The sequence below is a fragment of the Adiantum capillus-veneris genome, chromosome 6 (genome assembly GCF_014529385.1).
Source record: "Adiantum capillus-veneris isolate H3 chromosome 6, ASM1452938v2, whole genome shotgun sequence".
In the NCBI taxonomy this organism is placed as follows: Eukaryota; Viridiplantae; Streptophyta; class Polypodiopsida; order Polypodiales; family Pteridaceae; genus Adiantum; species Adiantum capillus-veneris.
Genome location: NC_140936.1, coordinates 124,570,369 through 124,642,457, shown reverse-complemented (window position 1 = coordinate 124,642,457; position 72,089 = coordinate 124,570,369). Strand labels below are relative to the sequence as shown.

The window sequence follows — 72,089 nt, the reverse complement described above, 5'->3', positions numbered from 1 at the left end:
CTTCCCAACATGGATCGTGATCCATGTTGCGAATGAGTCAGAACAGAGGCACAGATTTACCATACAAAGAGCTAGTTCATAGTAACCTGGTGCTTCTTTCAAAATTGAAATTGGACCCAAATTGTTGAGGATGTGTAAGGAATTGTGTGCTGCTGAAAATACCCAGCTAAGTTTTGTCGATTAAAAAGAAAGAACTAACAAGAACGGTTGTAAGCTCACAACTATCAAGAAAATTCTTGATAGGTTGTAGGTACTAGAAGATACTACCCAGCAAGTCAGATCAAACGGGAGATTCAAACTATTTAATAAGGTATCTCGGTTTGGATTTTGTATTACCAATTCTTCATGAATTTGCGATTAGGAAGATTGTACCAGAATAGGAATCCCAACATCTTTGATCAAGGGAGTAATCACTCGACGGAAGAAAGTGTGAATTAGAGACCACTGCCGCCTTTGGAACCCATTTTAGAGGAGAGTTTCTCTAACACTTCGTCTGAGAGATCATACAGCCTCATGACAACCACCTTCAGCCACCTACAGGCTCTTTTAAGCACATGCAAGCATCTAGAAATACCTACAAGTGCTTGTAGGTACATAAAAGTGGTTAAATGTTCTTGCAAGTGCTAAAAAATGCTTGACTATTTAGCACTTGCAAACACCTTAACCACCTGCAAGCACTTCCAAGCACTTTTAAACACCTAAAAATACTTGCAAGTACTAAATAGTAATAAAAAATGCCTAACTTTTATGCACTTGCAAGCACTTTGAACCACCATTTGGCACATAAAAGCATTTTGAAGAACTTTCAACCACTTGCAAACTCTTGCAAGTGCTTGAAGAAGACTCAAAGTGGTTAAAATTGCTTCAAAATTCTTTCAAAGTGATTAAAAGTGCTTTTTGTAATCACTTCAAAGCACTTGTAACCGCTTTAAAGCACTTTGAAGACCCTGCAAGCACTTGAAGGTAATTGAAATAGCTTCAAGTGCTAAAAAGAGCTTCCAAATGCTAGCAAGTGCCTTTCACAGTGCTGCAAGTGGATAGATTGAGCACCTGGAAGAACTTTCAAGAACTTTTAAACACCTACAAATGCCAGCAAGTGCTAAAAGCTGCCTAACTTTTATGCACTTGCAAGCACTTTGAACCACCTGCAGGGATATTAAAGCACTTTGAAGCGCTTTCAACCACTTGCAAAGTCTTGCAAGTGCTTGAAGGTGCTTAAATTTGCATCAAAATTCTTTCAAAGTGCTTAAAAGTTTATTCTGCAATCACTTCAGAGCACTTTGGGGCACTTTTAACCAATTTTAAGACCTTGCAAGTGCTTGAATTGCTTCAAAGTGCTAAAAAGAGCTTCCAGGTGCTAGCAAGTGCCTTTTAAAGTGCTTCAAGTGGACTAATTGAGCACCAAGAAGCACTTCCAAGCACTTTTAAACATCTAAAAATGCCAGCAAGTGCTAAAAGGTGCCTAACTTCTATGCACTTGCAAGGAATCACTTTCAACCACTTGCAAAGTCTTGCAAGTGCTTGAAGGTGCTTCAAAGTGCTTAAATTTGCATCAAAATGCTTTCAAAGTTCTTAGAAGTTTTTTTTGCAATCACTTTAGAGCACTTTGAGGCACTTTAAAGCACTTTTTACCACTTTTAAGACCTTGCAAGTGCTTGAAAGTGCTAAAAAGAGCTTCCAAGTGCTAGCAAGTGCCTTTCAAAGTGCTCCAAGTGGAAAGATAGAGCACTTGTAGGCACTTGTAAGTGTCTACAAGTACATGAATGTTCGAACAAGTGCTCCAAAGTTCTTGGAAGTGCCTGCTGCTAGGGCCTGCATGTCCCCCATTATGGTTGGTTGTGCAATAATCTTCCTTTGTTTTTCATTTTGTACAGTAAATAGTTTAGAAAATGGACAGGGAGCTTGGTGAGTTCAGAAGGCAGGCCTCCTTCATGAAGGGGTCCAACAAGTTCATGAAAAGAGAGGACAGGGCCCTTCTTGTGCCCACTCAACCTTCCAAGTCTAAGTTTAGTGTGGATATTGTTTTATTGTTTGGAAATTGTATGGCCTGTGGTCAAGAAATGTCTAGAAAATATGCGGTCGGTGTCTTTCAGTTGTCGTGTGTCCACATATACCATCCGTTCTTCTTTTCAGTGGGGTCAGCGGGACCGATCCCAAGTGTGTTGCACCAGACTATAAATGGGAGATACCCCATATAGCAAGATGATGGGAACTTGGGAATTCTTAGGAGGAACTTGAAGGTAGGTTGGTCATTTTATACAACAAAACTTATGCTAATCTGTTGTGGAGACTAATTGTGTGTGTTGGTTCAGCTGAGCCAGTGGCTCAGGAAGAAGCTTCCACATCATCCATGCACTATGTGGATGAGGTCTTTGACCTTGATGCCATGCTGCCAAAGTACAAGAACTTTGAAGGTGGGAAAAATGCTGAGGGTGGTGACCGAGACATTCTGAAGAAGACAACTCCGTCCGCAAGCAACCAAGGTAATGTCAGTTTTGTATATCTATCTCCTCCCATGTCTAAATCATGGTCAACGTGTCCATTGTGGTCACAATATGTTGCCCACGTACTGATGCTGTAAGGAGGACAATGTAGCTGAGGTAGAGGATCTTGAAATGGAATCAACCCTGCAATTTGTAGCGGTGGAGATGCGGAGGAAGAGAAAACAAAAGATGGAGGACGAGCTGTCCCAGGACCCCAAAAGAGTACTGGAAAACTCCCCCCAAAAACCAGAGCATGCAAGAAGCTTTAGCTTCTTGTAGCTTTGTATCGTTTTTTTTTTCATGCGATCTTTTTTAGTTGCAGGTTTGTATCTTTTTTCTCGGCAATATAAATTTAAGTATTCTCTCTTAGTTTCTCTCCATTTATTCTCTGTAGTTAAAATTCGTGTGGTTGGCTCAAAACCCCCACTGCTCACTCATGAGTTAGAGCACATGGATCACCAACTTCCTTGTTACAAAATGTTTTGCTTCCTAGTCCATAGAGATTTGGCAGTAATTGTAGACTTCAAGAATGTGCTTGCTTGTGTGCATAATAAGCACAAAGGATTGGTTTCAAATTTAAACACGATCTACTTTGACAAAGTAAAGGGGGACAATACCGTCACCTACTATGCATGAAACAATGCAGAATTATTCTTGCTTGGACTTAGTCAGATAGCAGAGACTTTTCTGTGGTCGCCGCGCGCCTGCCACAATATTGAGAAGGGTATGGACAAGTGCCTATCTCAGGCCAAGTGTTGTCTAAGTGGGTCACTGGCACATAACTGCTGCCATGTTAGCAGTTGGGAATTTGGAAACCCCCCAAAGAAAATGTTTCCTACATTTTGGAAACTTTTTGGCACCTCTTTCCTAAGTTTGATAAGTCTAACACTTTACTGCTGGATGATTCCCGTTGTAAGATGTACTTCAATGATCCCAGTAACTTTGTCATTCTGCCTAGGATAGAAAAGAAAAATGAGAGGTAGTGGAAAAATTTCTCAAAGAAGATGTTGCCTCACTTATAATATAGTGGGCTGAGACTCCTGACAGAGCCAAGACTGTTAGGGAATGTCCATTTGATGCCATGATGGATGAACTTGCACAAATGAGCTGGAATCTGGCACATGGAAAAGTACGGTCACAATAAGAAATTCTTGCACCGAAAATGCCAGTTCCAACAACCATCTATAAGCGGCTATGTCGGCAAGAATGGCCAGAGAAGTCTATACCTAATTGACTTTACTCCTTGAAAAAGCTAACTCCCTGTAAAGCAAGCTGTCCTTGTATCTAAACCTAAATATACTATGAAGAATTCTTAAAGTCAACTATTCTCTTGTTGTGAACTGGAATTTGTGTTAAGTGTTGGTTAAGTGGTCAAGTGGTTTAAAGTGGGGGTGGTCAAGTGGTCAATAGCTCTTGTAAAGTAGTATAAAATGCTTCAAAGTGCTCCTCAGGTGGTCAAAAGTGTTGGTCAGGTGGTCCTAAGTGGTACAAAGAGCTGGTCAAGTGGTTCATAGTGCTTGTCAAGTAGTATAAAGTACTAGTCAGGTGCAAAGCGCTCCAAAGAGCTAGTCAAGTGGTTCATGCGGTTGTTAAGTAGTGGTCAAAAAGTACAAAGTGCTATCCAAGTGGTTCAGGGGTTTGGTCAAGTGGTTCAAAGTGATGGTCGGGTGGTTTAGAGTGCTTGTCAAGTGGTATTGAGTGCTAGCCAAGTGGTTTAGGGGGGTGGTTAAGTGGTTCAAGGGGCTTGTTAAGTGATATAAAGTGCTGGTGAGGAGGTCCTAAGTGGTCCAAAGAGCTGGTCAAGTTTTCAGGGGGCTGGTAAATTATGGGGAACAAAGTGCTGTCCAAGTGGTTCAGGGGTTTGGTCAAGTGGTTCAAAGTGTTGATCAGGTGGTTCAGAGTGCTTCTCAAGTGGAATAAAGGGATGGACAAGTGGTTTAAGGTGTGGTCAACTGGTTCATAGTGCTTGTCACGTAGTATAAAGTGCTTAAAAATGCTGGTTAGGTGGTCCTAAGTGGTCCAAAGAGCTGATCAAGTGGTATAGAGGGTTGGTAAAGTGCTTAGAAGTGCTTTTAAGTGTTTTTGGGGGCTGGTAAAGTGGTTCAAAGGGGCTGGTAAAGTGCTGGTCAATTGGCCAAGTTCATTGCCTCCTTTTAATTTTATAAAAAAAGAAGTGCTAGCTACTCTTAAAAGTACTGGCCAAAGTCAAATTTACAGAGATAAATCTTACAAGTTCTCATATAGGGGTATGCTGTTATAGATTTTCTCAAATATGTCATTTGACATATCATATATATTATGCTCACCTTCCCTCGGGGACATGAAAAACCTGATGCATCGCACCAAATGGGAGTAGATTAGAGCAGTGGGCTTGTTGTCCAAAAGGACAAAAGTATCATCTTGGCCATTTACCTTGTCATAGAATAGGCCCTCAACCACATACAAATTTTTCTTAATGATGTTGTGCCATTGATCCTTTTCCTTTGTTTTGGCTAGGTGCTTTGTGTTGGTGCATTTAAGGACGTAGAAGTCTGCATCTGACCCCTCTGTAGTCCTTACAAAGTTCTGGCCAACCATTAAGACATCGCTCAGGTCATCGTGGTGGCCAGCATACATGGGGGTGTATTCATCCTCATCCTCGCTAGACACTTCTCCATCACTTTCATCCGTAGTAGCTATGGTTGTATTTGCAAGTATATCCACCCCTGCACATGATATTTGTTGGCACATCTTCTCCATTGACCTTTGATGCACGCACCACAAAATCAAGAGAGTAGTCTGTGCCTTAGTCCGTCCATATTCGTATGACTGTAGCCGTTGACACAGTGCCAGGATCAAGACCCTATCATGCGCTTGCAATCCCACTCTATAAATCTATCAACATCACTGAGCTTGACCTCCCAGAAAGCACGATTGATTTTGTTGCTTGTCTGTAGGCATTGATTTTTGGGAGTTGCATTGAGGAATGCAACAATGCTTGAAGTGTTATGCAACTCCAACCCGTCAGACTTCAACTGCTCCTGTGTGTGAGGGCTCTTTTAACCACTGCACCAGCCCCATCGTGTTCACCCTTTCCATGGCCTGAAGCAAAGAAATTGTGAGTCATTTTGACACCTTTCATATTGAAGAATTGTGCAACAAAATAGAATGGCCACCTTGCTTTGTATTGTGATGCAATGAAAGGAAGATATTTGGTTTTATGTCGTGTGCCCTGGAAAGAGAAAATCTACAAGATCTTGAAAGAAAATCATGAGGGGTCTTGTGGAGGCCATTTTTCCATGAAGATCATGTTGCATAAAATTTTGCAAGAAGGCTATGTATGGCCACGCATTCAATGGGATGTTAACCATTGGTGCAAGCCGTGTTTTCCTTGCCAAAATATTGGAAAGAGCCTATTTTGAAGCCCAAATTTCAACAAACAATTCTAGCTTTTGATGTGTTTGAAAAATGGGATCTTGATTCTATTGGACCCTTACCTATGACTAGCAAAAGAAATGCTTACATTTTGACAATAGTGGATTATTTTTCATGTTGGGCAGAAGCCAAGGCTGTTAAACAGATTACCATTGAAGAAATGGGGAATTCTGTTTATGAGCATATATGCTGCCAATTTGGTGTGCCCCTAGAATTACTTTCTGATAGAGGACCATGATTTAGAGGGGAGCTGCTCAATTTCTTATGCAAGAAGCTGAATATACAACACAATTATAGTTCTCCTTATCATCCACAATGCAATGGTCTCAATGAGAGGTTCAATGGAGAGTTAGTAAGGATCTTGACAAAGATGACCCAAACACATGGAAAGACTTGGGATTCAGAGCTGCCTTGTGCATTATGGGCCTACAAAACTGCTATCAAAAAACGAGCACAAGATTTTCTTCTTATCACTTGGTTGATGGCAAGGAAGCTTTATTTCCAATTGAAGTGGAGATTCTTGCACTCAAAATTGTTTTCATTGGGAGATGAAGAGAAACAAATTCTTGGCAGAAAAGGTTGTTGGATTTACAATGTTTGCAATTGGATAGAATTTTAGCTTTGAGCTACTATGAAGAAGTGACCATTTTAGGATAAGGGAATTGAGAAGGGTGATCTGGTGTTGTGCTAAAACCACGAGTTGGACAATACCTTTCAAAAAAAGTTTCAAATCAAGTGGGAAGGTCCTTTTACTGTTGTGAACAAATTTGAAAATGGCACATATCAGTTGGCAGATTTGAGTGGTGCACAACATAAATACCGTGTTAATGGTTACAGATTGAAGAAATATGTGGCACGTTTGATGAAAATTGTGACATATGAGATGCTATCAATAGAGGGAGACAATGTGGAAACATATGAGAATGTGAATGCGATTTTTGGGAATGAACTGCAACAGTCTGTTGGAATTAGGGTTGCAGAGAAACACACACAGCTTGGAGAAGACGAAGGAAGCTCAAGGCACACAATAGAGAGTGTGTTACTTAGTGTGCAATGGAAAGATAGATAGCCCTAGAGTGATGGGCGTATATACAATGCACGGGGGAAAAAACCTCCTAAAGAGGGAAAAAATGCCCCGGCGGTCCTAGTGTGTTCACACACATCACTACCACATGTATATGGTAACAAATCCCCCCTGGAGTGATGCGGTGAACGAGAGCTGGCACATGAGTAAAGGGAAGTGCCATGCCCTGAGGACAGGATCAGTCCACAAAGGGGAGTAAGCCCAAAGCTTTGCGGAAAGCTTCAAGCTTCTCACGAGACAATGCCTTTGTGAAAAGATCTGCAAGGTTGTCCTGTGTTGGCACATAAGCCAAGCTGATCTCTCCTGCTGAGAGCCTTTCCCTGACATAGTGGTAATGCACCTCAATGTGCTTTGTGCGAGCATGAAAAACTGGGTTCCTCGCAACTGCCAATGCACTCTGACTGTCAGTGAAGATAGTGTTGGCAGTGTCCTGTCCAACACCCAAGTCAGCCATAAGGCGTCTGAGCCATACACACTCAACCGTAGCTGTGAAGACTGCCCTGTACTCAGCCTCACAACTCGAAGTGGCCACAGTAGGTTGCTTCTTGCTCAACCATGATATACATGAACTGCCAAGCATGAAACAAAAACCACTTGTGGACACTCGCGTGTCAAAACAACCAGCCCAATCTGAGTCCGAAAAAGCATGTAAGTCTGGCGGCAATGATCCCCCCTTGGGATAAAACAAGCCAAGATGTAAAGTGCCACTAAGGTAGCGGAAAATCCTCTTGACAGCCTGCCAATGCTTAGACCCTGGGCTATGCATAAATCTGCTGACCTGCGAGACTGCAAACTGAATATCGGGCCTCGTGTTGCATACATAAATGAGGCAGCCAACAGCAGTTTGGTAAAGAGTGACATCAGCAGGATCGCCAGCATCATGTAGACTCAACTTCAAACCTGTTTCCATGGGAGTGGCAATAGGTTTGCAATCCTCAAGTCCAAACTTACATAGCAATGTCTCTATGTAACTTTTCTGACACAAGGCAATACCACCATCACACTGCTTAAACTGTATACCCAAGTAATGATGCAACAGCCCCAAATCTTTCATCTTGAAAGTAGCATTCAAATCAGCCTTAAATTCAGCAATATGTCTCTCATTTGGTCCAGTGATCAGCAAATCATCAACATAAAGAACCACAATGAGAAATACATCATCCTCACGCTTTACATACAATGTGCTTTCTGTTGGACTGTTACGAAAGCCTCGTTTAACCAAATGAGTGTCAGCTTTCTCATACCAAGCACGAGGAGATTGCTTCAACCCATACAAAGCCTTCTTACATTTGCACACTTTGTCCTCTTGTCCTTTTATGACAAAACCGCGAGGCTGCGTTACATAAACTTCCTCAAATATGTCACCATTCAAGAAAGCAGTAACAATGTCTGATTGATGTACATCCCAACCAAAATGAGCTGCCAATGCACATAGAAAACGCACAGTAGTCATACGACAAGTGGGAGCAAAAGTCTCTTCATAATCTATGCCTTTTTGTTGTGCATAACCCTTTGCAACAAGTCGAGCCTTATGGCGATCGATCTCACCATCCGGCTTGCGTTTCAACTTGTAAACCCACTTCGTACCAATGGCCTTTTTGCCAGGAGGCAAATCACATAAAGTCCATGTGTCATTCTCTATAAGTGCATCATATTCTGATTTCATGGCAGCAATCCAATTTTCTGAATTCTGTGCTTCATCAAAAGACAGAGGCTCCTCAACATCATGTAAACTAGACACAGCCAAAGCATAACAATCTGATGCATAAGATGCATGGCGAGAGCCTGAACGAGTACGACTAGATAAAGGTGCATCCAATTTACTGTCACGCAAAGTGTGCACCAGCCATTTTGGCATACCTCTAGCCTGCTCATTTTCAGCCCTTTCCTCATCAAGTACATCATGTACATCTGCATCAGTAATAGGCTGTTCTAAAACATTTTCAGAAACCCCCATAGGCTGTACATTTGCCTCATTGGAACTTACATTCGTATTTCCACCACTGAAAAGAGGCAACAAAGTGTCATAAATGTCCTGTGAGCTTACATTACTGTCTCTAGTACATGACAGCAAGGGTTGAACAGAATCTTCCACAAACACTACATCCCGTGAAACCAAAATACGTTTTGTTTGCGGGTGATACAACCTGTAACCTTTGCTTTCAGCACTATAACCAACAAAAATACATTTGACAGCCTTATCATCCAATTTTCTGCGCTGCACTTGTGGCACCAAAGCATATGCCAAACAGCCAAAAACACGCATGTGCTCAATAGAAGGTTTTCTATCATGCCATGCTTCATATGGAGTAATAGACTGCAAAGCTTTCGTAGGACACCTGTTAAGTACATAAGTGGCACACATGATGGCCTCAAGCCAAAAAGAATGCGGCAAAGCTTGACTTTTGACCATACATCGTGCCATTTCCGTTAGTGACCTGTTTTTCCTCTCAGCAACACCATTTTGCTGAGGTGTATAAGGCACTGTACATTGGTGTTTTATCCCACGACTAGCCAGAAATGCATTAAATTCATGAGACATATACTCCCCCCCTCGATCGGAACGGAGGGTGCCCATAGTACATTTTGAGACATTTTCAGCCATAGCCAAAAATTGTTTGAAGCACATAAAAACTTCGGACTTCGCTTTAAGCGGAAATACCCACGCATGCCTGGAGTAATCATCAATGAAAGTCACGAAGTACAGGTAATTGCCCAAGGACGGAGTTTGCATGGGCCCACAAACGTCACTATGCACAAGCTGCAACCTGCATGTGGCCCTAACTGAACCATCCTTTGGAAACTTAGAACGCTGCATTTTACCCAGAATACAGCCTTCACAAACATGTTTGATAGGTGCTTCAAGAGGCGGCAAAGAAGCAACCATATCAGATTTCTGCAAACGCAGCAAACTGGCAAAATTCAGATGACCAAAACGTGCATGCCAAAGTTTTGCATCTGAAATAGCCCTTGAATCTGCAACAGCATTTGCAAAATTTTGTCCACACTTGTCATACAAAGTAAGCTTATACAGCCCACGGCACAAAAGCCCAGATGCAACAATTTCATCACCAAAACTGAGATCATGAACTGTACATCTGTCATCCACAAATTTGACTACAAGTCCAAGTCTAGCAAGTGCGGATACAGACAAGAGATTCTTCTTGATCCCAGGTACATAAAGTGCATCAACAAGTGTGAAGGAACTGCCATTAGCAGCAGTGAGCACAATCTTTCCAACTCCCTGAACTGGATAAGAGGCGTTGTTGGCACAAGTGACTGAATTCCCATGAGGGACAGACTCGAGAGAGGTAAACAATTCACGATGTGAGGTAATGTGCTTTGTAGCACCACTGTCGAAATACCACACATGTGAATCTGCAGCAACTGACAAGCATGCATCATGGACAGCAGGATTGTAAGTGCACTCTGCGCTAAAAGCCCATTCTGCATCAACATCAGCATCACAATCTCCTTTCACAGAAGACTCAACAATGGCTGCATTTGTAGTGGAACCAGCATTTGCAGTGGAACCACCGTCTTTCTTCTTAGCCTCTTTGGCCTTCAACTTAGGACACGACTTGATCAAGTGATCATTGGCTTTACAATAATGGCAACGCATCTTCTTTTTGCCCTTATCACCAGAATTGCCAGACGAAGTGCTGCCAGCAGAAGCATTAGGAACAGAATTTTTGCCACTCGCAGCAGAACCATAAGAAGTGGTTGCATTACTGTTACCACCCTTTCTTTGAGAAGCAATAAAAGCCTGTTCAACTGCACGCTGCCTAGTCCTGTTTTTTCTAGAAAGTGACTCTTGCAACAGCAATGTGCATAATGCATCAAACTTGACAACTTCAGGATTTCCTTGGGTCATCAGTCTCCAAGTACTAGCAAAAGTCTGGTAGGAATCTGGTAAGGCATCAAGAACAGTCTGCACAAGGGAACTGTCAGAAATGACTTCACCTGCAGAAATGAGTTGCTCATTGATATCCTTGACACTAGCAAGGAAAGTGTCCATATCATCTTCCTCATGCATAATCTTCGACTCTAGCTCTTTACGCAGCAAAGCAATTTTAGCCTCATTGCGGCTTGCATAAAGACCTGCTAGAATATCCCAAGCCTGTTTTGCAGATTTTGCTGAACGGATGTGAGGAATAATGGTGCGCTTCACAGACAACGCAATCAATGCATGAGCCTGCGCATCCTTAACATCCCAACGAGCTTGTTCTGCTGTAGGCAAAACAACTCTAACAGCTGCAATCCTTGCAGCAAGACCTGCAACATCCTCAATATCGCCTACATCTTCAGAACCAGGACGTACATCAATGCCCTGCACAATGTTCCAGACACCTTTTGACACAAGAACGTGTTGCATCATATAAGCCCACATAGGGTAGTTGTCCCCATCCAACCTGTCCTCAGCAGCAAACATCTTGAACACATCTGTGTTGTTGTTGTCAGCCATGGTAAATGCTGCACCTGATGTGAAAACTGCCCGAAAATAGGAGAAATGCAGCGGGAACAACTTGTGCTATATAGCACAAACCGTAGAAGACTATAAGGCACCTGTTATGCAGAAAACGGCACTGACAGAAAATCTGCACAAAATGACGAAATAACCTGTGCAGTACTGCCCGTAGTGGAAACGGAGGCCGAAATGCGAACGCTCGCCAAAGCTCACTGAAATCGGAGAAAGTGAGCAGGCGTGTGCTGGAGCAGCTGGCGACTAAGCCCGGGAGGACGTGACCTGCTCTGATACCAATTGTTGGAATTAGGGTTGCAGAGAAACACACACAGCTTGGAGAAGACGAAGGAAGCTCAAGGCACACAATAGAGAGTGTGTTACTTAGTGTGCAATGGAAAGATAGATAGCCCTAGAGTGATGGGCGTATATACAATGCACGGGGGAAAAAACCTCCTAAAGAGGGAAAAAATGCCCCGGCGGTCCTAGTGTGTTCACACACATCACTACCACATGTATATGGTAACACAGTCATTCACCCTAGAAACCTCTGCTTGTCATGAATGATCCAGCAGACTAGAGGGGGTTGGAAAACTATGTTAGGCATTTTACAAATGAGCATACAGTCTCTAAGTCATGCCAAAAATCTTGCCCACTAGACTCATGTATATATGTGTACATAGCCCTGCAAGTCTTGGAAGTGACCAAGTAAAAATTCATTTACAAAGGTATGATTTTTCTAGGCATGATTACTAATGTTTTGAGTTGTTTGAGTGTCCAAAACATGGTTTTTAATAAGTATTTTCAGCCGTGCTTTATAGCTCGTGAATCGGACTTGTACATCATGAGTTATGGGCATCCGAAGTGGACAGTCTCAACTTAGAAGGTGATTGCGGGTGCATGCGACAAGGGCAACTGAGCCAACTTGACAATCGGACTTAGAAATTATGAGGTTTAAGAATTCTATATGTAGCCGAGATGGTTTTCTTCAAACCGTATGTTACGGTGAGTCATTCGGTGACTGAAGCCGCAAGTTATGCTTTGGGAAAGTTGCTCGAGAAGTGCTCCAACTTTGGGGAAAATTTGGAAATTATTGGGCATGAGGCAGTTGGGAAGCTTGAGGAGGAAGTTCCGTGTGGGGGCGGGGGGATTATCCCACATAGGAAGGGAAAAGTGGAGAATGGGGGGTATGTAGCTTAAAGAGGGAGCCCATTATGGGTGTATCAAGTGAAAGGATCTCACAAGGCTTGGCTATGAAGGGGCTCGTGGGCTCATGGGGAAGAGGGGGTGCATTTTGGGAGTTCACACCCAGCTAGATAGAAACTTGGCACACTTTTTCGGTCCCCGGCCACTTGCCCCCACCCCATTCCTTGGTCAAAGAGTCATTGACAATCCATTTTTTGCCCAAAAAGGGCTTAAAATGAGCCAATTAAAAGATGCCTTGGTAGAGAGCCTTGTCAGCTCAGAAGAGAGAGGAGATTCTTGTAAATAAAAGATAAGAAAGCCCCAATTTTAATAGCTACAACACCTACACAACTTCCAGAGAGCTCATTTTTGAGCAAGAGAAAGGACACCTCCATGTTCGAGTGGTCATAACTTCTTCATTTCTCCCCTGTTTTTTGCCTACGGATACTGTATGATCATCTCCACAAGACGAGCTTTGTCATGATTTGCTCTATTTCTCCTGATTTTGAGTGTGTTCCATGCTTGAATTGTTTTTCATATATCTCTACATGTGTTTACCACATGTGTTTTTGACCGTGCAATAATTCTTCCTTCCAATGGTGTGGCTCGTGCGAGGCTATAGAGGCATTCATTTTCCTTGTTGTTTTCACACTAACAATGTATTGGCTACTTCTTCCGCACCTATGCCATAAACCTGTGGTTGCACCTCCTCTTTTGCATGAGAGTCCTCCACGATGACACCAAACAATTTGGCATCAATCTTTAGCATATCATCATAGCTTCCCTCTTCCTTTTATAGTGTCTTTTCATCCATTCATTATTGTGAAAAAGAAAATAGTGCTGCACAAACAAAGTGTCATGTGTCTTGTCTCTAGAGATGTAGAAGTGAGTCGTCTTTTGTATAGCACCAAGCGCATCACGTAAGTATGAAATGTAAACAAAGATTGTGACCTGAGATTAATAAAAATGCATGGACTGGATCTTGTTATGCACCTTGAAGGAGTAATTCTCTACAAAATCCACTATAGAAACCACTACATCGTCAGGAAAATTGGCCAAACACTCCTTGAACTGTTGAGCTTGCCACCTGTACAAGTAGTTGTGTTTGATGAGCTTCCCTAGTTCCCTCGGAGCACAGAAATGAAACTCATTGGACTAAGCTATTGAGCCACGAGGTCTTTTTGACATTTATGTAGACCCTCTTCATCCTTTTCTTGTGTAGGAACCTTGTCAAAAATCTTGACAGTCATTCTAGAGATACCATCACTCTCTTTAGTGGGACACAACAAGAGGCTTTCAATCCCGCAATCAGTGCATGTTCCCAAAAGACATTTGCTGCGATGAAAATCACTATCAATTGGCTTTGAACACAATATAGACTCCCATAGTTCTATCAAGGATGAAAAAGTTGTTTTTTATGCTGTGCGTTGCTCTATTCCACCACTCGGACTACACACAAGACACCTGCAAAGGCATGGCGTTCCATGTAGCCCGTATCTTCCATGATGCATTTGATTTAAGCCTTCCTTCAAGTAAACAAGCCGAACATGGTATCCACAACAACAGGTGTTGCGGTCCTTCAACTTACATACGAAGTATGGCTTCAGACCCTCAAAGCATCTAAGGGACATCCTAATGTTAGGATTAGCCTCCTAGAACTACATGTACAAATCCCTCTGCCACAACAATTTTTTTTTTAAAAATACTATAAAGTACTGAAATCTAGTTGCAACACCTTACACACTCTAAAGCACTTTGAGGCACTTTTAAGCACTCTGCAGCACTTGAAAGTACCTTGAAGCACCACCTGGAACTTTCAAGAAAACTGTCATGCACTTTGGTGCCCTTTGAAGCACTCTGCAACACTGTAAAGCACTTTGGGGCACTTGAAAGAACTTTGAAGCACTTCAATGCACTTTAAGAGAAATCTCAGGAACTTTGTGGAACTTGATAGCACACTAAAGAACTTTTCCAGCACTTTGGTGCACTTTGAACTACATCGGTGCACTTTGGAAGCACTCTAAACTACTTGGTGGCACTTTAAAAGCACTTTCAAGCACTTTGTAGCACTTCAAAGCACTCTGAGGCACTCCGTGGCACTTTCAAGCACTCAGAAGCACTCTAAAGTACTTTGAAGTGCTTTGAAACACTTTGAAGCATTATGCAACAATTTAGAGCACTTTTGGGCACTTGAAAGTACTTTGAAGTGCACTGGAGAACACTCTGAAGAACTTTAGGGCACTTTTAAGTACTTTAAAGCACTTTAGGGAACTCGAAAGTACTATGTAGAACTTTGTGGCACTTTCAAGCACCATGTGGCACTTTCAAGCAACCTATCATGCACTTTGGTGCCCTTTGAAGCACTCTGCAGCACTGTAAAGCACTTTGAAGCACTTCAGTGCACTTTAAGAGTACTCTAAGGCACTTTGTGACACTTGATAGCACATTGAAGCACTTTACCAGCACTTTGGTGCACTTTGAACCACATTGGTGCTATTTGGAAGCACCCTAAACTACTTGGTGGCACTTTAAAAGCACTTTCGAGCACTTTGTGGCACTTTCAAGCGTTCTGCGGCACTTTGTGGCACTTCAAAGAACTCTAAAGTACTTTGAAGCGCTTTGAAACACTTTGAAGCACTATGCAACACCTTAAATCTTTTTTGGACACTTGAAAGCACTCTTAAGTGCACTTTAAGGGCTCTTTGAAAGCACTTTAATGCTATTTAAGAGCATTCTGAGGCACTTATGGCACTCTGTAGCAGTTCAAAGCACTTTAGAGTTTAGAAAGCACTTTGAAGCACTCTAAAGTACTTTGTGGAACTTTCAAGCACCATGAAGCACTTTAGTGCACTTTGGAAGTGCTCTGAAACACTACGAATCACTTTTTAGCACTTTCATGCACACAAAGATGCACTTTTCTGGTGCTTTCAAGCATTTGCAGGCTCTAAGTGATGCACATGAAGCACTTTAAGACACTTATAAAGCATTTCAAAGCTTTTGCAAGCACCCAAAGCTACTAAGTGAAGCATTGTGACACACTTTCCAGATGTTTTGGCTGATATACCTAAGGTAAAGCGAGGAGATGCATCGGATGCACCACATGTGCCCTCCTGTCGATTCTCTTTTGAAAGACATCTTTCTTGTTTAGGGAGATGCGGGTTCCCATTGACGAGAATTGAAACACGATTTACCCGATTTCGATTGCTAAGGTACTGGTCCTATGTTATTGACATTGACACGTTTCTAAGGGAAGTGACCCCTCCTCCATATCAGTTTGCAGCCGGAAAGTGGCTCCCGCGATATTTCTTCGATGGAGTCCTAATGCCTTCGCAACATCACTATTGCTCATTACATTGTCAGCCCCATTGACTCTATTGAGGCATGCCATGACAATAGCCCGTTTCAAAAATAGCTCACTATTGGAACGAGCAGTCTTCACCTGAGACAATGTATGACAAATGCTAGAGAAAATCAGTCTCCCAACTGTCTCCAATAAGGGTTTCAACACTGAGAACGTTGGATGAGTGAGAAGTTGCTGTAGAATCATTGAAGACCCTTGAAAAGCCCGTTTGTTTGATTATGCCTGTAACATTTAATGGCCTAATAACTTATGTGTAGCGGAAATTAGCATGAACATAGTGGGCATTTCATTAGAATAGATTCCTAATGAGAATTACAAGAGTGCTTGGGTGGAGAGAGCAACAAAAAGCATAACACCTAGTTAGATAGCATCAACACTACTTTCAAAAGAGAGAGAAATTAAACTATTGACAACAGTTGAGGACCGGATTTGCATGGAGCCGGTCCCCCCTCCAAAAGGCTTTGTATTATGGTTTCTCCCATCAAGAGAGACATTGTAACAATACAATTCTTTGTGTTCCTTCAAGACTAGCTAGTGCAATGAAGATGGAAGCTTCATGCACTAAGCAAAACACTTAATCAAACACAACTTGAATCATCCTCGTTCTCAGACCCAAGACCTCACACACCTTCGAAGATGGTGAGAGCTAGCAGGGTATGAGAGTAGATTGAGAGGAAGAAGGAGTATCTTACGAGAAAGATGTACATCTCCTCACATAGTCACTCATATGTAGCATAGCTTAGCTTAGTAATTAGCTTGGTAGAGGAGATGAGCATGCATTGAAGCTCGGCTCTTGGTTGGATTTGCATCCACATGCCAAGAGAGTGTTGATGTAGGCTTCTATCTCACAAGCTTGGAGTAGGTGTTGAGCTCTCCATTAAAGCTTGGGAGGAGATAGAGTATTCTTTCTTCACACCTGGTCAAGTGTGAGTGTGTGTGTGTGTCAATGCCAAGCAAAAATCAGCCCCCTCTCTCTCTTGGGCGAGCCCTTCCTGCTAAATTGGTCTGGCTTTTGCCTCATTGGACCTCCCCAAGTCAAGCCAATGGGTGTTAAGCAGCATAAGTGATAGCCTTTTGACATGTGTCCCCCTTTCCCCTTTTGTGAGAGCTTTAGGTAATTAAATAATTAAACTAAACTCTCATTGGACCCCTTTGCCTCCTGGCCAATAGGAATCAGGCAAGCCATTGGGCTCCTGAATGCTCATTGGACCCCTTGGGAGACTGCCCAATAGTCTTCTAGGAGACTTAATTCTCATTGGTTTCTTTTATTAAATGTTTTTAAATTAATTAAACTAGATTTACTCTAGCTTAATTCTCATTGGTCCACTTCAAGGGTCTTCCAATAGGAATTGGGCACACCTTGTGGGCATCTGGCCTAGGGAGCTGACATGTGTCCCTATTTCTCTTTGTGTAAAGGGAGCCTGTGTGTGTGTGTGTGTGTGTGTGTGTGTGTGTGTGACTTTCTCTCTCATCCCCTACTAAATGGGCTCGCCCCCTCCTTTGTAGGCTTTGAAGAAGACTTTTGTACACACACTAAGCATCCAATTTTCCCTAGGGTTGACCTTTGGACACAACCTTTGAATTTTGGAACCTTAGCATTTTGGAAGTCTTAATGGGCTGAACCTTAGGGTCTTTTTAGCCCATTGTTGCACATGGCTCTTTTGCAGATGGCCCCCCCCTTTTGATCCCTATTTTCCCTCCTTTGGATCCCTACTGTGGCCGGTCTGCTAGCTTAACCAATATTCTAGCTTTTTCTCCCCTGGTACCTCCCCACATTAAATGATCAGTTTAATATGAGAAAATCATTTAGGAGAATTAGATATTGATTAATATGACAATGCCAACACTTAGCAATTGCCCTACAGATTTTCTTTGCCTCTTGCTCATCAATGTGTTGAGATACGCATGGGACATCTCTCTACACCTAAGCTTAATGATGTTGACACCTTTGTAATTCTCCTCATCAATAGCATCCCTTGAACCCTGTTATGAGTGAGAAGTTGATGTAGAATGCTCCATTGAAGACCCTTAAAAAGCGTGTTTGTTTGATTATGCCAACACTTAGCAACTGCGCTACAGATTTTCTTTGCCTCTTGCTCATCAATGTGTTGAGATACGCATGGGACATCTCTCTACACCTAAGCCTAATGATGTTGACACCTTTGTAATTCTCCTCATCAATAGCATCCCTTGAACCCTGTTTTTAAGTAGGAACCACTACTTCATAGCCTGACACACCTTACTCAATCTTTTTATTGATTTTCCTGCTCTTTGCCTTTGCAATTTCCACTCCACAATTATAATTCTTCAAAATTCCAAAGTCTACCTTTTCCCTCACTTTAGGATGTAGACACTCCATGAAATTGTCCAATTTAAAGTAGTCACCATTAGCTAGTTGCATGTCTGCCGCTAACTCTGCCCAACAAGCTTCAAAATGATCCAAAAACAAATCAAATTCTTCAGTTACATCTTGTTTGAGTGCCTTCAATTTGACATCCATCTCGATTGGGGACATCTCTTTGTGGATATCATGCAAGAAACATGCCCTTAGAGTCGGCCAAGCAAGCCTCGACTCACCTTTCAATGCTTGTACCACACTTTTGCCTTATCGTGCATTACCAACAAAAAAGTTTACATTTTATTGTCCTCGTCTGACATTTGTAGTGATAGCATATACAGTTTAAATCTGCAATCTACTTGTCTGGGCTCTTTTCACCTGTGAAAATTGGACCATAACTTTGAGATGCCATCTCCACCAATGCAAAAACCTATTCTTCTTCACCAAATCAGGAGCAATTAGTGTGCTCATCCATGGGGCACAAGAAGATGGAAAGGAGGAAGGTGGTACACACTAAAAACACACAATTTGTGCCTCTCTATAGCCTAGGGTAAAAAGAATACCCCTAACCACTAGTTTTCACCTTAAAAATGTCAAAAAATCACTTGCACAAGATTGTTTTGTTGCACCTATGCACACACACACACACACTTCACGAGAAGCTCCAACACATATTACACACCCAACACCTTTATTCGACACTGCAAACTCACACAAACCTCTCTCTCTCTCTCTCTCTCTCTCAATACACAAGCCTTGGTTTGGGGTTGCACTCAACCACAATGATATCGACAACACAAACAAATCATACAAGCAATAGAAAGGAGGGGGAGTGGGGGATTAAAACTGGGGTGGGGGGGGGAGGTAAAATTATCCTTGCAAAAGCTTACAAAGATCCCATGGCTTACACATAGTAAAGCTCCTCCTTGCTCCAAAAATTGCTTGGCAACAAATTTTGTTTCATTTTACAATAATCCTCCTTATAAGAAGGCTTTACTTACAAAAGAACAACAAAGGTGGTCTTTTTCACCCGTACAACTCTCTAACGAGCTCCTTTTTTTAATTGGGATCCATTTGACACCCATTTTAGCATTTGGATTGGGTGTCAACACCTTAGCACTCTCTCTCTCTCTCTCTCTCTCTCTCTTTCTCTCTCTGTCTCTCTCTCTCTCTACCACTTGAGAGTCACCTTCTTGAGTCATTTTGGTTGTCACGGTGCCATGAGAACCCTTTGGGTGCATACTCCCCTCGTAAAAAGAGTTGGCCACTTGAAGGCATACGGGCATGGCCCCTAATTGGACTACCACAAGATCATCATCCTTGTTGACCACTACCGCGCAAAGCAACACCAGCAACGCCACCATAAGTCGGCGCGTGCACATACGCAACGCCCTGCGCACTAGGGGAGCTGCCCTCTCTCCACCTTGGGTACCATATGGAAGGCACGCCTATGGAATTGTACCATGCAGCTCCGGCTCACCACCGTGCATGTGGGTTTACTGTGTGTGCCATGTGGCAGGCCGGGAGCCATTGACCCCTAAGGCATTCAAAGACCTCTCAATAGGAAGAGTATGGGATCTAGGAGGGCCTCTTTATTTGCCATGAGCTTATGAAGGTGATTAAGATTTTGACAAATAGGTGTACGCCATGTGTGCAAGAATGGTGGATGTGTAAGAGATATGTAAGAGTGGTCAAAGGATCCACTTCCCCCCCAAAAAGGTGGTGGACAATTTTATGATTTTTGGCCTTTCATAACTCCCACATATGATCTCTGATTTGAGCGGAGATCATAGATCATCAATCTACGCATTGTGATCTTTCCATAGATATGCTACATGATATAATTTTACCCGTTAGATTTCAAATTCCATTTTTGGGCAAAATTTGAATTCAAATAAAGTAGCCTTTTTGTCTGTTTGAATTCAAAAATTGTCCTTTGATTACTCTCTTAATATTAAAGGTTTGACTTCTTTAAATTGCCAAATAAAGAGGCCCTCCTAGACCCCATTCAAGAATTCTCACAAAAGCATTAAGAAATTCATTTTCTAGCCCTTCTTTCCAACCTTCACATTTACTGCTCAGTGATCAAGCTGCCAAGCCATCAAGCATTGTTGGTAAGTCTGGAAAGTTCCTACCACATTTTGATCTTCCCGGGACCACCTTTTAAGGCCACAAAAATTGAAAAAATCGTATGGCATGGCATTGGCGCTAGCTAGACCAAACTTCATCGAGCCATAACTCATTGATCGGGCATCCAATTGACAAGCATTCACTTTTCGCTAACACCTCATAATCACCACTAGCCTTGCAAATCTTATCAAGCTTCCTAAAATAAATGATGGCACATTTTCCAAAGTAGGCAAGCTGGCCCAAAATTGGCCCCCGTTAATCTTTCAATTGGCCATAAGCTCTGACCATTTGTTCTTGTCTACCCTATTTGTCGAGGATATGCAAAGTCTTCTAGATTAAGACCTTCATAACTTTGGCACGAGATCTCCGTTTGGAGAGCCATCTAGACCGGCTTCTTGAGCACTTTAAAAATTCATTCTAGAGCACTAGCATAGCACTATACAAACTTGGACATGCCATCCCAATTGGCCTTGATTGGAGCCTTCTTGGCCCAAAAAACCACATTATACATGTATTTTCACTGGCCCTTGGTTGCCCAGGCCTTACATACCAGCTTAAACCCTTTACCAAACACTTGGGTGCACCCTTAGCACTGCTTGGCACCACTTCTAGCTCGGACCAACTTTGCTTGTACCAACGTGTGGAAAGAATTCTTGTATTTTGAACATTGCTACAGAAAATGAAATATGTAACACGTTGAAACAAAAATCCCCACATCTTAAAGAATGCTAGACGCTAGGATAAAAGAGGATGTATAATCATTCCAACAATAAGGGACTTCAAGGAAGAGATGATACTAAATAATATAGATTAGAGGAAAAAGGTAGTGAAGTAAGGCTGAACAAATAGTCCAAGAGTGAACCCAAGAAGAAAAAGAGTGGTTACATTTGAGCTTACATTGCTAGTTCTCTTCATAATCTTTAGGGCTAAAGTATTTTTACTCTCAAATGAGGAACTTGGGGTAGGATAAGAAGGTAGAAAATTGAGAGTGACAATCAAACATTGGGGACTCAGAGGACCACGGTGAGAACAATAAGAGGTTGATGATGCAGTAAAGTTTCAAAATTGGTAGATCCAAAAGAGAATAAAAGTGGCAATCAAGACTTGATTTTTGAGTGCCGTATGAAGGGATGGATGCTTGATGCTAATTGGCCTTTATGCCTTTTGATTTCCACACCTGCTTTCACTCCCCCCATTATTTCACTAACCCCTTGGTTCTCACATGACTCAAGTTCTCTTTCCCACTAGGGGGAACAACTCATGGCTCTGCATGAGGCTCTGAGGAATGACCTAACCAATGTAGTTCGATATCCAAACGGATTCGAAATGTCACAAAACTTAAGGAGAGGTATCACAACACTTATGGGCTCAATCCTACCAAGTTCTGTCACCATCTAGGAAGGTACATAAATCACGATCCATCACAAAAAATGTGCAAAAAATTGAAACAGAAGTACTTGGAAAGATCTTCCTTAAGCATAGAAACACTTATCCATGGTTAAAACATCAAAAAACAACCATTTTAACTCCTAAATCAATGCGTTTAGCTCACAAACGGTACGTCGCAAACCACAACAAAATTGGAAATGATTATACTTAGATTGTAGAGCAAGAGGCAAGGAACGCAATGTGCTATTTGGAAAAGAATTTTGATTACCCGTTCAGGAGAAAAGATGATTACAAGTTGTAGTCACAAGAAGCCTCCACAGTGCACGTTTTCTTCTTTTAGCTAATGATAATCTCCTAAACTAAATGTTTTGACTTTAAAAGTTAGGGGGATTTCCCATGGCCATCCGGCCTCTTACAATGAGTAGACTTAGAGAAATAAAAAAGGGTATGGTCTAATCCCATCATGATTACAACTCATCTTAGGCTAAATTACAGGGTTTTTTCCAAAAAAATAGAGTGTCCATCGGGTTTGGTGTGCATACGCATGTATGCACCCGTATCCACCAAACATTCCCCCCTTCCTATTCATTGCACGCATTTGAGGAAGTTCACTTTAGTGCCTTCTTTCAAGCGTTACAGTGAGATTTCTGAACTTCTGAGCTCTAGCTTCGATCTCAACTTTGGTTGCCAGCTCTCTGAAGGGATTATTGCTGATTGTACTTTGGTAGGCAATATGGAGGGCTGGCAGATCTTTCGTCATTGGATTGAATATGTTAGAGTCCACTTCGAAGAAACCTGTCATGAAAGATTCTTTGAAGATCTGCATGTAATGAGATGGAAAAAACATGACTCTTGCATATAATCCCATGATAACATTTCTGCTGGGGATTTCAGTCTCCATATTCTAGAAAATACCCGGCATCTCCTCGACAAACACCTGCCATGGATGCTCTGCTACTTCAATGTATTTGAAAGCTGTAATGCACGTGATGAGCATTTTGGCAATCTTTACCAGCATCTGACAAGCGAGATATGGGATTTCTTTCATCATATTGATTACTCCTTTCAGAGTTTACACCATGTAATTCTCTGATGGTGGGGGGTTGTTGTTGAGAGGCTTTGTAATTACCGGGTAGTTCAGCATTGCCGGTCTTTTTCTTTGCCAACTATAAAAACTATCCTAGGATCGCCGTCTGTTGATGGGACAGTAAGTGGGGTCGATATTGAGATGCTAGGGGGCGTTCTTGTAATAGGTTTCGTCAATTGGTTGCTGATCGAACCATTTTTTTCTCCAGAGAGGTTGATTGTCGAGGATGGTTTCAATTTGAAGGGTTGTAATTGGAACCTCTCTGTAGTCCCCTCTGCTGTTTGGTTCAAATTCTGGGAGCATCTTTTGCTGCCATAATCGAACTTCTTGGCACATCAATGGTAGTGCGATCATTTCGTGCCCATGTTTTTTTGCAACCTCATCTAGAGTGATCATGAGGAGGGCAGTTGATTCCAGCACTTTTAGTTCATATTGCATATATGCCTTGCGTGAAGGGTCTTTGACTTCTGAGATCCAACACTGAATTTCATCTTTTTTTGACTCCGAGGTGGATATTGTGTCTATATCTGCAGATTCTTGCGTGCCTTTTCGAGTGCTCGTAGTGGGCATTTTTGTTTGATGAGTTTCAAACGCAGATTGTTCGAATCCTTCATCCTACTCAAATTCTCCTAGGTCTTGCTTATGCTTTGTTTGATTTGCCTTCAGAGCCTCTACTTCCTTTCTTGACTCAGCCAGTTGCTTTTTTAAGTCTTCAATTTCCTCATCCTTGGCCTGTTGTAGGGCCCTATGACCTGCTGTCATGATCTGTCTGTCATATTTTTCTTGTTTTAGGGACTCCTTTAACTCTTTGATTTCCTGGCTCAAGGAAGTAGAGCCTAAGTCATAGTTGAAGAGGTGGGTGTCTCCTGTATGGCTAGGAGCTGAGTGAGAGACCTGCTAACCGCTGCATATGAGCCTTGTAGCTTCTCATTCTGTTCCTTTTCTTTGGTTAGCTCCTCCTCGAGGTGTTGCTGTTTGATTTGTAATGCGGAGTTCACCTCATTGAATTGTTTCACTTCTTTATAATAGTAAGTTGCATTTTCTCATTGTCTCTGCAACTCCCATTGTGCCTAGACTTGTGCGTTCTTTAGTGCCTCAATTTGTTGCTTCAATTGCCAGGATTCTGCTACTGCTCTAGATACCTCCTTTTTGTTATCTTCTAATTACAGCTCCTTGAGGTTGTAAAGAGCTCTTCGACATTGGAATTGCAGTTTTATCTGCTCTAGGTGATCGTCAATGTCAAATGATCTAACTATCTCCGCTCCTTCTTTTATGGCCGCTTGTGTGCGTTGCGTTCTTGGCCATGCTGGTCTTTTCGGCTCTCAGCCACATCAGCTTGATTTTCCTTCTGTTTCAAACCCTCTATTGCATCAGAGGTTGTGGCACGATTTTTCTGTGATTTTGTTTGTTGATCCATCCACTGTTCCGTCAGCTTTTCGTCGACCATTTGCTCTGACTGTCCTGCACTTTCTCCTTTCTTTATTTTTTTTTTCGAGAAAAAGATCCTTCTATTAGTTAATGAAAACTGCCCATAGGGCTACATCCACCTCTGCAAGAGAGGGCTACAACAAGCATGATGGGGAGACTCTCCCAATGAAAAAACAACATATATACAATGAGGCTAAATCAAGAGATGGGAGGAGGGAAGAGCCACACAGGTGGACAGTAGTGCCATCTGAGCACCCCTTGGACTATGGTGTAGAAAGACCTAGGGCGCCATAGTCGAAGGAAAGCCTCATGACACTCTCGCATACGGTCGGAGCTACCCTGTAGTCCCTCAAGCTGTCCTCTGAGAGTATGGATCAGATCTAGCCAAAAGTCACGAACAGTCTCTGCTGGTGGCACAGGGCGAGCCTCAAAGATGCAGAAATAGCGGGCCCGCCAGATGAACCAAAGTGTCAGGCCACTGATGAGCTCCCAAAACTCCTCTCTCTCACTGTACCACTCCTGTGGAGTAAGCTCTGTAGCAGGCTGGAGTGTAGGTCGCCCCCCTTGCATCACTATCATTCTGCTGGTGGAAGATAGCTCAAACTGAAGTGCCGGGCCTGTGAGTGTGCCGCTGCCCCCCAAGTGTATTGTCGAGCCGTAGAGAGAGCAGGCATCAGTCAAAGAACTCCTGCTGGGCCGAGGGACAGTCCCAAAGACAATGACGCTGACTCTCCACCAACTGGTCACAGGCTGCACATGCGGCCGAGAGACCACTATGCACAAGCCAACTCCCTACTGCCGTGGCTCTATGTGCAACCAACCACTCAAAAAAAGTGTTGCGCCTCGATTGTCTAGAGTCCCACTGCCGCTGCCAAAAGACTGCCAAGAACTCGACTGTGAGGACCTCCTCCTGCCAATGATGTGCTGCAACGGGGCGGGCCTCTCTGTGTGCTGCAAGTATATGACATCCAAGCCGAACAGTGTACTGAAAGAAGGGGACTCCTGGGCGGTCTACAGAAGAGAAGGGGTCCCTCCGTAGCCACTCACCAGGATCCCACTGTACTCGTGCTAGTGGACAACACTCCCAAGCCCATAGCCTCCAGTGTCTAGTCTCAAGAGCTGCTCGGTCATGGTGTATGACGCAAGTCCTCCCACAGATGCCCACAACTCAGATCCTCTGGAAACAACACTCTGCTACCTGCGGGGCCTCTACTGCAACTCGATGTAATCGTCCCCCACCCTGAAGCTCAAAGAACAGGGCTGGGACAGTCTCTGAGCAGGCCCTGACTGAAATGAGAACCTCCAGTCGTGTGAAGGCTCCCATCCACCGAGGTGATACTGGCTCGAGAGGCGTGAGCCACTCAGCTGGAACTGACTCTGAGATGTCCTAACACATGCTCTGCACCCCTCTCATGCCCTGTAGCTGGAAACCCCGCACCTCCTCTGACAAACCTGTGAACTCTAGCCAGTCACCTAGAGAGCACGCTGGACCTGCTGCCATGGGACCCCAAGAAACATGAGGCCGACTCCCAACCAAGTGGCCTCTCTGAGTGATAACCATGGAGTTCTAGACGAGGGGCTGCCGTAGGCGCTCCTCCGTGCACGTCAGCTGTCTCTGCTCTAGGCCACGCCGTAAGAGCTCCCTCGGATCGAAGAAAACTCACAGCGAAGCGGTCCTCCAGTCTCCTGCTCAAACCAACTCGGCGCAGCTCTGTAAAGATCCATCTGGTTGAAGGTTGCCAAGGGCCTCATGAGTGAGGCACCCTGGCACAAAGCCTCTACAGCAAGAACTCCTTCCAGGGCTCCTCGCCTGGAAGAAGTCCTCTGACGACGAACTGCCCAAGAAGGGCTCTGCTCTGCTGTGCTGGATCAATGATCCCAAGCCCTCCCTGAGAACAAGGAAGTGTGATGACCGACCAAGCCACCTTGGCTCGGGAAATCTGAGTGTCACGACCTGACCAAAGGAAGTTCTTGATCAGCCTCTCTACTTGGCTAATACAAGAACTGGAGAAGATCCAACAAGAAGTGATGTACCACATAGTCGCTAACAACACCTGGTTGGCAACTACTACTCTACCAGCCAGTGAGAGTCGTGATGAGCTCCAATGTAACAGCTTTCTCCTGATGGTCAAGAGAAGAGGAGCAATCTGCTGCTCGGGGGACAAGTCCAAACCAACCTAACAACTCAAGTAACGAACTGCAGTCCCTGGGGGAATCCACCTGAAACCCTCTCCTGGCATCCAATCTGGCACAAGAGCACTGCCAACCGAGAAAGCCACTCTCTTTCTCCAGTTGATCAGGGCGCCCGATGCACAACAGAAGGTCTCTGTTTTTCGAGTGTCGCTCGTAGCAAGCGAGAACCTACTCAACACATAAAGATGTCAACTAGGGACGTCACTGACCCGATTAGGGCATGGAGGAGCGCCAAGAGGGTGTCACCTCTTGTCGAATACCTATGGAATGGTCATCTAAGATCTCTAAGTCCTGTGTATGCGGGAATACCCAAATCTGCCAAGAACCTCCTACGTCACGAAACTAAGCTAAACCTTGGGCTAATGACCTCGGTTTGACATGAAACTCACCGAAGGCAATTTCCTACATGTCCCCAAGCTACCTAGACCCTCAAACCTGAATTTTGCACCCTGGCAGAAAACACGCTTATTGTTTGACAGCAAAATGGAAGTTGTCGGAAACGGTCCCAGATGGTCTCTACAGTTGCGTCTAAGGGAGAGCTACCCTACTCTATGGTTGGTTTCGCTGAAATCTACCCTAAACTCCCTAAAACTCACCTGTAAGTCCGTAGGTCGATGCTCGTGAAGTAGCATCTCGTGGCGAATGGTTGGCGTTGAATCAAAGAGCTCGATGGGCTGAACGCGCCTGTGGTCTCGGTTCTGCAATGCGACTCGTGCAACACAAGATAGCAATCAAAGAAGATGCACAAAAAAAAGTAAATAGATAAGCTGATCGCACAAAGAGTTTTTTTAACTCATAAAATCCATCCTAAAAAACCCTTCATTTTGACCTTTATACTTAGGTCTTGTGGGAGGAGGGTTTCCCATAGATACATGGCTCAATAATCAATTGTGTGCTTGAGTTGGGAATCAGTACAACTTGGAAGATCATGGCCCCAGAAGAGAAACCCTTTACATTTGAATAGAAAAAATATTACAAGCTCGGCTTCAGAGTAGAAAATTAATACAAAAGGGCGGGGATTTGACTTGATGTAGTGGTGGCCGCTATCCACCGTTGCTGACCTGCAACACTCCCCCCCTCCTAAACCAATTTGTCCTCGACATGGGGTTGTTGTGGAGTGTGTTAAGCGCTTGGCGTTTCATCTGTCCAATTGAGTGGACATCTTTCTAATTTGCGCCCTACCATAAGCTTAAGGGCCGCTTTGAACTGGGCCTTCTTCTCCTTTTCAATGGCTGATAGTGGGATATTCTGGATCCCATGCTTCAACTCGATCGCTGTATAACCTACATATCTTGCTCTAAGGTCTGCGACTTCGATGTTGAAGATCTTTGAATTATAGGAGAAGAATCCGGTGTAGAAAGCCTCTTCGAATGTTTGGAGGTAGTAGCTGGGAAAAAACATTAGACGAGCAAAAAATCCATGCAAAATGACTTCATCTGGTTGGCCGGATAGATCATAGTATAGGCCTCTTATACCCTCCAAAAAACCCAACCAGGGAGTGTCGGTTAACTTCGTCTAGTGGTATACCTGTATACAGGTTAGTAGCATCCGACATATTTTCCTTAGCATGCCTGTAGATAGGTCTGGGAGACCTCTGTACATTTCCTCAGCTTCAGTTAATGATCTGATCATATATTCTTCTGTAAGGTAGTCACCTGGCTTAGGAGCTGGCAGTAGTGGATAGTTCATCCAAGTGGGATGCTCCTTCTGAAAGTGCTCAAACTCTTGCCATGTGTATACTCGTGGATAGGGGCAGGCTGTAGGATCTTCTTTAATGTATCTAGGTGCGTGGACTTGATGGATAAGAAATTCTGGATGCTTCTTAAGCCATCTCTGTCGCCATGTAGATTCAAGACTTTTCTCCGGCACCTGCTGCTCCTCTGCTGTTCTTTTAAGCTCAGCTAATATACTCTGCTTGAAATCAAGAGATTCAAACTTCATCAGTGGAAAGGGAAGCATGCGCACATACCAAGCTTCATTTATCTGATGGGGAGTCAGGTGAGCGACATTTACAGAGTGTAGTATACGCTGCTCCCAGCTTAGGCTCTTCCAATGATACCTCTCATGGAGGGTCTCCATGCGCTCTCTTAACTGTCTCTGCCAATTCATTCAATGTAAGCTCTTTGTCTGCTGCTTCAGCTGTAGTAGGCCTTGGCTCTGTAGCAGGTGCAGATATTGGTTCCTCTGGAGGCATCTCTTGCTGTACAGTCCCTTCTGTCTCTAGTGGCCTGGCTTCAGGCCTGGTAGATGTAGGCGCTATATTTGGCCGTGAACTTGAAGCTTGTAAGAGTGCCAACTGTTGCTTTAAATTTGCATTTTTCTAGAAGGATTTGGTCTTTTTGTAGCATAGATTGAGCTACTAGCTCTTCTCTCTGGAAGGCTTCCATCCTTAGCTTCTTCTCAAGCTCTTGGTTTTTCTGATCTTTTTCTTGCATAGCTATTTGAGCTGAGGAGGAGGTGGCTTCAGCTGCTACATAGCCTTTGAGCTTGTCGACGAGTTCACTTTGAAGCTGGACTTGGGCCTTTAAGGAAGTGATGTGATCCGTGCCCAGATCATACATAAATTTGAGTTCACTATACTCATGTCTTGCTTTTTGATGCAGCTCCTTTTCTGCTATAAACTGAGTATGTAGTTTTCTTAGCTCATCATTAGTGCTGGCTAGCTATTCTTTCAGTTGAGCTACTTCTTGGAGTGCTTTTTCAAGCTGCAAGCTCTTTGTAGCTGTTTCTTGCTCAAGCTGCCTGGCCTGATGCTTCATTCTTTCGGTCATCATTGTAATATGAGAAGCAAAGAAGTCCAAGCCTTGACCGAAGGTCTGCATCGGCGGTGGGACCACTGCTCGCGGAGTGTGGAATATAAGTGGTACTGCAGATGTGTCTTCTCGTGCCTTTGATGATTCAACTATTGGTGTGTGAGCTAGACTTTCTGCTTTTTTTTGCTTCTCTGGCATAGCAAGATTGACAGTTTCTTCCTTTGGAGGCGGAGCCGCTTCATCATCTTCGAGGTTGACAATAATTGGAGCACTTTGGACCTCTGTCTCTCCTTCTCTTTCAAGTCCTGCATATTGTTGACTTAGTATGTGAGTTCTTGTTACAGAGACAGATACCTTTCTTGCGGCAATTTCTCCACTCAATTGAGTTGAATGTTGATTTTGCTTCTGAGCTTCGTCTTTAGCTATCTCAGGCTCTGTTTGTGTTGCTTGTGTAGGTTGTGCTTTTGAGATGTGTGGATCTTCAGGTTGTGGAGGAGGAGATGGAGGCTGTTGTTATGTTACAAGTGGTTCATATGCTGCTGAGCCCTCCATTCTTTCCATCCTCTCTTTGGAAAGTCTTTCCTCCTCTTCCTTTAGATATGCTTTGAGAAGGAGGTCCTCTTCGGCCATGGTGACTGAGGGCTTTTTGACGCGTGGTTCTCGTGGATTCCATTGCTCCTCAAGGTCACCGGCTACTACCTGTTGCTTCTTGTATGCTTCTTTTAGGCGTTCAAGGCGAGCCTTCTTTTGTAGTGGATCCTCTGGTACTGGAGATGTGGGAGGTATTTTCCTTTTCCTTGTCATCAATGGGGTGTGTTCTTCTTCCTCTCCCTCAGTCTCCGGCTCTGATGCTTGTGTTGGTTGTGGTTTAGAAGAGGTTCCCGCTTGTTCTTCCTCTTCGGAATCACTTTCTGGTTGCGAGGCTTCATGATGTGTTTCCTCTTCTTCCTCCTCTTCTTGCACTGTCACTAACCTCCTTCTTAATCCTGCCCTCACTGGCTTAGACTTCGTCTTGGGTGGCTTGTCGTTAGAGGAATCAATATCTTGTAACCAATCTTTTTGGGAGGGAGCAGGTGGTAGCTGAGTTGTGGCCCCAATGGCCTCATATGAAATTCTTGTTAGAACTTCGGGTGCAGCTAAATATTTGGCAGGGCCCTTTCTTCGGAGGTGAAGGAGATTATAATGAATGTACTGTGGATGATATATATCCACAGGGGCATGTTGTTGGCAAGCCCATGAGAATGTAGTAGCCACTGCATGGTTGGGGGTGGTGAAGCGGGGCGGTATTTTATCTGTAATATGGAAGAAGTGCTGATAAATCCGGGTGGGGAGCCGAGCCCTCTGGCAGATAATGCTATCAAATGTAGCGGCTGAATCCCTCTTTACAAATGTATTTGGCTCTCTTTCATGTCGAGCCCTCATTGGCATCCCCGTGTTTGACAGGTTCAGTGCAGCTGCAATAACTTCTTGGCTTATGTGTACTTGGACTTTTTCATTGGCCATATTGGTGATATGGGCAATTCCATCTGCTTGAAATGTGTGCACAAGCTCATAAGCTCTCTGCAAATCTACTCCGCACGGCTCCATTTCAAAATATCTATGCAGATCCACTTTTTTCAAGTCATCTTGGTGCTGGCTGGTGAGCCCGTAGACTTCTCTTGGGGTTAGGGGGACATCCACCAGTTGGTTGTCTGGGGTTCTGAATATTCCCTCATATATGGTTGCACTGTGTGCTTCCAAAAGCTCTCTCTTTAGTTAGGTGGTTGCTCTTCCTTCATTGTCCTCTTCAGGATAGTATAAGGTGGCATCTCTTCTAATTCTTGCTTGATGGACTTTCTTCTGGGTCTCTTGGCTAGACTCTTTTCTTCTTGCATTTTCCCTGTAAGTAGACCACCAACTTGAAAGTTGTCAGTGTCTAGTCAGAGTGCTGGATAGGAGCTTCAACTGAATCTTTGATGATCATCAAATGCAAGTAACACTCAAAATATATGTATAAAGCATGCTTGCAAGCCCAAAACACTAAAACTGACAATTTAGCAACACTAGACAGTGAGCGTGTTTACTGTCTCCAGTAGGTGTTTTTGGCACTTTGAGGTGACAATGAGTGCACAGGCATGTAATACAATGCATGTGGAGTGTACTCCCAATTTTGGTGTAATATGGAGCAATATACCATGAGACATGGCAAACCCTAGATGGTAGGTGATCTGTATAAGTAGGTAACTTAGTGAAATTTTGATGCATAGTGCTTGTGGTTTCACAAATGTTGTGCAATGAGGCTAGATACAGCTTTTGATGGGGTGCAAGTGAACTTCTGGGCATTGAGACAGTAAAAGCGCTTACTGTCTCCAGAGTGATATGGAGCTGGTTTTTTTGATCTGTAATACTAGGGTTAGCTGGAAGGAATCATTTGATGATTTTTGATGTGATGAATTTGATAGTGTGATGCTCCTTGGCAACAGTAGGTCCAGAGTTGTCTAGCTGGTGACTGAAATGGCTAAGTGATGGTTTTTTGCATTTTTACTTGGTAGGAGGCTTAGCCAATGTAATCGTGGTGATGTATAGGAGCTATCTGGAACTTTGGTAGTAGTCTAGACATGGGAGACAGTAAGAGCGTTTACTGTCTCTTGAGCATTTTTTGAACTTTTTGAGAATGTAGCTTTATGGATGGCTCATAGAGGCTCTAAGAAGCAATTGTGGAGCTTGGCTCTCAACTTGGAATTGGGTATCATGGTTTCTTTACCAGGATTGATGTTGGCAGACTGATGAGCTTGGATTTTGGTCTAAGGATGGGGCTTTTGTGATTTTGTGGGTCAAATGCATGTATATTGATGTATTTTGAGGTGCATATGTGCTCAAAGTTGAGAAATTGGCCAAAAATCCCTTAGAGACAGTAAGAGCGCTTACTGTCTGGGGGATCACAGGAGTGACATGCAATTGGAGTTTTGTGTTGGGAGATTGTAGCTAGGCCCTATACAACCTTTTGGTGTGGTCACTTGTCATTTTTGACATCCACATTGGGTGTGGTGTCTTCCCAGACTCCCACAGCCATCTGCTGACTCTGTGTTGGTCTCCGCCTTTCAGGTTAGCATATGCCTTCGTGGCATTGTTATTAGACCTATCTCTGAGGTCTCTGTGAAGTCCTATAGCCTTTGGTGGTCTCTGGAGTCTGCTGTGTTTTCTACGGGATTGTGCCTTCCCAGCCCTGTGTGTGCTTGTTACGTGCTTGTAAATGAGTCAAACAAGCATCAAATGACTTGAAAAGTATTCGTACTTACCCCTCATGGTAGCCATGATTGCAATGTGGAAGCATGTGGCAGGTGGAAGAAGGTAGCAATATGCTCTCTCAAGCTCTCTTTCACAAGGACAAGTAGCAAATGAGCTTAGAAATGAGGGCTTGGGGTATACATACCTGGGGCTTAGGATATGCAAGTGCAATCACCCCCATGGTTAGTCCCAACTCACATGTTAGATGACTTATGGATCGAAAAAATTGCGATTTGGACACTGTATGGCCAAATTCCATTACTTTTGCACTTTGAGCCTTTCCGCTTTAAAAATATGGTTTCCGTCATTTTCCACAACCTGACCTGTTGACATTGGAAATCCATTCTGAAAATTCCTGTGGGTTTCCTAATATTAGGAAACATTTCTTGTATCTCTGTTTTATTTTTGGCGGCTTATTACTATTTATTAGAAAATAAAAAGAGAAAAATAGCAAAGAAATAGCAAAAAAAAAGAAGAAGCAAATCACTCCAAAAATTATCCGAAAAATCATAGGATGTCCCGATATCTCGTATTTATTTAAGATAGCTAAAAACTAAATTTTGTACATATTTACACACACCTAGGGGTATATATCTGGCAGTTTCCCCTTTTTTACCACTATTCAGGGAAGAAAATGCAAACTTGGTCAAGAAAATTCGCAATAAAACACAAAATAAGTCGGAAAACATTTGAATATACTGCCCTATCATCATTTTGGGTCCACATTTGGAATGCCTCCCCCCCGCCTATCTGAAGTCCTCCTAGACGACATTGTGTCATACTAGTGGTGCTGTGCATGGGTAAAACATTGGTGCCTATGCAAGGCCGTGTAATTAGACCTATGCATGCATACTCGGTCAGTGCATGGAAAAATTAATGATGTGCAAGATGAGGGTCTTAAGCAGATTGCTTAAGGGCATCTGCTGGCGAGGTTTCCAAGTGGTAGAATGCTTTCAAGAGACTAAGTTTCTCGGACATGGTCAGAACTGGTGGTGGTTTGACCAATGTTGACGTGTTGAGTACTTGTTGATGTGTTTTAGGTTGCCATTGCAACCTGGATGTAGCCGGTTTTGGGTTTGGAATCTTTCGTTTGGGTTGCCATTTATACGAGACGACAGTTTTGGTGGGCTGTTTAGGAACCCAAACTTGTTTGTAGTGAATAGGACTTTTGAGTTTGATTTGCATGGGCGGTGGGTGGGCTTGGGTGGGCTCGGGTGTACTGTTTGGATTGTTGAGTAGCTGTGATTGCCGTGTGGTTGCCTTTTGGCAGCAGGGGTTGATCAACTGTTGGCTTGGGTTGCTTGGGCCACCAGACCTGCTTGGTTTTCTGTATAGGAGTAATGACATTAGCAGGTTTGATTGGAGTCCACCTATATTTGTTGGATGTTGTCGATGTGTTGGGCACTAGTGGTGGCTTCGCTCTCCAGACAAGTTGTTGGCTAGGCTTTGGCGGTGGAGATTGTGGATTTGATTGTTTTGGCCACCAAACTTGCTTGTATGTTGGGCGAGGTAACTGTGGAATTCCGGATTTATGTTGAGGCCTTTTTTTGGTGTGAGGAAGTGCAGGTTGTGACATTGGTTCTTCAATGCTAACCTGACATGCAGCATCAGCAGTTTCCTTTGGCTGTGATGGTTGTACAGTTGCTGAAACAGGTGCAGGTGGTGGAGGAAGGAGTTTTTGATTGTTTTCTCGTAGTTGCTGATGAGGGACCTCGTCCTCGCTTGCAAAAAACACTTTGCTGACCTTTCCATCTGCTTGAAAGTACATTTGGTTACCTGACCAGTGCAAATAAGCATTGTATCTCCTTTGCCAGGTTGTACCAAATATGATGGGGGAATAATCATCTTGAACATTGCACACATGAAATTGATGAGTGCACAGCAGGCCATTGATATACAAGGGTATCTCCGCCCAGCCTTTGGTTATGATAATTGCATTATTGAAGGCTTCACAGCAGTGAAATTTCGGCACTAACTGATCACCTGTCAGCTGATTAAAGAAACTATATGTGACGTAGTTGTAATGAGCTCCTGAATCCACTAAGGCATAGGTTGGAACTTTATCCAGGGTCACTTCAATCGGAATGCAAGGATCAACATCTTCATCATCCAGATCAAAAAGAGTAATCTGATGCATCCGAGTCCACTTTTGCTTGTTGAATCCCTGTTGCTGCTGCTTTCATTTGAGTTGTCGAAGCCATGCTTCTTCTTGAGCTTCTTCTTTGATAAATTTGGCTGTAGCTTTTTGACAACTAGGTGCATGCACCCTCTCAAGAATTTCTGGAGTTAGCAAAATGACTTGAGTGCTGACAGATAACAAGATCCACACCCTTCAAGTCCTTGTAAGACCAAGAAAAAACATCCCTATACTCCTTAAGGGCATCGATTAATGTTTACTCTTCCTCTGGAGTAAGATCCGTGGAAATGTAGGCAGGTTTAGGCTCTTCTCCAGGGTTTGCCAAATCAATTCTCTTCCCTTCTTCAGGACCATCATATGATGTCCCGACTTGTTTCTTCTCTCGAATAGGCTGTTCCAAACATATACGCCTATCTTGAATAGTATATCACTTGTAGTGGGAAGGAACACTGATTCCATCCTGCACTGAACTGCTTCCTTCTTTGCTATTTGATAGGTCTGTGGTCCATTATTCATTGGTGTGCAATCTTTTCTTGGCTAAATTCTCTCGTCGTCGTTCACGTCGTGCTTTTTTAGCGGAAATATTGCTTTTAGCCTCAGGCTATTTTTTAGGTGGATGATTCTTCATTCTTCGTTTTTGTTTCTCTGAAATACATCCCCGTTACCCCATCTTTAATGTAGTCTTCAGCCTTGACTAGCATTAAGAACTGTAATTCGCTTTCTAGCTCCGGCATCGGGTTGGTTTTCTTGTACTTTCTCTAAATCTTCCTCTTGTAGTGCTGCAATTTATAGTGGGGTGGTCTAGGTATCGTCAAAGGAATCCTCATTTCATCCTCAGAATCACTATGCTTCCCACTCGAGTGTTCGTCATCTACATCTTATATGAAGAGGCACTCTCGTTGGATCCCTTCGTTTTTTGACTCAGTGCCGTCTATCATCTCTGGAGAGGAAGAGCAAGGAGTTAAGTCCCTGATAGAGATTTCGTCTTGAATTGTCAGGCATTGGACTTGCTTCTCTATCTCATCGACTTCATTGACCATTGTAGTCTCCTCATTGCCTTTGTCTATCGTGTGAAGTGCTTTTAGCATGTGTAGGGGGACTAAGTCCAAACCTTCACTGTCACAAAACTTTGTGGGAGTGGTCTCGTTAGTGCTTACATCAAGTGTAGCTAAGATCTGCATCCATTCCAAAGGCTTGAAGGATTCTTCTAGAAATGGCTCTGTAATATATGCATCGTCCACTACACTTCTTTCCAGTTTGCACTCATTTCTATCCAAGCTTCCATTGTCTGAAGCTCCGCACATCCATAGTTGAGGTTTTTCGACCAGAAATGCTTGAATTTCGGAATTAGCTGCTGTGGCTGAGTCAAAATCCTCCACAGGTGTTCGCTGCACATCACGATAAGAGTAATCTTCGAGGTTTATCCTTGTGATGTTGTCCATGTGGCGAAGATATAGGTAGTTGTAGCCCCAGTCTTGTATCATCATGAGCTGGTGCATGAAGGGTCTTCCAAGAATAACTTCATAGTTATTCCTGTCACCGAAATCAACTACTGCGAACATATGCTCATATTCTATACCACATGATGTTACGATGATTTTTTCCAATATTCCCAAGGGTCTTTCGACATAACCATCGGCTAATTGTAGCTTCATTCTGGTCTTTCAGAGTGCTGGTTTTCCCCATTTCTCCCAAAAATCTTTTGTGACTATGGCTACACCTACTCCACTATCCAAAATTGCCATGGTTTTGACGTCATTGAACTCCAGTGGTAGCATCGTGTTGCCTTTCTCACCTTCACAGTAATCTCCAACTTTGTTTACTGGTACAGGTTTGACACTAGCTTTTGTCTTTTGATTGTCACCCAACTCTGCTTCAAGCGTCTCTTGCGAATCCTTTAGACCCAATTTCTCTAAGCATGTGCTCACTTCTTTCCACATATGTGGTCGTATCTTGAGCAACTCTGCCAACGTTAAAGTGCATCTCACTTGCGTGGACAACAACTCATGAAGCGCGTTAGAGTCTAAGGTTGGCTTGAATGACTTTCTTTGAGACGGAAGGATCATAATGTCAGACTTGGCTTCATATTCGCCTTGATAAGCAGGGAGTTCCTTAAGATTTTCATCGATGCTCTCTGACGATTTTTCTGACCCTATGTCTCCATACATCGACCCAGCATCTAGATCGGGCATCTGGCGTTCTACATCAACTTCCTCTAGAGGAGCTGACTCAAGTGTCATGCTTCCATCTTTGGCGTTTTTGATTAGCTCCCACAATTTATGAGGCCAATCATCTCTGACTTCAGGTGCCATGGGTGGTTCGTTATAGATGGATTTGTCTGTGCTATTTTCCACCACTCTATGGTCCAACTCTTGTCTTTTTCTCTCTTCTTCAGCCCTCGATTCTTCAATCTTTACTTGTGGATCAGATTTCTCTTCTGGTTCCTTGAAGCTAGCTTCTGGAACATTCACCTCCTCAGGTATATCAGATTTTAGGTCAAATGGAGGTTGTTGACTTATCCTTTCCTCAACTGGCATCGCAGGAGGCTTTTATAATAATGCCTGAGATGTTTGGATCAACTGTTTGCACATTTCGAACCTTTGTTTCTCCAGCTCCGCATTTGGATAAGTCAGCCATTGATTTGCCTGAGTTTGATACGTTTCTATCCTGGCTTCATAGGCTTTTATTATAGCATCTAAGGGTTCACACACCTTCTCAACCAGGACTGATCCACCTGAACTTAGGCTACTGCTCTCCTTATCTTTCTTTTCCTAGCTATTCGTGTTGTCTATCTTGTTTGGTTCTGCTTCCCCAGAATCAGCCTGCTACTCCAGAAAGATGCTGTTGCAATTGCTCTTGAGCTTTTGCAAGCTTAGCAGATACAGTCTTGTATTTATGATGATTTATAGCTCTCTCCTTAGAGCAAATTTTACGTCTTTCTACCCTTCGACTAGGAGCTTGACTAGCTCTCTCTTGGCCTTCATCCTTTTTCTCACCTTCTTTCCCCTTAGCTTGAGCTCGTGTAACTGCCTTGACAGGTACAGTCGCTTCAGTCTCCAATCCACTCGAAGAAGGTATCACTCCAATCTTACTTATGGTCGCTTTTCCTTTATTGTGGGTTTCGTTTGGACAGTCGTTATACAAGTGGGTGATTCCGCATTGATTACACTGAGGTTTGATACTCTGTTCACCCACTGGACAACTGTTCATCAAATGATCTCCACACACTTGTAACATGGTCCCAATGGTCTTGGTGGTTGTTGAGGAGGTTGCGGGGTGAAATTTTGCCTTGGAGGATAAGATCTTGGCTTCATTCCTCCCTGCTGATTAGCTATGAACATCAAAGTTCCTTGACCCACATTCACTCCCTCGTTAGACATCATGGAAGTGTTTGATTGTGGAATGTAACTGGTGGTAAGATTCCTGTACTGAGTTCTACAGTTTCACCACATCCATAGTTCTCGTTCGTGTGGTAGGGTGGTGTAGGCACTAAGGCTCTTTCCTCTATTGGCTGATATGTATACATGTACCTGACTGCTGTCTGGGCTTCCCCTAACAGTGGTGGTTGATGTCCAAGGATAGGTTTTGCTCTTTCTAGCCCTGGCTGAACATCCGGATGTCCTGTGGCATATCTAGGTGGTGGTGGTGGTGCCTTATTCATCTGATACGGAGGAATGGCTTGCCCTTGTTGTGGCTGGTACACAGGGTTTGGCTGGTACTGCCTTTCTCTCACATATCCCCTTTGGTGGTAGCATTCTTCCGTCGAATGATTTGTCCACTTTTGTTCTATTTCATACCACTTTTGCTGCCACAGTCTAGGTTGGTCACGTGGCTGAGGTTGCATCACATGACACTGGGTTGTGGGATGACTCCCTCCACAGATGATACATAAGCGTAATTGTGGCTGTCTCACATGTTGAGGTGCCAACGCAGCATTGTTGAAACGCTCAAGGAGTTTGTGTATAAGGGAATCGATTTCTCTAGCGGTTCGCACAGGGGTTGTTGGTCCCGTGTTCACAACACTGGTAGTCACCCTCGAGTCGCTTGACCTGGTATCAGAATCCTTTCGGGATTCTCCATATATATTGCAATTGTCGACCAGGTATACCGCTTCTTTGATAACCTCGTCTAATGTTTGGCATCTTGAATATGCAAATCCTTCTTGAGATTCTCGTCTAGTAACCCTTCTATGAAGAGCAAGGCTAGCCTTTCTTGTTCAAGGATCTCCCTGGGAGGACACCTCTCCACATATTGCTTCAATCTCAAGGCGGCTTCCTTTACTTTCTCTTTCTCTTGTTGTTTGAAAGAGTATATTTGTGAGACTGTGTCATGCTTTATCCCATGTTTGGTGAATTCTTGGACAAAGTCAGATAAGAGATCCTCTATGTCAGAGAATGAGCTCTTACTTAATGGCTGGAACCAAGTCATAGCAGTACCATCTAAGGTCAATCCAAATCCCTCATATTGCGTATGGAAGTCATGTACTTGCTCTGCTCTCAGCACTTGTCTAAAGGCAGAAGCATGGGCATATGGATCCCCAGATCCTGTATATTTAGACGGCATGCATTTGGCGACTTGATGCGGCCTTAGGGGTCTGAATCCTACAGTTGGTGTCCCAAGTACTTGTATAGTGTCCCCTGTATGTGCAGTAGTGGTTCTCTGTTGTGGCGTAGCTACATTTTGCGTTGTTTGAGTAGCTCTACCTGAGTTTCTGTTTGTCTCATTTTGTCGATGAATTCCTCCGGAGAGTTCTTCGTCGTGTGGTGGATTCCTTGTTCCCACTTGGAACGAATATCCACTCATGTTTGGCACTTGTTGCGTGTGGAATTATGGTTTTTGAATAGGTTCAAAGAAACTAGTCTGACCAGGATTCTGCATAGGTTGCCTCTCTACTTGGATTGGTCTTAGGATGTCATCGTCCATTAAGTTTCTTACTGGGATTGTAGGCGGTGCACTTGCTGCGGGCTCTGCTACTTTAGGGTACATAATGGGTAACCCTAAGTATGTATACCTACTCATCTTTGTAGCAGAGGTCAGCGTGTACTCCTGACCAAACTTGTCTACGATTAAGAATTTGCTTTCATTCAAGAGGTAGACGTACAAAGTCTTATCCGAAGTAGCCTCTTTCTCGTTTACATCCTCATTGACATAGTACGCAGCGGTTTCTTCAGGAAAGGCTTTGTAAATTCCCCATCGAGGATTGTCGGACATAAGCCTTCTAGTGGTGAAAGATCTGAACATGGTTCTATTGTTGTTTTCCTCTAGAGGCGGTTTCTCCTCAACCTCATCATCAGTTTTCGTCTTGGACGCATTTCATCCCCATTTGTCCGCGACATCAGGGCTTTTGACTATCATGTAGTAAGCACCCTGTTCATCCATATAACCTCCTTTGCCATCATAAGTGGCCAGGACCCTATACTGTAATTCAACTGGATTATCTCCAATTTGAACGCAGCTATGGTTTATAGAATCCTTGAAGATTCAGGCATCTTGTCCATTGTTATAGGCATACAGCAAGATTGCTGGAGGTCTCTCATGGTCTTTGGAGGATTCTCCCATAAAGTTAACTCCCTCTTTGAAGTTCACTGATGGTTGTCCCCCTGCCATGGTCTGATAGTATAGATCTTCTGATGATGTGTCAGAGATGTAATCCTCTGGGATTGGGCTAAGGATACCTAGGTGGTCTGATTGACACTCTCTTCCGTAGAAACTTGACTCACCTGGTCCCTAAGTGGTCTATGTCCTGAGGGTACTACAACTCCTGACCTCAAAAATATGAAATGTGCTTAACCTTGGATGCACTAACCTAGAAAGTTACCTTACTTCCAGTTGGCTGTGCTCTTAGGCTCCTGGTACACCCTGCAAGCAGTTTACACACTTTTACTATCTATTTGAAGTATTTCTTAGTATAGAGACTATATATATACATGCATTCAATGTATAGATTAGGTGGGAAGACAAATATCACAAATTGGGCACTGGAGACAGTAAGGGCGCTTACTGTCTGGAGGACAGTATTGCACTTTCTGTGCTCACAGGATGTATTTTGACACTCCTAGCAATAGGAACCTCTTACCTGGGCTTATACTCACCTTTTGGAGTCTTCACCTGGGTTGTGGGCTTGCTGGCTTGAGTTATGGTCACTTTTGGAAATTTTGTTGTGTATACCAAGCACTTGACAAGACCAAAACACATCAAATTTGGATTATAACTACACAAACTTGCTTGTTACTGAGCCTACAACATGTGTACATGCTTTCTCTTGGTCAGTTGGCCAAATCTGGGTGTGGAGACAGTAAGAGCGCTTACTATCTGGACTTGCAGATTGCAGCTTTTTTGGTACCTGACACTTGTTGTGGTTACTAGAGGTGATTTTAAGTGCTTTTGGACACTAATACCAACTCTGTACACCAAGATGGCTTTTCTAGGTCACTTTAGTCACTTTACAGCACCAAACACACAAACCTCGGGCAAATCCAAAGTAAACTGAACCTTTCACATCCAGAACACTCCACACATGTGTCCTACTTATTCGAACCCTAAAACAACAAAGAAAACATTGAATGGTATAAATCCTAAGAAAAAGCAGTTTTTAGGTGTTTTTTTTTTTGGATGTTTTTGTGCTTGACCTAACATGCACTTTTGGCACACACTAAGACAAACACTCTTAAGCTACTGAATGCTGAAAACACAACTTTTACACTAAACTACAATGATACTCTAAATGAAAAATGACAGCGGCAAGAAACTCACCTATCCTAGACTAACAAAGCCAAGGATACCTCGACTTTGGCAAAGTAATGAAAGATTCTTTCTGTACAGCCATAACCACACACTAAGGTATCCACTCTAATCTAGGTAGCTTGTCCCCGGCAGCGGCGCCAGTTGTTTTTCGAGTGTCGCTCGTAGCAAGCGAGAACCTACTCAACATATAAAGATGTCAACTAGGGACGTCACTGACCCGATTAGGGCATGGAGGCGCGCCAAGAGGGTGTCAACCTCTTGTAGAATACCTATGGAATGGTCATCTAATATCTCTAAGTCTTGTGTGTGCGGGAATACCCAAATTTGCAAAGAACCTGCTACGTCACGAAACTAAGCTAAACCTTGGGCTAATGACCTCGGTTTGACATGAAACTCACCGTAGGCAATTTCCTACATGTCCCCAAGCTACCTAGACCCTCAAACCTGAATTTTGCACCCTAGCAAAAAACACGCTTACTGTTTGACAACAAAATGGAAGTTGTCAGAAACAGTCCCAGATGGTCTCTACAGCTGGGTCTAAGGGAGAGCTACCCTACTCTATGGTTGGTTTCGCTGAAATCTACCCTAAACTCCCTAAAACTCACCTGTAAGTCCGTAGGTCGATGCTCGTGAAGTAGCATCTCGTGGCGAATGGTTGGCGTTGAATCAAAGAGCTTGATGGGCTGAACGCGCCTGTGGTCTCGGTTCTGCAATGCGACTCGTGCAACACAAGATAGCAATCAAAGAAGATGCACAAAAAAAAATAAATAGATAAGCTGATCGCACAAAGAGTTTTTTTAACTCATAAAATCCATCCTAAAAAACCCTTCATTTTGACCTTTATACTTAGGTCTTGTGGGAGGAGGGTTTCCCATAGATACATGGCTCAATAATCAATTGTGTGCTTGAGTTGGGAATCAGTACAAATTGGAAGCTCACAGCCCCAGAAGATAAACCCTTTACATTTGAATAGCAAAAATATTACAAGCTCGGTTTTAGAGCAAAAAATTAATACAAAATGGCGGGGATTTGACTTGATGTAGTGGTGGCCGCTATCCATCGTTGCTGACTTGCAACAGTCTCCAAATCTTGCTCACATCTATGTAGATTGCAATGCCTCCTGGCCCTCTAAGTACAAGGCTGAGTCGTCGGCAAACTCAACGTCGAGCAGCTCATCTCCCCATATAGGGAGTGCTAAGCCCCTCAGACCAACCTACTGTGACACCAAAAATATGCTCATCACCTCCGCATAGAACAGAAAGATAAAGGGGGCAAGAGGACAACCATGTCTGACCAATCATGTGAGCATGAAGCGCTCACCTCTACCTCATGCCAAAAGCACCTGACTGTGAGCCTATCTGTACAAAGCTGACACCCCTCTGATCCAAGCATCTGAGAAGCCCATCCTGCATAGAGTGCCCTCTAGAAAGTCCTAGTCAACTCTATCGTATGCCTTCTCAAAATCGAGAAGAAGAATAAAAAGGTCCTCCCCACGGAGCCGTGCAAGGGCAGAAGCCTCCCAGAAAGTGAAGATGTCAAGGATACTGCGTTCCTTGACAAAACCTGTCTGAGTCCCATGTATAAGGCTCTCCAAAAGTGGCTGAATCCTCAAACACAGATCCTTGGCAAGAATTTTGTAGGCTGAGTTGAGGATGGTGATGGGGCACCACTGTCGAATCTCATCCAAGGAGCCACCCTCCTTTGGAATGAGGTAAATCAGGCCCTCACTCATTCTATCCGGCATCACTCCTGTGTGCAGAATGTACTAAAAGGCACTACAAAGATCCGGGCCAAGCAGGTCCCAGTACTCCAAGAAGAAGCTGGGAGTCAGCCCATCCTCACCTAGAAAGCTACCACGAGGGAGGGCCCTAAGAGCCGTGTGCAGCTCCTCAAGATGAAAAGGCATCTCTAGCCTCTGGCGCATCTTCTCAGTCACAAGACAAGGCATTTGTGCCCAAACCTTCTCCCTGCATGCATGTTGCCACTCTGACTGGGCCTCAGCTGACAGTAACTCACGGTAAAAGTTAGTAGCAACTGCACGCATATCCTTGGGCTCACAAACAACTGACCCATTGGGTCTCCTCAACTGATTGACCTTGGCATGCGAGTGCCGAGGTCCCACTGTCTCAAAAAAGGCACCTGTCACTCTATCACCCACCTGAGTCCACTGAGATTCCTGTCGGTGAAAGGAAAACTCATGACACCTCTCCTCTGTGCAAGCAAGCTCCTGTCGAGCCTGCTGTAACTGCTCCTCCAACCATGGACTGTCTGGATGCTGCTCTTGCATCATCTGTAGTGAAGCAATGCCTTGTCTTAGACACTGTTCCTCCTCTCTCGCTGCAGCCCGTCGAGCCAGAGACTCCTGGAGAAAAAAGTGGCTAAATTGAGCTAGGCCTAAGGCCACTCTGTCTGCAGGAAGAGCCTGGCTGTCCATGCCTTTTGTCTAGAGAGCCTCTACCCTCTCTCTGAGTCCTGAGTCCAACAAGACCCGCTCTGGGATGCGAAGCATCGTGCTCCCACTCCTCTGCCTGTCTGCCACTGTGAGGATCACTAGTGCATGGTCCAAGAAGGATGTCCCTGCCAGGATGCCCACTGATCCCCCCAAGTCACTAAAGTGGTCACTAGTGTAGAAGCGATCTATCCGTGATAGATTCACTCCTCCCACTCCGCGGTCCGCTCTAGAGAAGGCAAGACTCTCTGGAGGCCTCACAAAGCCAGAGTGCTGCCATGTATCCGAGACCCTCAAAGTCATACACAACCTCTCCCAAGCTGCTAACTCGATTACATGCACAGTAGCATGGCTGCCTCCAATCCTATTAGAAGGGTCCTCCAGCATGTTGAAGTCCCCTCCTACACACCAATGGTTAGCCTGTGGCAAAGACTCAACAATTTGTGACCAAAACTCTGCACAAGCACTCGCCACATTGGGCGCATAGATGTTCAGGAAGCCCACAAGGCCACCCTGAACCTGCATAGTAATCCACTGAGCCCTGCCTGGCACAATAATCCCTCTGCCCACAATGACCTGCTGCAATGAGTCCGCAATAGTCATACATACCCCACCCTGGATGCCTCCAGGTCCAAAAGCAGCTGACCAAAAGGTATCATATCGTCCATGCAAAATCTGACCACATCGTCGAATGCGGCTCTCAGATAGATGGTGCTCCTGAAGCATAAGGAGATCAATCTCTCCTCCCACAAGGCAACGTTGAAGCCCCTGACGCAATCGACCCCGCTTTCGCTGAAATTGGGTCCCACCTAGTCCCTGCATGTTCCACGAGATGATCCTCATGGGGAGCGAGAGACTACAGTGAGTTCCTAGCCCAAGCCCAAGTAGAGCGAGCCGTGCGTAAAGCAACCTCCTCTGTCCAGGAGTCCTCATGTATGTATACATAGCAAGGAAAACACTGCATATCAGCAAAAAAGTACACCACAATGTGCCTACATCCTGCTGAGTCTAGGGGTGTCACCACAAACTTGGCCAGTGGCCACAAAGTCTGCAACAAATCTGTAACTCCAAGTTCTCCCATGTGGTGAGAGAACTCAAGAACCTGTGTATGCAACCATCCCACCACTGAGTCGAGGGACCACTCTGTCTTGGTCCTACCAAAGATGGGGAAGGAGAAACCATTTGCAGAGTCCAAGGCCTCTGTCCCCCTAGCGGCGAGGAACAAAGCATGGACCCTGAAGCAGGCTGCCTCGTGGTCTGCTGCGGAATCACCGAGAAAGCGAGTGAACCCGTAGTCGAAGAAATCCCAGCGGCATCAGAGGTCAATGCTCGTCAGACCACGAGGGATAGCTACAAGGGAAGATGTCTGAATCTGTAGAGGGGGCAGCAAGAAGGGCTGACGCTCTCTCGCTAGGCAACTCGTGGCAAAGGCGCTGCCAAGAGATCTCCTAGCCATCGGCGAGGGACCAGTCTCCTGAGTCGACTGTGGAACTCGAGCAGGAGGGGGGGGAGAAGGAGCTGGGGGGGCGGAGGGGAAGAGGAGCGGGGTGGGGTGACAGAGGTAGAGGGGCGAGGTGGGGAGTGGACGGGAGCAGAGGGGGGGGGGGGGGGGGGGGGGGGGATGAGGAGGAGGAGGGGAACTCTGAAGGGGGGTCGGCTGGCGAGGGTGAAGTGGAGGTGGAGGCTGGTGTAGGGGGCTCCTCCTGCTCAAGAGGACCAAAGCGGTTCCCCGTGGGAACCCACTGCTGCTGAGTAGGCACCTGAGGGCCACTCTGAGTGTCAGGCAGTTGCTGTGGCCCCTGGTGTCCACAGCCACGGGCGTGATGCCACCCCTCCTGCGCTGGAGCCCTAGGCTCGGAGGGTGGCTCTGAATCTGTGCGCTGTGCCGTTGGCTGTGGCTGCGGCCCAAGCCTTGGCAGGCTGGGGCTAAGGCTGAGGTGTAGGTTGTGGACTCCTCCGTGGACAGGCCTTCGCTAGGTGGACCATCTGTCTACAAATGAAGCACTGGTTCGAGAGACCCGAGTACTCCACACTCTGTCTAAAACAACCCCCACTCACTCGAGGCAGAAGGATGACCTTCGGGAGCGTGTGGGTATCTCTGACCAAAACTCAAACTGAGGGGATGCCATCCACCTTGAAAGCTACTGATGCTGCCGTACGAGGTGTCTCCATGACAGTCCCGATGGTGGAGCCAATCCTGGAGAGAAGTGGTATGTACTCCCTCCGTAAACCCAAAAATCAGATTGAGATGGGGATGTCTGCCTCCTCTACTAGCACATCCGAAGTCGGGTCAAAACCATGTTTCCACTGTCGAAAGTGGGCGTGTGATGCTCGGATGTCTAGTGGACTCATAGCTATGACCTTGGAAGCCATCTCGGAGGTCTCGAACTTGATCTGGTAGTACCCCCGTCCGAGAATCTGGACATCCAAGATCTTGTCCACCTCTGCGAGAAGGCAGGCCTGGAGAAGGTCTCGCAGCTCTCCTCTGCTAGGACGGGTGCCGATAATTTTGCAGATGACCGAAGTTGCTTGCAAACACTCAACCTCAGTGGCTAGGCTCGCTTGATCTATCGGCGATAGAGCAAGTTGAATGGTGGGCTCAACGGGGTCGGGTGAGGGGGCTTCGGATGAGTCCCTCTGTGGTGGATCTGGAGCCTCCATTTGTGTCTACTGCTGTGGAAAAGAAGCGTATGTACGGTGAAGAGACTCTGCAATCGAGCACGCCGAGGACTCTCTGAAGAAACAATGTTGCAGAGCCAAGTGCAAGAACCTTCGGGAATGACGAAGACGGGGGGGGGGGATGGCGGCGCGAGAAGGGGGAAGTAGACGGGCTGGGGGGCAGCGCGAGGTGAGGGCAGTGGGATGATGCACTCAAGGGCAGGTGGGGCGGGTTGGGATGATGCACGCGGGCGGGCGGGCTGGGCTGGGCAGATGCGCGCAAAGACAGGCCGGGGACGGGAGGCAGCACGAGGGGGGGGAGGGGGGCATCAATGGCGCAGCAGGGGGAGGCGTGCAGCAGTAGCGAGCGCTCTCCACACTAGGAGTTTTCTCTTTGTACTCTTTGAACTTTCTCCTTTATTTTGTTATGACCTCTCTGAAATTGTCTCAGTATCCTTGGGAGAACTAAGGTCTTGATCTTGTTGTTCCTGTGTCTCGTGTTGTACCTCTCCTTGCAAGATACTTTTCTCCTTTTTATTGTTTTCAAATTCGTCAAATGATTCTATATCATCGATGCGTTGCTTCTTTGATTCTTCTTGCTGTTGCTGCTCCATCTTTCATTTGAGCTCATTGTGAATTCGTTGTTGCATGGTGCTGGCACTTTCTTGTTTCTCTTCAACTTCCTTCCTCTTTTGTTGCTTGATCCTTTCCAAGGCCTCTATTTGCTTGCGTATGAACAGAGCATTCACTACTTCATTATATTCTTTCTCATCATCCACTTGTGTTTCTTGGGTTTGCTGCTGTTCTTCTTTTGTTGGTGGAGCTTTTTCCTCAATGCCTGAGCCTCTTCCATTGTCCTCCTGGCATGAGTGATGGGGATAGCTTCTGCCAAATGTGTAGCCTTTTTCTTTAACCGAGTATATCCCAGGGTGTAGGGGCTATCCTTCTCTTCCTCCAAAGACTGGTACTCATAAGGAGTATCTAGTGGGTGGTATCCCTCTTCTTGGCTACTCCGAGCATCCAAATCTGTTTTCTCACTGTCAGAATCCCTTAGAGGTACACTTTGCCTAGTTTGTTTGACTCCAGGATTTGGCCTTGTAGAAGATCCTGCCACTGGTCTCAGAGCTCTTTTGGGCCTGTGGATTAGGTCTATCTATGCTTGGGCAGGTGGTAGATCGTCAATCATGCCCAATGTTGGATAGGCTATTCGTGTGAGCATGGGTCCTCCGTTCATGTAAGATTTACTTCTTTGACTGCCCTTTAGGTTTTCTTCCACAATCTTGTCAAGAAGGTAGTTTCCAAAGTCGCAACTGACCACCCTGCCTTCAACCAAACCCATCGCCATATGCAACAAGTGTTCAGTATATCTAGGCGGCTTTTGCACCTTGAAATGCTGTGATATAAGACACAATGGCAGTTCCGTTTTTGAATATATCAGGTTTTGATATGTCAGCTTGTGGCCGTGTTGGTTCAAAAAGGCTTTATCATTGTCAATTGCCTTCGTTTTTTGCAAGAGATTGTGCATTCCCTACGGTAGATGGAGGGCTTCATTGATGATTTTAGCTGTAATTTTTACCTTAACAACTGCCCCATCCTTGTCTGTCAGAGTTGCTTCCCCATTGTATTGAATTGTACTTATGAGGTCGTGAGATCATTTGAAATCTGTTCCCCAAGAAGGTAGTCTTAAGAAATTGTCGAGCTGCAGGCACCTAACCCCTGCTTGCACTTCTGGTTTCTGGTGCAAAGTCCACATTTCCCGGGGAAAGATGGTGGTCTTTACAATTTCTCCGTCTGTGGCTTGGAACCTTTCAATGAAAATGTTTGCCGGAATTGCTTCAAGTACTTGTTCAGTGAGGTGAGCTTTCTCATTTGATGAGATATCGGTTATCTCATAGGGTGCCACAGTCCACTCCCTCTGTGCTTTCCTTCGAGGCATCATGTTGCCAATTTGCAAGTGAAATCAGGTTTAGCCATTGATCAAAATTGTCGAAAAGTGTAAACTTGACCATAAAATAAAAAGTGAGCTTAACTCTGTCAAAACTACTCCAGATTTGACTAAATTTCACCAGTGCACCTAGGACTACTATAGGCACAAAACTATAATGAAACAGATAGATTTTGGCAAAAAGGAACATGGATCGCAATCCATGTTGGGAAGCATTTGAAAATTCTAACTTTGGGAAGTTGTCCGTGGGCATAAGGGGATGCTACTGAGCAATTTTCTCTGGATTTAGAACTGGAGGTACATGGATTACGATCCATGCTAGGAAATATTTTGGAAATCTGATGATACCATCTGCTAGGGTTCATCTTGGTTATGACTTGGTCCAAAAAGTTTGGGATTTGGATCAATGGTTTGACACTTGGGCTAAATTTTAAAAATCCTGTACAGATTTAGAGATTTTGGCTTTTGGAAGTGGATTTTTGGGATTCAAATGGCTTGAAACTTCATGGCTTGGCTTTCTTGAGCATATAGAATCAGATGTAATGGGTTTTACTTATTTTGGCCGAAAAGGTACTTTTCATAGGCAATGTATGTTTACGTGTATTGATTTGGAGTTTAGGTATCCATAATTGCCTAGGCTTGGTTTCCATGATTGATTTCTTAAGCCATATTTTCATGACCATGGTGGTGAATGATCGCTGAGCTGCCGCATGTGGTGAAGGTAGAGGTTCCCGTTCATAGTCCGTTTGTATGAATGGTGTGGATAAAGATTGGCCTGCATGTTTGATGCGTAAAGTTTTGTCTTGCCAGTTTGGTGTGGCTTGATAAGTGCGCATCCACTGCACTCCCAGAATAACTGCTTCGTTCAGATGATGATCTTTGACCACATGAAATTGATGTGGATAAATCATTTCCTCAATGTTTATTTGCAAATTTATGTGGCCTAGACTGTCCATAGTACCTCTGTTTGCGACCTTGAACCCCATAGTGTTGGGCATTAGAGGTTCCTATGTGATTTTTCTGAAAGTGGAGTAGTTAACCACATTAGCCATGGCCCCTGTGTCCACTAACGCTCTTTTGGTGGTGCCATCGGCAAATTGTAACCAAATGCGTAGATCCATCCCTCCTAAACATGTAGGTGCCATTTGTATGGATGCTATCGAAGCATCTTGAACAGCCACATCCTATTGTTCTTTCCTCTGGAATTTTGCTTGTTCACGTCGTTTCAATATTCTGAGTTTGGCCTCCTGCTATGCTTGTTCCCGAATGTCCTGTGCTTGACATCTGCGTTGGGCTGCTGCATGGAGTGTTGCGAGTTCGTCAGGTGACAACGGAAGAAGATATTTCTTTAACCCGCAACCACTCGTCCAATTAGGCATCTCCTCTCCTACCAATGTTGCAAGTCTAATGGCGCCACTTTGCGATATATCATGGATCACAAAAGGCCCCATTCCTCGCTTTTTGAGTTTTTTGGAGTGTTGTTTCAGGGTGTACATGAGAACGTAATCCCCTTTTTGAAACTCCTTACCAATCACGTGTTGATCATAAAAAGATTTCATTTGATTTTTCTGAGCATATATCCCAACTATCGCTTTAAGTCTAGTTTCATCTAACTGTTCTAGGGTGTCTAGTCTCTTCGATAGCTCATGGCTTGTCCATCCTAATTGTGTTGCCACTATGAGGGATTTGACTAGGAATTCCAATGGTAGTATCACATTAATTCCAAATACCAGGTTAAAGGGAGTCGTTCCAATGGAGGTTTTAAAAGCTACGCGGGAAGCCCATAAGGTGGTGTGTAACTTTTGATATCAATCTTTTCTTGAGTCAGTGACTATTCTGGTGAGCACTGTGCATAGGATTTTTTTGGTACTCTCCGCCTGTCCGTTGGCTCGCGGATGATAGGGTGGTGACTTTCGATGGACCACCATGAATTCGTCAAGGAGGGTCTCAATGACGTCGTTCACAAAGTGTGTTCCTCTGTCGCTTACTATTTTGACTGGTAGTCCATACCATGTAAACACATTTTCAAAAAGGAATTGAGCTGTAGTCCTTGCATCATTTCTTTGGGTTGCTTTGGCTTCTGCCCACTTCATCATGTAATCTGTTGCTACGATGATGTATTGTGCGTGTGTCCTGTATCCTGGAGGGTTAATGGGACCAATGAAGTCAATGCCCCATGTGGGAAAAGCACATACTCCTACCATCGGCCTCGGTGGCATTCCATCTCTCCTCGGTGGCATTTCAGGGGTGGTTTGTGCATTGAAATTTATCACATCGTTTGACATATGTGGTTGCATCCATGAACAAGGTCGGCCACCATATACCTGAGTGTAGCACTAGCTTTGCCGTTTTATGAGCGGAGAAGTGTCCTCCGGGTTGTCTTGAGTGTGCTTGATCTAGGATGACGTAATATTTTCTTTCTGTAGTACACAACTGTAATTGTTTGTCCTTTTCCTTGCCTATACAGTTGGTTGGCAAGGAGAAGATAGTGTTTGGCCTCTTCCTCGACAATTTTCCTTCTTACTTTGTCCCATTCTGCTGGAAAGGTTTTGTTTTTTAAGTACTCAATGATGTGAGCACTCCATTTAGGTGCTTGTACTACCCGAAACATTGTGGCACATACATCTAACACATAATTTTACATATTTATGGACACTGAATTCCATGTTTGGCCAGTAGACGCCCAGTCTTTGTAACCATTGGCCTGTTTGTGTTTCACCAATGTGAAATCCTGTATTTTGTATATGAGCTTGTTTGAGGTAGTAGGTGGTATCTTCAGGTTGTACACATAGTCTCAGTATCCCATCCTTACTGTGTTTGTACTGCCGTCCTGCTAAAAGTATGAGATTCTGTATTTGATGGATCATTAATGGTTGTCTTTCTATCTGCAAAGAGCCAATTGTGAGTAGAGTCATGACCTCTTCGCTCCATCACGACACCATTTCTATGTTAAATAGATATGAATTAGAAAGTTCATCATCAACACCCGCAGGTGCTTCCCCTTGAAATAGTCGTGAAAGATGATCTTCTCTCTGGTGTGTGGTCCCCTTTTTTACAACCACCATGAAGTAAAACTCAAGCAATAGTATAAACCAACAAACAATTCTTCCAGTATTGCAAGGTTTGTTTACTAAATATAGCAGTGCTTGATGATCCACGAAGAAGACAAACTTGTTTGCTAGAAGGTAGTGTCTAAATTTCTTGACAGCATAGATCATTCCCAGACCTTCTCTTTCCATAGTGGTGTAATTTCTCTCTACGTTGTTTAGTTGTCGACTGGAGTAGCAAACGGGAAAATCCATTTTCTTCTCTCCTGCTTGGGCTAATATGCACCCAATGGCATAAACCGATGCATTCACATGGACATGGAAGATTTTGCTCCAGTCAGGGGCTTGCAAAATTGGAGCTGAAATCAAATGTTTCTTCAATTTTTGGAAAGCTTGCTCACATTCCTCCGTCCATTCAAACTTAGTTATGAGAGCGTACAATGGCTTAGCTATTACAGCATACATATATATGAAACACTGGTAGCATCCGCAATGCCCCATAAATGCTTGCACTTCTTTTATCTTTGCTGGTCTCGGTAGTGCAGCAATTTTCTGCACCTTTCCTTGATCATTTGAAATGCCGTTTTTGGACACTATGTGACCCAAAATTCTACCCTGTCTTACCATGAAGACACATTTTTCCGGGTTTAAGCAGATACGATACGTTCTGTATTTTTCAAAGACTTTCTCCAGATGAGTGATGTGGTCACTTCATCGAGGGGAATGAACACAAAGATCATCCATGAAGATCTCCAAAAATTGCATGAGATATTCTTTAAATGCGTGGGTCATTAGTCTTTGAAATGTGGTCGGGGAATTCGTCAAGCCAAAAGGCATTACCTTGTATGCAAATATACCCCACTATGTCGCAAAATCTGTCTTATGTTGATCTTCTGCCTTGATCGTCGACTGGTTGTAGCCTGAGAACCCATCCAAGAAACTATAGGCCTCTTTCCCTGCTACTCTCTCAATAACATGACCAGTTATTGGCAGTGGGTGGTTATCCCTGATGGTGTCTGCATTTACTTGCTTGAGGTTTACACAAACATGCAGCTTGCCATTCTTTTTGGGTACCACCACAATCGAGGACACCCACTCTGTGTGCTCAATCTCATAGATAAACTCAGTGTCCTTCATTTTGTCTATTTCCTCCTTGATTTTCTTTGCAAAAGTTTCATTGTACGTGTAAGGACGTTGTCTGCGTGGTCTGGCATCACTCTTAAGGGGAATCGTGTGGTGACATATCTTCGGATCTATCCCCTTTAGATCTTTGTATGACCATGCAAAGACATCTTTATATTGCTTGAGCGTATCGAGTAGAAGTCACTGTTCCTCTTCAGTAAGGTCCGTGGCAATATAGGCCGGTTTAGGCTCCTCTCGTGGTTCTCCTAAGTTGATGCTTTTCGTGTTTTTAGGCCCATCATATAAAGTTCCTGGTTCTTTGGGATCTCGTTTGGGTTTTTGCACCACTATCCTCCTATCTTGAATGGTATACTTCTTATAGTGGGATGGTGCATCGAATTTATCATCATTTGATTCCTCGTCAGTTTCAATTTCTGTTGTCCAAACTTCTTTCAATGCTCATTTCAAATCATTGTATTTGACTTTGCGCTCTATCTTGGACAACTTAAACGGTTTTTTGATATCTTTTTCCTTTTTTGGTTTTTGTTTTGATGTTGTTTTGGTTGAGTCAGGTTTCATATATCACCTTGAAATCGTGTCCTTGAGGCAGTCAGTCACTTCGACTAATCTGAACTACTACGTTTTGTCATTTAATTGGGGTACTGAGTCCTTGTTGTGTTTATTTCTATGTTTATCCCGATACCCACGTTGTCTTTGAGGGTTTTGGTTTGGGAAATCATAGTAGATCACTCGGTGATCCTTCCGTTTGATGCTTGGCTCGAGCTACTAGACAGGCCATCGTCCGCGTTATCCTCTAGCGTCTTATCAATCGAGTCTTGAAAATCTTCTTCGTCATTCGTTTGGACAAGGTCCCAAGTACAGATATTTCGTCCACTATGCCTCGGCATTTGGTCACCCCTTCCTTGTCACGTACGTCTTCCTCGGTCTTCGGAGTTAGGCGGACATTCATCATCTGGAATGGAATCTTATCATACCCTTCATCATCACAAAATTTGGTGAGGGTCATTGTTGGGATTAAAGCCCAAGTGGCCTCTTATATGGATATGGCTGGCCGTCCGCCTAACTCACTCACCTCTAACTCTTTGTATATACTCACTCATACTTTTGTGGATAATAAGGTTTTTGGGAGATAACCCTTCAAACGATTCTCTGCGTACTGTGTAAGCTCTCTGTGTATCTCTCTGTGTGTGTGTGAGTCGATCCACGCTCCGCTCTGTGACTTCAACTGGTATCAAAGATGGGTTCAATGCGGTTTTGCGTAATCGCGCGCACACACACATTCCAGGCAGATTCTGGATCCGGAGCTTGGAAATTCACACTCGACGTTCCGGGAGAATTTTCATCACGTGACTTGACGTTTTACCCCCCTTTTGAAGCCGTTTATGCCCTCAGAATTTCGTTCTGAGCACTACATCAGAAGATAGGTTTCAACCGCAAAGAAACTCGTCTTGTGTAGATTGGCAAGCAGGAGGTGGTTGGCATCAATATCAGCATCGACATACATCACTCATTCGTCTTCAAAGCATCATATATAGACCAAGTACACATATATATCATCAGATATATATATTGCAGTCTGCATTGATACTTCTTGTACTTGCCAGGTTCTAGGGGAGGTGTGGCCATACGACGGCTTGACACCACTGGCATGTATTGCAGATTGATGTACTATGATTGTGGGTCTGCTAGTTGTGAGTCACGCTAGCAGACAGACCGCCGCAGTGGTCATAGGACAATTGATTGGTCTATTGTAGGATGTATGCTAGTTCTAGGCAGTTTGCTGAGCCATTTGTTTCGTGTGTGAGGTTTTTTGAAGCCAATCACTGGGGGCTGGGTTACCCAGTGTGAGGTGGATTAGGTTGTTGGAGTTCCCCTCTACAAGCATCCTCTTCGGTGACTTTTATCCCATAGGATGTATGACTTTGTGTAGACACTAGATTGCATCTTATGCGTCAGGCTGTTGAGGCATTGTTCAGGGTTCAGTCTTGAGACAGATACAGGTTCTGTGACCGCCCAGACAGGAGACAGTGTATGCTTACAGGATAGCATATTACAAAGATTTCTAGATTTGTCACTGTTCAGCTATTTATGGTTGTTTTTGAGCTATCTTTTGGTTTCCAGAGCTCAGTTTACAAGGGAGACTCTGTCAAAATTTTTCAAAATACTGACAGTTCCTGAGGAGAGGTGTTCAGCTTATTGTTTACAGCTTGTTTACTATGTACAGAGGCCAGTTTACAGGGGAAACTTTGCTGGATTTTTCCCAAAAGTAAACAGTTTGGCAGATATGGCATCTTCTCAAAGTGAGACTCTTTACAACATAAAGAAGCTGGATGGCACAAACTTTCCATTCTGGAAGAAGAAAATTTGACAGGTTTTGGTGCACAAAAAACAATTGAAGCCACTGAAGCTCAAAGGGGAGAGACCAGAAGGTATGGCTGAAGATGAGTGGGAAGAGCTTGACGAGTTAGCTTGTTTCACAATCATGCCGACACTGGTAGAAAATGTTTACTTCAACGTAGCAGAAGAGACTACAGCATATGGCGTATGGCAAAAGCTATGTGGTATGTATGAGAAACAAAGTGCTACTTCTCAGATTTACTGCTCAAGAAATTGGTGGATTTGAAGATGAAGGAAGGGACAGCCATGTCAAATCATCTCAATGAATTTCACACAATTTTCAGCCAGTTAACAACACAGGAGATAGTCTTTCCAGATTCAGTGAAGGTTATGTTTCTCTTAATCAATTTTCCAGACAGTTGGGATACTTTTCGCACAGCGTTAAGTAATTCTGTCGCACCAGAAGGTCTTACAAGTGCCAATGTAGAAGGCATATTGCTCACAGAGGAAGTGAACAGGAAGAACATTGACAAAGGCAAAGACAATAGTGCTTTGGTCATTCGAGGGAGACAACAGTCTAAATAGAAGAAGGGTAAGAAGGCACAAAACCAAAGTAAGTCTCGTGACTCGAAGTCAAAGGATGACATAGAATGCTACCATTGTGGCAAGAAGGGTCACATGAAGAGAGACTGTACGAAGTGGAAACAAGAAAAAGGCAAAACAAAGAGTTCTGAGCAAGATGAAAAGAAGAGTTCAGTGAAGATTGAAGAGATGAATGTCACAGGATCTGGTTCAGATAGTGATTCTGGTATAACAGCTGGTGACATCTTCCTCACAAGAAATCTTGATTCTGTTTTCTTGACTACAGAGGATGGACATGCTATGAGTGATTGGATTATCGACTTAGGGGAATCTTTACATGTTTCTCTGCACAAAGAGTGGTTTACATCATATGTGACTACTAAAGATTATGTCAGACTTGGAAATGAGCAGATTTGTGACATACTTGGAGTGGGAGATGTGCAGTTGAAGTTTCAGAATGGCTCTTCTTTATGGATCAAGAATGTCAGACATGTTCCAGCAATCCGAAAGAGCTTGATCAGTACAGGGAAGTTGGATGATGTAGGTTATGTGACAGTTTTTGAGAATAGCGCTTGGAATATCTCCAAAGGTTCAATGACTGTAGCACATGGCACCAAGTCAGGAACTCTGTTCACTTTACATGTTTTAGAGGTTAAAAACCATGTAATTAATGTGATTGAGCAGCCGAGTGTGTCACTGTGGCATCGTAGGCTGGGATATATGCCAAAAAGAGGAATGGAAATACTTTCTCATTATGGTTATTTGCCTGGATTTTCATTTGAACATTTTGAGTTTTGTGAGCATTGTGTTTATGGTAATCAAACACAGGAACCGCACAGATCAAAGAGGAATCGTAGGGACGAACGATTAGCTCTTTTCCACAGTGATCTATGCGGACCAATGCCTAGTTTGTCACTAGGGGGAGCAACGTACTTTTGTACATTCATAGATGACTATTCTCGCAAAGTATGGGTTTACTTCTTGAATCACAAGGATGAGGTGCTCAAGATCTTTAAGACATTCTTGCAGCTTGTGGAGAATCAGAGTGGTCAGAAGCTGAAGTGCTTGAGAACTGACAATGGTGGAGAGTACGTTTCGAAAGCTTTTCAAGACTTTTGTGAAGCAAAAGGGATTAAGCGGGAACTTAATGCACCATATAATCCTTCACAAAATGGGGTTGCAGAACGTATGAATAGGACCATTCAAGAGAAGTTCAGAAGCATGTTGTCAAATGCTGAGTTGCCTGATGGATTTTGGGTAGAAACAGTGGCTACAACAGTCCATTTGATCAACAGGTCTCCTAGTAGGGTTCTGGATAAGAGTGCAGTGGCCGAGATGCTATGGACAGGCAAGGAACCTTTGTATAAGCATCTCAGAGTCTTTGGTTGTGAAGCTTATAGCCATATTCCTAAGGAGTTCAGGAATAAGTTAGAACCAAAGAGCAAGAAGTGTATATTTCTTGGCTACGGAGAATTGGGCGAGATGGGTTACCGGCTTTGGGATCCTGAGTCTAGAAAAGTTATTCGTAGCAATGATGTGCATTTCAATGAAGCCAAGTTTCATGCTAATCCAGAGAAGAAAGAGGAGATCAGAAGAGTTGTCTTCAGGGAAGATGGACCTAGTGATAGCACATCAAGACAGCATGGTCAGGCTCCGGAATAGCCTATAGTGGCTAGAGAGGCAGAATCAGTTGTGGTGAGACGTTTTGAGCATGTCTCCAAACCAACTCATCGTTATGTGCCATCTCTAAATTTTGTCATGCTCACAGATTGCGGAGAACCATCTTGTTACAAAGAAGCATTACAAGTGGTTGACTCGAAAAAATGGCAGTTGGCAATGCAGTCAGAGATGACAGCTCTGCATAAAAACCAGACATGGAAGCTAGTTAAATTACCACAGGGCAAAAAGGCTCTACCTTGTAAATGGGTTTACAGGTATAAGATCACCGCTCATGATAGTCAACCAAAGTACACAGCAAGGCTTGTTGCCAAGGGCTTTAAGCAAGAACAAGGCATTGACTTTGATGAAGTCTTCTCTCCAGTGGTCAAGATGAATACATTGAGATGCTTTCTTGCATTGGTTGCCATATTGGATTTGGTGTTGCACCAAATGGATGTCAAGACAACGTTCTTGCATGGTGATTTAGATGTGGAAATTTACATGCACAGCCAGAAGGGTTTGTTGAGAAAGGCAAGGAATATCTGGTATGCTAGTTGTTAAAGAGTCTTTATGGCTTAAAACAATCACCCAGGGCATGGTACCTTAAGTTCCACCAGTTTATCCTTCCTCAAGGCTACAAACGTAGTGAATTCGATCACTGTCTATATACAAAGAAGGCAAAGGATGGCAGTTGGTTGATCCTTATTTTGTATGTGGATGACATGTTGATTGCTGGCAAACACTTGGAAGAAATTTCAGCTTTGACGTCAAAGATGGCAAAATCTTTTGACATGAAAGACATGGGTGAGGCAAGTCATATACTTGATATGCTCATTGAGAGATACAGATCAAAGAAGTTGATTTGGTTATCTCAAACAGAGTATATTGACAAGGTTTTGCAACGTTTCAATATGGAGAAGGGAAAGGCATTGAGTGTTCCATTGCCACCATATGTGAAACTTACCAAACAAGATTGTCCTGTGTTTGAAGAAGAAAAGGCTAAAATGGATAAGATTCCATATGCGTCTGCAGTGGGTAGTTTGATGTATGCAATGATTGCTACACGTCCGGATATTGCATTTGCAGTGAGAGTGGTTAGCAGATATATGTCAAATCCTGGCAAGAAACATTGGGAGGCAGTGAAAGGTATCATGAGATACTTAGAACATACAAAGAGTATGCGCATATGCTATGGTAGTCAGGATTTGAGTGTCAGAGGATACACTGACTCAGATTATGCATGAGACTTTCATAAGAGGAGATATACATCAGTCTATGTCTTTACGGTGGCTGGAGGTGCCATATCATGGAAATCTTAATTACAAGATTGTATTACGCAGTCTACTACAGAAGCTCAGTATGTTGCAGCAAATGAGGCATGCAAAGAAGCTATTTGGCTTGGTAGATTGGTAGCAGACTTGGAAATCAAAGTAGATATGCCAGAGTTATATTGTGATAGTCAAAGTGCTATACAATTGGCAAAGAATCCAGTGTTCCATTTGAAGACTAAGCATATTGATGTGAAATATCACTTCATTAGGGAAGTACTTGAAGACAAGCAGATACAACTGCTGAAGATCCACACCAAGGACAATCCTGCTGATCTACTCACAAAGGGACTTCCAGGAGAGGGCTTTGTGCATTGTCGTGAGTTACTGGGCATTGGATAGATGGAAGCCATGTAAATCTTTGTACATTTATGTTCATAGATTTATAGTTACTTACCTCTTACTCTTTGTATATACTCACTTATACTTTTGTGGATAATAAGGTTTTTGGGAGATAACCCTTCAAACGATTCTCTGCGTACTGTGTAAGCTCTTTGTGTATGTGTGTGTGTGTGTGTGTGTGTGTGTGTGTGTGTGTGTGTGTGTGTGTGTGTGTGTGTGTGTGTGTGTGTGTGAGTCGATCCACGCTCCGCTCTGCGACTTCAGTCACTTCGTTGAAACAAACATCAAAGTAGATAGTATTAGTTGCCATCCAAACGGTTCAAACATCTCTTCTAGAAAAGGCTCTAGTATGTACGCTTCATCTTGTGCAGTCCTATCAATAATGCAGTCTTCCTTTTTCAGACTTCCACAACCCGAAGCTTCTCCCGTCCATTGGTGAGCTTTATTCTGGAGCCAAGCCAGTATTCCTCCTTCTTGGTCAGTTGTGGAATGCAAGTCTTCTCTTTGGGCTGTTTCTACGTCTTTATAACTATAATCTACGACACTAATTTTTGTAGTGAAATCCTTGTTCCTAAGATAGATATAGTCGTAACCCCAATCTTGAACCATTTTTAGCTGACGCATGAATGGTTTGCCCAGAATGATGTCAAAATTGATGCTCTCATTGAAATTCATAATTGTGAAGGTGTGTTCATATGCAATTCCACAAGAGGTTGTCACAATGTGCTCCAAGATTCCAATAGGACTCTCCAGGTACCAATTCGCTAGTTGAAGCTTCATTCTCATTTTTCTTAGAGCAGGTTTTTACCATTTTTCCACATTGCTTTGGTGGCTATGGCAATTTCAGCTCCACTATCCAATATCGCTACCAATTTTACACCCATGTACTCTACCGGTAGGGTAGTATTTCCTTCTTCACCTTCACAATAGTCCCCTACCTTGTTTACTAGCACTAGCTCATGTTTAGTTTGCTTCGAGGGTTGTGTCTTTAGCGTGTTTTGAGAGGCCTCCGGTGAAGGAATTACAAGCCCTATTTTTTCCAAATTTTTTGTGACCTTGTCCCAAAGATGCGGTCTAACATTCAACAACTCTGACAAAGTCAATGTACAACAGATAGGTGATTACATCAGCTTGTGAAGAGTTTTAGTGTCCATCATCTTAGGATTAGCTTTCCATTGAGATGAAACCTTCCTTACCTCCGATCAAGTTTCATGGTTACCAGTAAATGAAGGTAAAGTCTTTAACGACTGTGGTTTACTATCTTCCAATATCGATGTGCCTGCATCTCCATACAATGAGCGGATGTCATTTGGGTAGAGCTCATGCTCTAGGTGGATTTCCGGGATAGTGAAGGAGTACGAGCGGAAGTGTGATGCGAGAGAGAGTGCGAGAAGAAGAGCACGGCGATATGGTGAACTCGCTCTACTGTAATGTGTAGAGCATAGTGAGTTCTTATTAAGTTTTTACAAAAGAATATGTGTACATACCTGGTGGCCCGCCCACTTACCTGGGCGACCACATTGGGCTTTATACCCCAACAACCTCCCACTTAAAGTCCAATGTGGTACTTTAAGTGTGAGAGAAGCTACTATACAAGCTAATATACAAGAGATGGAGAGAAGTGATGTACTACCCTACACCTAACTGCTTGCGAAAGTGCGCAAAGCTCTCTGAGGGAAGTCCTTTTGTAAGTAGATCAGCAGGATTTTCTATGGTGTGAACTTTGACAAGCTGAGTTTGCTTATCCTCGAGCATTTCCCTGATGAAATGATACTTCACATCCACATGCTTTGTCTTTGAGTGATAAACTGGATTGCGAGCCAGTTGTATAGCACTCTGACTATCACAATATAACAGAGGCATCTCTTCTTTGATTCCCAAATCTGTTACTAGTCGATTAAGACAAATTGATTCTTTGCATGCCTCTGATGCTGCAACATATTCAGCCTCTGTAGTAGACCGAGTAACACAATCTTGTAATCTAGAACGCCATGCTACTGCACCACCAGCCAATGTAAAGACATACCCTGATGTAGACCTTCAATTGTCTAAGTCACCTACATAATCTGAGTCTGTAAAACCCTTTACACTTAGCTCCTGACTCCCATAGCATATACGCATACTCTTTGTAGCTTTCAGGTATCTCAATATTCCTTTCACTGCCTCCCAATGTTTCTTGCCTGGGTTTGACATGTATCGACTTACTACTCCCACTGCAAATGCAATGTCTCGGCGAGTAGCAATCATTGCATACATCAAACTACCCACTGCAGACGCATATGGAATCTTATCCATTTCAGCCTGTTCTTCCTCAGACACAGGACAATCTTGGTTGCTAAGTTTCACATATGGTGGCAATGGAACACTCAGTGCCTTTCCCTTCTCCATATTGAAACGTTGCAAAACCTTGTCAATATACTCTGTTTGAGATAACCAAATCAACTTCTTTGATCTGTCTCTCTCAATGCGCATACCAAGTATATGACTTGCCTCACCCATGTCTTTCATGTCAAACGATTTTGCCATCTTTGACTTCAAAGCTGAAATTTCTTCCAAGTGCTTGCCAGCAATCTACATGTCATCCACATAAAAAATAAGGATCAGCCAACTACCATCCTTAGCCTTCTTTGTATATAGATAGTGATCGAACTCACTATGTTTGTAGCCTTGAGAAAGCATAAACTTGTGGAATTTATGGTACCATGCCCTCGGTGATTGTTTTAAGCCATAAAGAATCTTTAACAACTGGCATACCCAATCTTCCTTGCCTTTCTCAACAAACCCTTCTGGCTCTTGCATGTAAATTTCCACATCTAAATCACCATGCAAGAACGCTGTCTTGACATCCATTTGGTGCAACACCAAATCTAATATGGCAACCAATGCAAGAAAGCATCTCAATGTAGCCATTTTGACCACCGGAGAGAAGACTTCATCAAAGTCAATGCCTTGTTCTTGCTTAAAGCCCTTGGCAACAAGCCTTGCTTTGTACTTTGGCTGACTATCATGAGCGGTGATCTTATACCTGTAAACCCATTACAGGGTAGAGCCTTTTTGCCCCGTGGTAATTTAACTAGCTTCCATGTATGGTTTTTATGCAGATCTGTCATCTCTGACTGCAGGGCCAATTGCCAATTCCCGGAGTCCTTCATTTGCACTGCTTCCTTGTAACATGAAGGCTCATTGCAATCAGTCAACATGACATAGTTCATAGATGGAACAAACTGATCAGGAGGTCGTGAGATACATCCTGATTTACGCAAAATAGGTGTCTAAGGCTCATCCACAACCTGTGGTTCCACTCTATCCTGTCCTTGCTCCTCTTGAGCCCTGACATTTTGTCTTGCACGTGCAGTCCATCTTCTTGGAAGACAACTCTTCTAATCTCCTCAACCCTCTCTGGTTTAGAATGATATTTGGATTCATTAAAGTGAACATCATTGCTGCGGATAACCTTTCTGGATTCGGGATCCCAAAGTCTGTACCCCATCTCACCAGAATTACCATAGCCTAGAAAGATGCACTTTCTACTCTTTGGCTCATGTTTGTTCCTAAATTCCTTTGGAACGTGAGTATATGCCTCACAACCAAAGACTCTGAGATGCTTGTATGAGGGCACCTTACCTGACCATACCATCTCTTGCACTGAATCCTTCTGTAAAACCTTGCTAGGAGATCTATTTACAAGATGAACAGCTGTTGATACAGCTTCATCCCAAAACCCATTTGGCAGCTGTGCATTAGACAACATACTTATGAACTTCTCTTGTATGGTCCTATTCATCCTCTCAACAACACCATTTTGAGGAGGATTGTAAGGAGCAGTAAGTTCATGTTTTATACCTTTTGACTCACAAAAGTCCTGAAAGACCTTTGAAATATACTCTCCACCATTGTCAGTGCGTAAGCATTTAAGCTTCTTGCCATTTTGATTCTCCACAAGTGTCACAAACGTTTTGAAAACACTAAACGCTTCATCCTTGTGCTTGAGAAAGTAAACCCATACTTTCCTCGAGTAATCATCTATAAATGTCATAAAGTAAGAAGCTCCCCCTAAAGATAGGTTAGGCATAGGTCCACACAAATCACTATGAACAAGTGCCAACTGTGTATCTCTTCTACTGCTTCTATGCTTATGTAGCTGCTGTGTTTGCTTACCATACAAACAATGTTCACAGAATTCAAAATCAATATTAAATGAAAAGCCAGGAAAATAACCAGAACAAGACAAGATTTCCATTCCCTTCTTGGACATATGTCCTAACCGGCTATGCCACAAAGAAACGTTCGACTGCTCGGTTACATTGATTACATTTTTAGAGACATTTGATACATAAATCATGTAAAGTCCTCCAGAATTTACTCCATGTGCTACTGTCATCGAAACCTTGGATATCTTCCACATGTTTTGTCCAAAAGTGGTGACGTAGCCAGAATCATCAAGTAAACCTGTGCTGATCAAGCTCTTTGTAATTGCGGGAACATGTCTCACATTCTTCAGCGTGAAAGAAGAACCATTCTGAAACTTCAATTGAACATCTCCAACACCTAAGATCTCACATGTCTGCCCATTGCCTAGCCGAACATGATCTTTAGTGGTCACATAAGAGGTAAACCACTCCTTGTTTGGAGACACATGAAGTGATGCCCCTAAGTCTATAATCCAGTCACTCAGTGCATTTCCATCAGATGCTGTAAGAAGAGCTGCGTCCATTGTATTCTTCAAGAAGTAGATGTCTCCTGACACTAGACTGTCATCCTCTGCAACAGTGTTTGTCACATTTATTTCTTGAATCTTCACTGAGGACTTGTTCTTCTCACCATGGTCTTCAGCTTTCTCGTTGCCTTTTTTTGCTTTCCATTCTCTGTAGTCTCTTTTCATGTGACCCTTCTTGCCACAATGGTAGCATTCTATGTCACTCTTGCCTTTAGCACTGCGGGACTTGCTACGAGACTGATTCCTCTTTCCACCTTTGTACTTTTCTTTGGTCCTTCCCCTGACAACTAAGGCTGTTCCTTAGCCTTTGTCCATTGTCTTTCTATTGGTTTCTTCAGTAAGCAGAATGCCTTCTACACCTGCTATGTTCAAACCATCCGGAGGTGCAGAATTACTCAAAGCTGTGCGAAAAGTGTCCCAACTTTTCGGCAGTGTGATCAACAGGAACATAGCTCTAAGAGGTTCATCAAACTTGACACCTTGAGCTGACAACTGACTTTAGATGGTGTTGAAATCATTGAGATGATTGGACATAGGTGTCCCTTCTTTCATCTTCAAGTCAACAAGCTTCTTAAGCCAGTATACCTGTGAAGCTGCACTCTGCTTCTCATAAAGATCACTCAGCTTTGTCCATGCTTTATAAGCCGACATCTCATCTGCTACATTGAAGTAAACGCTTTTTGCCAAAGTTAGAATAATGGTAGAAAGTGCCAATTCATCCATTTTGCTCCATTCATCTTCATCCATATCTTGTGGTTTTATCCCCTTGAGATTTATAGGTTTTATCTGCTTCTTTTGTACCAACACGTGCCAAATCTGCTTCTTCCACAATGGGAAATTGGTTCCATCCAGCTTCTTGATATTGTAAAGAGCAGTGTCCTGTGATCCAGCCATAGCTACGCTTCACAGTAGTTTACTTTCCTGGGAAAAATTCGGCAGAGTTTCCCCTATAAACTAACCTCTGAACCAATATCAACCTGTCAAATGAACCAAGAAAGCTTCAGATTCTGCAGAAATTTTGGCAGAGTCTCCTTTGTAAAATGGCTTTGGTGTACTCAAAAAACAGACCAAAAAACAGCTCAAAAAACACTGTCTCTCTGACACTGTAAGCTGCAGGTAAACCTGTCCTGCACCTGTACATTCTCTCACTGTCCTGTAAGCATAGACTGCGACAATGCCTGAACGGCAATAAAGAAAAGATGCAATCAAAATTGTCTAACTCACAGTTAATACATCCTAGCTACCTATCTAAGGGTGCTCGAGGGATCGCTCCAAGACCTGTATCACCCAAAGGATCTCAACATTTGAGAATCCCCCAGCTCAATAAAACCTCACTCGACCCTCAACAAAGGCTGCAGTAAATCTGACAATACATAGCTTTCCCACAAAGTCATACATCCACAAATTTCCCACTATATGCTGTAACCGCTGTGGCGGTTGTTTGCTGCGTGACTAACAGCCAGCAAACCCTCAACAGAGATACATCATCTCTAACAATACATCCCATGTGGAAGTACCTACAATCTAAGGATGAAATCTGGAATATCAAGCAGAAAACACAAGCTACCTAATGAACTAGTGGATGTCGCCTACAGTCTGTGTGTAGATGCGCTCGTGTCGTATGTGACACGCCTCCAAGAACTGTGAGCCGTCCTTCGATGTGTAGACAGCCACAAATCAACACTCTGGGAGTGCCGATATCCTCAGCACGTGCATTCGTAGGCCGAAACCCCAAATTTGCAGAGTCGGATCTGCACCCGCTGAGACCACGTAGTCGTAAATGGCCTGCGCAGAACTTTGTCGAAGCCGAACGGTGGCCGAGATGACCTTAGAATGAAATTCTAAGAACACTGAGCCCTTTGGGCTCACCCACAAGATTTGGGGCCGTGTCTTGGATTGTCGAATGTCACTCCAATGTGAGCAGGTGACTCTGGCTACCTACAAATGATGCCCCGAGCCTCGATCTGAGCTCTGATACCAGTTGAAGGAGTACGAGCGAAAGTGTGACGCGAGAGAGAGTGTGAGAAGAAGATCACGACGATATGGTGAACTTGCTCTACTGTAATGTGTAGAGCATAGTGAGTTCTTATTAGGTTTTTACAAAAGAATATGTGTACATACCTGGCGGCCCGCCCACTTACTTGGGCGACCTCATTGGGCTTTATACCCTAACAGATAGGAGCTGACACAAATGTGGCACTTCCATCTTTCCTATTCCTAATCTGTTCCCATAGCTCTTGAGGCCATTGTTCTTCTACCTCTGGGATTGGCAGTGGTTCTTGAGAATGAATTCCATCTGTTGTATTGGCTATCACCCTCGTATCCAAAGGTGTTTTGTCGACCAGATTGGGTAGGTTATTTTCTTCAATCCCCCTCTCATCTAACTCTCGAATCTTTTCTCGTATGAGTACCTCAATTTTTGGGGTCGTAGGAACTGATGGTTCCATAAGCGCTTGAGCGGCTTGAATGAGGTCCTTGCACATCTTTAGCCTCTCTTTCTCATAGCCTGGATGAGGTTATGTTAACCACCTATCCTCTTGGGTTTGGTTAGGCTTTAGCCTTGCCTCGTAAGCTTTTAGAATTGTGTCCAAAGGTTCAACCACCTTGTCTACGAAGACTGACCCTCCTGATGGCAGTTCCGACAGTTTCTTTGTCTCGTTGTTGTTACCATATACATGTGGTAGTGATGTGTGTGAACACACTAGGACCGCCGGGGCATTTTTTCCCTCTTTAGGAGGTTTTTTCCCCCGTGCATTGTATATACACCCATCACTCTAGGGCTATCTATCTTTCCATTGCACACTAAGTAACACACTCTCTATTGTGTGCCTTGAGCTCCCTTTGTCTTCTCCAAGCTGTGTGTGTTTCTTTGCAACCCTAATTCCAACAATTGGTATCAGAGCAGGTCACGTCTTCCCGGGCTTAGTCGCCAGCTGCTCCAGCACACGCCTGCTCACTTTCTCCGATTTCAGTGATCTTTGGCGAGCGTTCGCAGGTCGACAAATATTTTGGGACAGCTCGAAGAGCTTGGTCTGCTCAGAATTTTGATTTGGGCTCATTTCGGCCTCCGTTTCCACTACGGGTAGTACTGCACAAGCTATTTCGTCATTTTGTGCAGATTTTCTGTCAGTGCCGTTTTCTGCATAACAGGTGCCTTATAGTCTTCTACAGTTTGTGCTATATAGCACAAGTTGTTCCCGCTCCATTTCTCCTATTTTCGGGCAGTTTTCACATCAGATGCAGCATTTACCATGGCTGACAACAACAACACAGATGTGTTCAAGATGTTTGCTGCTGAGGACAGGTTGGATGGGGACAACTACCCTATGTGGGCTTATATGATGCAACATGTTCTTGTGTCAAAAGGTGTCTGGAACATTGTGCAGGGCATTGATGTACGTCCTGGTTCTGAAGATGTAGGCGATATTGAGGATGTTGCAGGTCTTGCTGCAAGGATTGCAGCTGTTAGAGTTGTTTTGCCTACGGCAGAACAAGCTCGTTGGGATGTTAAGGATGCGCAAGCTCATGCATTGATTGCGTTGTCTGTGAAGCGCACCATTATTTCTCACATCCGTTCAACAAAATCTGCAAAACAGGCTTGGGATATTCTAGCAGGTCTTTATGCAAGCCGCAATGAGGCTAAAATTGCTTTGCTGCGTAAAGAGCTAGAGTCGAAGATTATGCATGAGGAAGATGATATGGACACTTTCCTTGCTAGTGTCAAGGATATCAATGAGCAACTCATTTTTGCAGGTGAAGTCATTTCTGACAGTTCCCTTGTGCAGACTGTTCTTGATGCCTTACCAGATTCCTACCAGACTTTTGCTAGTACTTGGAGACTGATGACCCAAGGAAATCCTGAAGTTGTCAAGTTTGATGCATTATGCACATTGCTGTTGCAAGAGTCACTTTCTAGAAAAAACAGGACTAGGTAGCGTGCAGTTGAACAGGCTTTTATTGCTTCTCAAAGAAAGGGTGGTAACAGTAATGCAGCCACTTCTTATGGTTCTGCTGCGAGTGGCAAAAATTCTGTTCCTAATGCTTCTGTTGGCAGCACTTCGTCTAGCAATTCTGGTGATAAGGGCAAAAAGAAGATGCGTTGCCATTATTGTAAAGCCAATGATCACTTGATCAAGTCGTGTCCTAAGTTGAAGGCCAAAGAGGCTAAGAAGAAAGAGGGTGGTTCCACTGCAAATGCTGGGTCCACTACAAATGCAGCCATTGTTGAGTCTTCTGTGAAAGGAGATTGTGATGCTGATGTTGATGCAGAATGGGCTTTTAGCGCAGAGTGCACTTACAATCCTACTGTCCATGATGCATGCTTGTCAGTTGCTGCAGATTCACATGTGTGGTATTTCGACAGTGGTGCTACAAAGCACATTACCTCACATCGTGAATTGTTTACCTCTCTCGAGTCTGTCCCTCATGGGAATTCAGTCACTTGTGCCAACAACGCCTCTTATCCAGTTCAGGGAGTTGGAAAGATTGTGCTCACTGCTGCTAATGGCAGTTCCTTCACACTTGTTGATGCACTTTATGTACCTGGGATCAAGAAGAATCTCTTGTCTGTATCCGCACTTGCTAGACTTGGACTTGTAGTCAAATTTGTGGATGACAGATGTACAGTTCATGATCTCAGTTTTGGTGATGAAATTGTTGCATCTGGGCTTTTGTGCCGTGGGCTGTATAAGCTCACTTTGTATGACAAGTGTGGACAAAATTTTGCAAATGCTGTTGCAGATTCAAGGGCTATTTCAGATGCAAAACTTTGGCATGCACGTTTTGGTCATCTGAATTTTGCCAGTTTGCTGCGTTTGCAGAAATCTGATATGGTTGCTTCTTTGCCGCCTCTTGAAGCACCTATCAAACATGTTTGTGAAGGCTGTATTCTGGGTAAAATGCAGCGTTCTAAGTTTCCAAAGGATGGTTCAGTTAGGGCCACATGCAGGTTGCAGCTTGTGCATAGTGATGTTTGTGGGCCCATGCAAACTCCGTCCTTGGGCAATTACCTGTACTTCGTGACTTTCATTGATGATTATTCCAGGCATGCGTGGGTATTTCCGCTTAAAGCGAAGTCCGAAGTTTTTATGTGCTTCAAACAATTTTTGGCTATGGCTGAAAATGTCTCAAAATGTACTATGGGCACCCTCCGTTCCGATCGAGGGGGGGAGTATATGTCTCATGAATTTAATGCATTTCTGGCTAGTCGTGGGATAAAACACCAATGTACAGTGCCTTATACACCTCAGCAAAATGGTGTTGCTGAGAGGAAAACAGGTCACTAACGGAAATGGCACGATGTATGGTCAAAAGTCAAGCTTTGCCGCATTCTTTTTGGCTTGAGGCCATCATGTGTGCCACTTATGTACTTAACAGGTGTCCTACGAAAGCTTTGCAGTCTATTACTCCATATGAAGCATGGCATGATAGAAAACCTTCTATTGAGCACATGCGTGTTTTTGGCTGTTTGGCATATGCTTTGGTGCCACAAGTGCAGCGCAGAAAATTGGATGATAAGGCTGTCAAATGTATTTTTGTTGGTTATAGTGCTGAAAGCAAAGGTTACAGGTTGTATCATCCGCAAACAAAACGTATTCTGGTTTCACGGGATGTAGTGTTTGTGGAAGATTCTGTTCAACCCTTGCTGTCATGTACTAGAGACAGTAATGTAAGCTCACAGGACATTTATGACACTTTGTTGCCTCTTTTCAGTGGTGGAAATATGAATGTAAGTTCCAATGAGGAAAATGTACAGCCTATGGGGGTTTCTGAAAATGTTTTAGAACAGCCTATTACTGATGCAGATGTACATGATGTACTTGATGAGGAAAGGGCTGAAAATGAGCAGGCTAGAGGTATGCCAAAATGGCTGGTGCACACTTTGCGTGACAGTAAATTGGATGCACCTTTATCTAGTCGTACTCGTTCAGGCTCTCGCCATGCATCTTATGCATCAGATTGTTATGCTTTGGCTGTGTCTAGTTTACATGATGTTGAGGAGCCTCTGTCTTTTGATGAAGCACAGAATTCAGAAAATTGGATTGCTGCCATGAAATCAGAATATGATGCACTTATAGAGAATGACACATGGACTTTATGTGATTTGCCTCCTGGAAAAAAGGCCATTGGTACGAAGTGGGTTTACAAGTTGAAACGCAAGCCGGATGGTGAGATCGATCTCCATAAGGCTCGACTTGTTGCAAAGGGTTATGCACAACAAAAAGGCATAGATTATGAAGAGACTTTTGCTCCCACTTGTCGTATGACTACTGTGCGTTTTCTATGTGCATTGGCAGCTCATTTTGGTTGGGATGTACATCAATCAGACATTGTTACTGCTTTCTTGAATGGTGACATATTTGAGGAAGTTTATGTAACGCAGCCTCGCGGTTTTGTCATAAAAGGACAAGAGGACAAAGTGTGCAAATGTAAGAAGGCTTTGTATGGGTTGAAGCAATCTCCTCGTGCTTGGTATGAGAAAGCTGACACTCATTTGGTTAAACGAGGCTTTCGTAACAGTCCAACAGAAAGCACATTGTATGTAAAGCGTGAGGATGATGTATTTCTCATTGTGGTTCTTTATGTTGATGATTTGCTGATCACTGGACCAAATGAGAGACATATTGCTGAATTTAAGGCTGATTTGAATGCTACTTTCAAGATGAAAGATTTGGGGCTGTTGCATCATTACTTGGGTATACAGTTTAAGCAGTGTGATGGTGGTATTGCCTTGTGTCAGAAAAGTTACATAGAGACATTGCTATGTAAGTTTTGACTTGAGGATTGCAAACCTATTGCCACTCCCATGGAAACAGGTTTGAAGTTGAGTCTACATGATGCTGGCGATCCTGCTGATGTCACTCTTTACCAAACTGCTGTTGGCTGCCTCATTTATGTATGCAACACGAGGCCAGATATTCAGTTTGCAGTCTCGCAGGTCAGCAGATTTATGCATAGCCCAGGGTCTAAGCATTGGCAGGCGGTCAAGAGGATTTTTCGCTACCTTAGTGGCACTTTACATCTTGGCTTGTTTTATCCCAAGGGGGGATCATTTCCGCCAGACTTACATGCTTTTTCGGACTCAAATTGGGCTGGTTGTTTTGACACGCGAGTGTCCACAAGTGGTTTTTGTTTCATGCTTGGCAGTTCATGTATATCATGGTTGAGCAAGAAGCAACCTACTGTGGCCACTTTGAGTTGTGAGGCTGAGTACAGGGCAGTCTTCACAGCTACGGTTGAGTGTGTATGGCTCAGACGCCTTATAGCTGACTTGGGTGTTGGACAGGACACTGCCAACACTATCTACACTGACAGTCAGAGCGCATTGGCAGTTGCGAGGAACCCAGTTTTTCATGCTCGCACAAAGCACATTGAGGTGCATTACCACTATGTCAGGGAGAGGCTCTCAGCAGGAGAGATCAGCTTGGCTTATGTGCCAACACAGGACAACCTTGCAGATCTTTTCACAAAGGCATTGTCTCGTGAGAAGCTTGAAGCTTTCCGCAAAGCTTTGGGCTTACTCCCCTTTGTGGACTGATCCTGTCCTCAGGGCATGGCACTTCCCTTTACTCATGTGCCAGCTCTCGTTCACCGCATCACTCCAGGGGGGATTTGTTACCATATACATGTGGTAGTGATGTGTGTGAACACACTAGGACCGCCGGGGCATTTTTTCCCTCTTTAGGAGGTTTTTTCCCCCGTGCATTGTATATACGCCCATCACTCTAGGGCTATCTATCTTTCCATTGCACACTAAGTAACACACTCTCTATTGTGTGCCTTGACCTCCCTTCGTCTTCTCCAAGCTGTGTGTGTTTCTCTGCAACCCTAATTCCCACAGTTGTTGCTTTTAAGGTCTCTTTCCTTTTGAAGTTGTTCCTCTGTTTTTCACAATTTGGTTTCCAATGCCATTTTTTCCTTTTCTCTTTTGGCTTTCATCTTGTTTTGTTTTGCCTTCCAGGATTTCCTAGGAGTTCGGACAGACAAGTTGTCTATCTCTGTTTGACCGGCTGGGAAATTCTTTGCTACCTCATTTTCTTGAGCTCTAGTGACACCGCTTTTATTGGAATGTTCCGTTCTGTTATTGATCCGCTTGAGCTTGGCACAATCCCTATTTTGTTCATGGTTGCTTTTCCTTTGTTTTTGGGTTTTTTTGGGCAGTGTGGAATAAGATGGTTGGTCGTGCATCCGTCACAGAATCCAAAAAATTTCACCCGCTCTCCTTTTTCTGGACACACTCTAGCCCAATGATCACCACCACATTCATAGCATGGTCCTACAGGTGGTGGAGAAGCTTGTGGAGCTCCCATCGGTTGTCCTATTCTAGGAGGGTAGCCTCTAGGTTTGTAGTGCTGATTTGCCATAAACATGAGCATATTCTCATTGACCAAGTAATGATTATGGCTGGTTGTGCTATGTATGAGTGCT

General features: G+C 43.8%; 2 pseudogenes; both read right to left on the bottom strand.

The window, feature by feature from the left end:
* Positions 1-27,676: 27,676 nt before the first annotated feature.
* LOC147456215 (uncharacterized) lies at positions 27,677-29,937 on the bottom strand (annotated as a pseudogene).
* Positions 29,938-33,978: 4,041 nt separating this feature from the next.
* LOC147456214 (uncharacterized) lies at positions 33,979-34,711 on the bottom strand (annotated as a pseudogene).
* Between the last annotated feature and the right edge of the window lie 37,378 nt (positions 34,712-72,089).